Below are 72,089 nucleotides of genomic sequence, written 5' to 3' on the forward strand. Positions count from 1 at the left end.
CACGCGAGTAATTAGGCGATAGAAACGATTGCTCTCAGCGGTACGCCAATATAGAGGGATGGAACTATCCTAAAACATGGGTTTGATCCAAGTCGGGGTTCTAGTCTTTGGGCAGGAGACATGCGCGTTTACCCGAAAATTGAGCTTGGAGAGGATAATTTTGCTATTGTAACCATTCGGCTCCTCTTTAATGACGTGACACGCGAGTAATTAGGCGATAGAAACGATTGCTCTCAGCGGTACGCCAATATAGAGGGATGGAACTATCCTAAAACATGGGTTTGATCCAAGTCGGGGTTCTAGTCTTTGGGCAGGAGACATGCGCGTTTACCCGAAAATCGAGCTTGGAGAGGATAATTTTGCTATTGTAACCATTCGGCTCCTCTTTAATGACGTGACACGCGAGTAATTAGGCGATAGAAACGATTGCTCTCAGCGGTACGCCAATATAGAGGGATGGAACTATCCTAAAACATGGGTTTGATCCAAGTCGGGGTTCTAGTCTTTGGGCAGGAGACATGCGCGTTTACCCGAAAATTGAGCTTGGAGAGGATAATTTCGCTATTGTAACCATTCGGCTCCTCTTTAATGACGTGACACGCGAGTAATTAGGCGATAGAAACGATTGCTCTCAGCGGTACGCCAATATAGAGGGATGGAACTATCCTAAAACATGGGTTTGATCCAAGTCGGGGTTCTAGTCTTTGGGCAGGAGACATGCGCGTTTACCCGAAAATCGAGCTTGGAGAGGATAATTTTGCTATTGTAACCATTCGGCTCCTCTTTAATGACGTGACACGCGAGTAATTAGGCGATAGAAACGATTGCTCTCAGCGGTATGCCAATATAGAGGGATGGAACTATCCTAAAACATGGGTTTGATCCAAGTCGGGGTTCTAGTCTTTGGGCAGGAGACATGCGCGTTTACCCGAAAATCGAGCTTGGAGAGGATAATTTCGCTATTGTAACCATTCGGCTCCTCTTTAATGACGTGACACGCGAGTAATTAGGCGATAGAAACGATTGCTCTCAGCGGTACGCCAATATAGAGGGATGGAACTATCCTAAAACATGGGTTTGATCCAAGTCGGGGTTCTAGTCTTTGGGCAGGAGACATGCGCGTTTACCCGAAAATCGAGCTTGGAGAGGATAATTTCGCTATTGTAACCATTCGGCTCCTCTTTAATGACGTGACACGCGAGTAATTAGGCGATAGAAACGATTGCTCTCAGCGGTACGCCAATATAGAGGGATGGAACTATCCTAAAACATGGGTTTGATCCAAGTCGGGGTTCTAGTCTTTGGGCAGGAGACATGCGCGTTTACCCGAAAATCGAGCTTGGAGAGGATAATTTTGCTATTGTAACCATTCGGCTCCTCTTTAATGACGTGACACGCGAGTAATTAGGCGATAGAAACGATTGCTCTCAGCGGTATGCCAATATAGAGGGATGGAACTATCCTAAAACATGGGTTTGATCCAAGTCGGGGTTCTAGTCTTTGGGCAGGAGACATGCGCGTTTACCCGAAAATCGAGCTTGGAGAGGATAATTTCGCTATTGTAACCATTCGGCTCCTCTTTAATGACGTGACACGCGAGTAATTAGGCGATAGAAACGATTGCTCTCAGCGGTACGCCAATATAGAGGGATGGAACTATCCTAAAACATGGGTTTGATCCAAGTCGGGGTTCTAGTCTTTGGGCAGGAGACATGCGCGTTTACCCGAAAATCGAGCTTGGAGAGGATAATTTCGCTATTGTAACCATTCGGCTCCTCTTTAATGACGTGACACGCGAGTAATTAGGCGATAGAAACGATTGCTCTCAGCGGTACGCCAATATAGAGGGATGGAACTATCCTAAAACATGGGTTTGATCCAAGTCGGGGTTCTAGTCTTTGGGCAGGAGACATGCGCGTTTACCCGAAAATCGAGCTTGGAGAGGATAATTTCGCTATTGTAACCATTCGGCTCCTCTTTAATGACGTGACACGCGAGTAATTAGGCGATAGAAACGATTGCTCTCAGCGGTATGCCAATATAGAGGGATGGAACTATCCTAAAACATGGGTTTGATCCAAGTCGGGGTTCTAGTCTTTGGGCAGGAGACATGCGCGTTTACCCGAAAATCGAGCTTGGAGAGGATAATTTCGCTATTGTAACCATTCGGCTCCTCTTTAATGACGTGACACGCGAGTAATTAGGCGATAGAAACGATTGCTCTCAGCGGTACGCCAATATAGAGGGATGGAACTATCCTAAAACATGGGTTTGATCCAAGTCGGGGTTCTAGTCTTTGGGCAGGAGACATGCGCGTTTACCCGAAAATCGAGCTTGGAGAGGATAATTTCGCTATTGTAACCATTCGGCTCCTCTTTAATGACGTGACACGCGAGTAATTAGGCGATAGAAACGATTGCTCTCAGCGGTACGCCAATATAGAGGGATGGAACTATCCTAAAACATGGGTTTGATCCAAGTCGGGGTTCTAGTCTTTGGGCAGGAGACATGCGCGTTTACCCGAAAATCGAGCTTGGAGAGGATAATTTCGCTATTGTAACCATTCGGCTCCTCTTTAATGACGTGACACGGGAGTAATTAGGCGATAGAAACGATTGCTCTCAGCGGTACGCCAATATAGAGGGATGGAACTATCCTAAAACATGGGTTTGATCCAAGTCGGGGTTCTAGTCTTTGGGCAGGAGACATGCGCGTTTACCCGAAAATCGAGCTTGGAGAGGATAATTTCGCTATTGTAACCATTCGGCTCCTCTTTAATGACGTGACACGCGAGTAATTAGGCGATAGAAACGATTGCTCTCAGCGGTACGCCAATATAGAGGGATGGAACTATCCTAAAACATGGGTTTGATCCAAGTCGGGGTTCTAGTCTTTGGGCAGGAGACATGCGCGTTTACCCGAAAATCGAGCTTGGAGAGGATAATTTCGCTATTGTAACCATTCGGCTCCTCTTTAATGACGTGACACGCGAGTAATTAGGCGATAGAAACGATTGCTCTCAGCGGTATGCCAATATAGAGGGATGGAACTATCCTAAAACATGGGTTTGATCCAAGTCGGGGTTCTAGTCTTTGGGCAGGAGACATGCGCGTTTACCCGAAAATCGAGCTTGGAGAGGATAATTTCGCTATTGTAACCATTCGGCTCCTCTTTAATGACGTGACACGCGAGTAATTAGGCGATAGAAACGATTGCTCTCAGCGGTACGCCAATATAGAGGGATGGAACTATCCTAAAACATGGGTTTGATCCAAGTCGGGGTTCTAGTCTTTGGGCAGGAGACATGCGCGTTTACCCGAAAATCGAGCTTGGAGAGGATAATTTCGCTATTGTAACCATTCGGCTCCTCTTTAATGACGTGACACGCGAGTAATTAGGCGATAGAAACGATTGCTCTCAGCGGTACGCCAATATAGAGGGATGGAACTATCCTAAAACATGGGTTTGATCCAAGTCGGGGTTCTAGTCTTTGGGCAGGAGACATGCGCGTTTACCCGAAAATCGAGCTTGGAGAGGATAATTTTGCTATTGTAACCATTCGGCTCCTCTTTAATGACGTGACACGCGAGTAATTAGGCGATAGAAACGATTGCTCTCAGCGGTATGCCAATATAGAGGGATGGAACTATCCTAAAACATGGGTTTGATCCAAGTCGGGGTTCTAGTCTTTGGGCAGGAGACATGCGCGTTTACCCGAAAATCGAGCTTGGAGAGGATAATTTCGCTATTGTAACCATTCGGCTCCTCTTTAATGACGTGACACGCGAGTAATTAGGCGATAGAAACGATTGCTCTCAGCGGTACGCCAATATAGAGGGATGGAACTATCCTAAAACATGGGTTTGATCCAAGTCGGGGTTCTAGTCTTTGGGCAGGAGACATGCGCGTTTACCCGAAAATCGAGCTTGGAGAGGATAATTTCGCTATTGTAACCATTCGGCTCCTCTTTAATGACGTGACACGCGAGTAATTAGGCGATAGAAACGATTGCTCTCAGCGGTACGCCAATATAGAGGGATGGAACTATCCTAAAACATGGGTTTGATCCAAGTCGGGGTTCTAGTCTTTGGGCAGGAGACATGCGCGTTTACCCGAAAATCGAGCTTGGAGAGGATAATTTTGCTATTGTAACCATTCGGCTCCTCTTTAATGACGTGACACGCGAGTAATTAGGCGATAGAAACGATTGCTCTCAGCGGTACGCCAATATAGAGGGATGGAACTATCCTAAAACATGGGTTTGATCCAAGTCGGGGTTCTAGTCTTTGGGCAGGAGACATGCGCGTTTACCCGAAAATTGAGCTTGGAGAGGATAATTTCGCTATTGTAACCATTCGGGTCCTCTTTAATGACGTGACACGCGAGTAATTAGGCGATAGAGACGATTGCTCTCAGCGGTACGCCAATATAGAGGGATGGAACTATCCTAAAACATGGGTTTGATCCAAGTCGGGGTTCTAGTCTTTGGGCAGGAGACATGCGCGTTTACCCGAAAATTGAGCTTGGAGAGGATAATTTCGCTATTGTAACCATTCGGCTCCTCTTTAATGACGTGACACGCGAGTAATTAGGCGATAGAAACGATTGCTCTCAGCGGTACGCCAATATAGAGGGATGGAACTATCCTAAAACATGGGTTTGATCCAAGTCGGGGTTCTAGTCTTTGGGCAGGAGACATGCGCGTTTACCCGAAAATCGAGCTTGGAGAGGATAATTTTGCTATTGTAACCATTCGGCTCCTCTTTAATGACGTGACACGCGAGTAATTAGGCGATAGAAACGATTGCTCTCAGCGGTACGCCAATATAGAGGGATGGAACTATCCTAAAACATGGGTTTGATCCAAGTCGGGGTTCTAGTCTTTGGGCAGGAGACATGCGCGTTTACCCGAAAATCGAGCTTGGAGAGGATAATTTCGCTATTGTAACCATTCGGCTCCTCTTTAATGACGTGACACGCGAGTAATTAGGCGATAGAAACGATTGCTCTCAGCGGTACGCCAATATAGAGGGATGGAACTATCCTAAAACATGGGTTTGATCCAAGTCGGGGTTCTAGTCTTTGGGCAGGAGACATGCGCGTTTACCCGAAAATCGAGCTTGGAGAGGATAATTTCGCTATTGTAACCATTCGGCTCCTCTTTAATGACGTGACACGCGAGTAATTAGGCGATAGAAACGATTGCTCTCAGCGGTACGCCAATATAGAGGGATGGAACTATCCTAAAACATGGGTTTGATCCAAGTCGGGGTTCTAGTCTTTGGGCAGGAGACATGCGCGTTTACCCGAAAATCGAGCTTGGAGAGGATAATTTTGCTATTGTAACCATTCGGCTCCTCTTTAATGACGTGACACGCGAGTAATTAGGCGATAGAAACGATTGCTCTCAGCGGTACGCCAATATAGAGGGATGGAACTATCCTAAAACATGGGTTTGATCCAAGTCGGGGTTCTAGTCTTTGGGCAGGAGACATGCGCGTTTACCCGAAAATCGAGCTTGGAGAGGATAATTTTGCTATTGTAACCATTCGGCTCCTCTTTAATGACGTGACACGCGAGTAATTAGGCGATAGAAACGATTGCTCTCAGCGGTACGCCAATATAGAGGGATGGAACTATCCTAAAACATGGGTTTGATCCAAGTCGGGGTTCTAGTCTTTGGGCAGGAGACATGCGCGTTTACCCGAAAATCGAGCTTGGAGAGGATAATTTTGCTATTGTAACCATTCGGCTCCTCTTTAATGACGTGACACGCGAGTAATTAGGCGATAGAAACGATTGCTCTCAGCGGTACGCCAATATAGAGGGATGGAACTATCCTAAAACATGGGTTTGATCCAAGTCGGGGTTCTAGTCTTTGGGCAGGAGACATGCGCGTTTACCCGAAAATCGAGCTTGGAGAGGATAATTTTGCTATTGTAACCATTCGGCTCCTCTTTAATGACGTGACACGCGAGTAATTAGGCGATAGAAACGATTGCTCTCAGCGGTACGCCAATATAGAGGGATGGAACTATCCTAAAACATGGGTTTGATCCAAGTCGGGGTTCTAGTCTTTGGGCAGGAGACATGCGCGTTTACCCGAAAATCGAGCTTGGAGAGGATAATTTCGCTATTGTAACCATTCGGCTCCTCTTTAATGACGTGACACGCGAGTAATTAGGCGATAGAAACGATTGCTCTCAGCGGTACGCCAATATAGAGGGATGGAACTATCCTAAAACATGGGTTTGATCCAAGTCGGGGTTCTAGTCTTTGGGCAGGAGACATGCGCGTTTACCCGAAAATTGAGCTTGGAGAGGATAATTTCGCTATTGTAACCATTCGGGTCCTCTTTAATGACGTGACACGCGAGTAATTAGGCGATAGAGACGATTGCTCTCAGCGGTACGCCAATATAGAGGGATGGAACTATCCTAAAACATGGGTTTGATCCAAGTCGGGGTTCTAGTCTTTGGGCAGGAGACATGCGCGTTTACCCGAAAATCGAGCTTGGAGAGGATAATTTCGCTATGGTAACCATTCGGGTCCTCTTCAATGACGTGACACGCGAGTAATTAGGAGATAGAGACGATTGCTCTCAGCGGTATGCCAATATAGAGGGATGGAAATATCCTAAAACATGGGTTTGATCTAAGCCGGGGTTCTAGTCTTTGGGCAGGAGACATGCGCGTTTACCCGAAAATCGAGCTTGGAGAGGATAATTTCGCTATTGTAACCATTCGGGTCCTCTTCAATGACGTGACACGCGAGTAATTTGGCGATAGAGACGATTGCTCTCAGCGGTATGCCAATATAGAGGGATGGAACTATCCTAAAACATGGGTTTGATCCAAGTCGGGGTTCTAGTCTTTGGGCAGGAGACATGCGCGTTTACCCGAAAATCGAGCTTGGAGAGGATAATTTCGCTATTGTAACCATTCGGGTCCTCTTCAATGACGTGACACGCGAGTAATTAGGCGATAGAGACGATTGCTCTCAGCGGTATGCCAATATAGAGGGATGGAAATATCCTAAAACATGGGTTTGATCCAAGCCGGGGTTCTAGTCTTTGGGCAGGAGACATGCGCGTTTACCCGAAAATCGAGCTTGGAGAGGATAATTTCGCTATTGTAACCATTCGGGTCCTCTTCAATGACGTGACACGCGAGTAATTAGGCGATAGAGACGATTGCTCTCAGCGGTATGCCAATATAGAGGGATGGAAATATCCTAAAACATGGGTTTGATCCATGTCGGGGTTCTAGTCTCTGGGCAGGAGACATACGCGTTTACCCGAAAATCGAGCTTGGAGAGGATAATTTCGCTATTGTAACCATTCGGGTCCTCTTTAATGACGTGACACGCGAGTAATTAGGCGATAGAGACGATTGCTCTCAGCGGTACGCCAATATAGAGGGATGGAACGATCCTAAAACATGGGTTTGATCCAAGTCGGGGTTCTAGTCTTTGGGCAGGAGACATGCGCGTTTACCCGAAAATTGAGCTTGGAGAGGATAATTTCGCTATTGTAACCATTCGGGTCCTCTTTAATGACGTGACACGCGAGTAATTAGGCGATAGAGACGATTGCTCTCAGCGGTACGCCAATATAGAGGGATGGAACGATCCTAAAACATGGGTTTGATCCAAGTCGGGGTTCTAGTCTTTGGGCAGGAGACATGCGCGTTTACCCGAAAATCGAGCTTGGAGAGGATAATTTCGCTATTGTAACCATTCGGGTCCTCTTTAATGACGTGACACGCGAGTAATTAGGCGATAGAGACGATTGCTCTCAGCGGTACGCCAATATAGAGGGATGGAACTATCCTAAAACATGGGTTTGATCCAAGTCGGGGTTCTAGTCTTTGGGCAGGAGACATGCGCGTTTACCCGAAAATCGAGCTTGGAGAGGATAATTTCGCTATTGTAACCATTCGGGTCCTCTTTAATGACGTGACACGCGAGTAATTAGGCGATAGAGACGATTGCTCTCAGCGGTACGCCAATATAGAGGGATGGAACTATCCTAAAACATGGGTTTGATCCAAGTCGGGGTTCTAGTCTTTGGGCAGGAGACATGCGCGTTTACCCGAAAATTGAGCTTGGAGAGGATAATTTCGCTATTGTAACCATTCGGGTCCTCTTTAATGACGTGACACGCGAGTAATTAGGCGATAGAGACGATTGCTCTCAGCGGTACGCCAATATAGAGGGATGGAACTATCCTAAAACATGGGTTTGATCCAAGTCGGGGTTCTAGTCTTTGGGCAGGAGACATGCGCGTTTACCCGAAAATCGAGCTTGGAGAGGATAATTTCGCTATTGTAACCATTCGGGTCCTCTTTAATGACGTGACACGCGAGTAATTAGGCGATAGAGACGATTGCTCTCAGCGGTACGCCAATATAGAGGGATGGAACTATCCTAAAACATGGGTTTGATCCAAGTCGGGGTTCTAGTCTTTGGGCAGGAGACATGCGCGTTTACCCGAAAATTGAGCTTGGAGAGGATAATTTCGCTATTGTAACCATTCGGGTCCTCTTTAATGACGTGACACGCGAGTAATTAGGCGATAGAGACGATTGCTCTCAGCGGTACGCCAATATAGAGGGATGGAACTATCCTAAAACATGGGTTTGATCCAAGTCGGGGTTCTAGTCTTTGGGCAGGAGACATGCGCGTTTACCCGAAAATTGAGCTTGGAGAGGATAATTTCGCTATTGTAACCATTCGGGTCCTCTTTAATGACGTGACACGCGAGTAATTAGGCGATAGAGACGATTGCTCTCAGCGGTACGCCAATATAGAGGGATGGAACTATCCTAAAACATGGGTTTGATCCAAGTCGGGGTTCTAGTCTTTGGGCAGGAGACATGCGCGTTTACCCGAAAATTGAGCTTGGAGAGGATAATTTCGCTATTGTAACCATTCGGGTCCTCTTTAATGACGTGACACGCGAGTAATTAGGCGATAGAGACGATTGCTCTCAGCGGTACGCCAATATAGAGGGATGGAACTATCCTAAAACATGGGTTTGATCCAAGTCGGGGTTCTAGTCTTTGGGCAGGAGACATGCGCGTTTACCCGAAAATCGAGCTTGGAGAGGATAATTTCGCTATTGTAACCATTCGGGTCCTCTTTAATGACGTGACACGCGAGTAATTAGGCGATAGAGACGATTGCTCTCAGCGGTACGCCAATATAGAGGGATGGAACTATCCTAAAACTTGGGTTTGATCCAAGTCGGGGTTCTAGTCTTTGGGCAGGAGACATGCGCGTTTACCCGAAAATCGAGCTTGGAGAGGATAATTTTGCTATATTAACCATTCGGCTCCTCTTTATTGACGTGACACGCGAGTAATTAGGCGATAGAAACGATTGCTCTCATCGGTACGCCAATATAGAGGGATGGAACTATCCTAAAACATGGGTTTGATCCAAGTCGGGGTTCTAGTCTTTGGGCAGGAGACATGCGCGTTTACCCGCAAATCGAGCTTGGAGAGGATAATTTCGCTATTGTAACCATTCGGGTCCTCTTTAATGACGTGACACGCGAGTAATTAGGCGATAGAGACGATTGCTCTCAGCGGTACGCCAATATAGAGGGATGGAACTATCCTAAAACATGGGTTTGATCCAAGTCGGGGTTCTAGTCTTTGGGCAGGAGACATGCGCGTTTACCCGAAAATCGAGCTTGGAGAGGATAATTTCGCTATTGTAACCATTCGGGTCCTCTTTAATGACGTGACACGCGAGTAATTAGGCGATAGAGACGATTGCTCTCAGCGGTACGCCAATATAGAGGGATGGAACGATCCGAAAACATGGGTTTGATCAAAGTCGGGGTTCTAGTCTTTGGGCAGGAGACATGCGCGTTTACCCGAAAATCGAGTTTGGAGAGGATAATTTCGCTATTGTAACCATTCGGGTCCTCTTCAATGACGTGACACGCGAGTAATTAGGCGATAGAGACGATTGCTCTCAGCGGTACGCCAATATAGAGGGATGGAACGATCCTAAAACATGGGTTTGATCCAAGTCGGGGTTCTAGTCTTTGGGCAGGAGACATGCGCGTTTACCCGAAAATCGATCTTGGAGAGGATAATTTCGCTATTGTAACCATTCGGGTCCTCTTTAATGACGTGACACGCGAGTAATTAGGCGATAGAGACGATTGCTCTCAGCGGTATGCCAATATAGAGGGATGGAAATATCCTAAAATTCGGGTTTGATCCAACTCGGGGTTCTAGTCTTTGGGCAGGAGACATGCGCGTTTACCCGAAAATCAAGCTTGGATTGCGTAATATCGCTATTATAACGGTTTGGCTCCGATTTAATGACGTGACGCACGAGTAATTAGGCAACTTAAAGGATTGCTCTCAACGGTATTTTAATTTAGAGGACGGAACTATTCTCTAGCTCGGGTTTGACACAAGTCAGGGTTCTAGCCTTTGGGCAAGAAACATGCGCGCTTGTCCGAAAATTGAGCTTGGAGAGCGTATAATTTCACAATTTCAAAGAATTGGCCCATTTTTAATTACGTGACACACGTGTAATTAAATGGAATCAACAATTGCTTTCATTAGAATGCTCATTACACTTCAACAGTACTGTCGTCCAACCGTGGTTTGAATAGATAAAATCCCTATTGATTTTAAACCCGGGTTCGAACCTCGGACCTTAAGACCTGTGCGCAGGTTTTGTGTGTTTGCTGATATTGTTTATGTACTGTGTGAATATTTTGTGATTGCACCTATTACACATAAAATGCGCTCATTTATGCTTTTTCTAAACCTTTAAAGACACATGCCGCGCTTCGTTTAAATATCTGAAATGCTCATGGACCTTCGTAATATGGATTGATCAAAGAAAAAAAAGCGTCATAGTTTAGTTGAGTTCACTGTGTACCCGTTATCGATGAGAGCAATTATGTATAAGCGACAATTCTTATCAGGACACGGTTCTTGTATGAAAACACGGTCTTTTTTTCGGGTGCTCCCATAGGCGCAATGATAACGTTTTCGATTGGCCCTTGGCTAAACTTAATATGGTCAAACGAGTTTGGAATTTCGTCTGCAGATGTAAGTATTCCAACTCAATAGAACTCCGATGAGAGCAAGCTGATTATTTGCGTTGGTATTGAGCAATTAAAAATAAACTGGTTTCGCCCATTGAGTTACGGTCAGTCCCGTTCCCGGAAGCCGAGAGATGGCGCAAGTTGTGAGGACGCGCCCATGTCCAGAATTCCTGGGGTTGAGACGGCCCACTATATCTATGACAAATACCACTGAGTTAAAAAAAAAATAAAAAAATAAAATATTTGGAAGAGCGATGTAACCAACTGGCCAGTGTTCAGGGCGCTGGGTGTACTAACGTATATTGTGATGTTGCATTGCGAACGGATACAGTCGAGGGCATAAGAAGATAGAACGTGGTCATCCATTTTCCCGTGTATTTCGTACAACACGCTGTTTACAAACAAGCCCACCTTTGTCCATATCGGACTCGCGTGAGATCAAGCGTGTGCTCATGCGCATGTGCAGAGACAGCGGCGACAATACAATGGCATGTCACCGGAGAGTTGGGTCGGTGTATATGACTTCTTCAATTTATCGTTTCCCTCTCGCTCATACTTTTCTCCCAATCGCTGAAAGAAAAAGAACTAAAGAAGTAAGAAAGCGCGCTGAAAATGTTTAAAAAACAGAATAAAAAAAGTATTAGTACTGTCACGTGACGCATGACGCGTGACATCATGGGAGCGCTGAATTATCCGCGCCGCGCGCTGGAGAATAATATTTCTTTTTGTAGACGAATTAAGAGTAAACGAATGTTACGAGAGAAAGAGAGAAATGGTAACAATGGCTTCTGGAATTCTGTTTTTAGTCATCCCGCTTCCATTGCGTCGGGGGAAAGGCATTTGATGGAGAAAGGGTAACGACGTATGGGGGGCAGCGCATTGTCACGGCGCGAAGAATGTCGCGTCGTTTCCCCGCCGGGCGTTTCCCTTTTTCTTTTTTTCCCCCTCTCTCTCTCTCTCTGTTTCGTTCTTTCAATTTCTCTCTCTTTTTTTTTTTTTTTTTTGTTTGGATCGGGCTTTGATGGGATTTAAATCTCTTCCGTGTGTCGCGCGGCTTTGCCACTGCCAGCGGGCGTTTATATACACGCGTTGAATGCTCGGCGACACACAAAAAAAAACGGTTTGCCGTGTTTGTGCGTATACATGTATACGGTCACGGCCACTCGGTAATGATGCTGTAATCGCAGATTAAAATAACAAAAATATGAAAGGCAAAAAGAAAAGAAAAAAAAAAGGAGACGCTCGATGACACGTAGAGGTGCGGTAAATATTATTTTGCGCGGTCGACGGCGCTGCACATGCGCAGACGCTTCAGTTCACTCGAATTCCGTTTCTGCGCATGCGCAGTGCCCACACCTGGTGTGGGCAAACGCGGGCTTGTTTGTAAACAGCGTGTAGGTCTATATATGATATCAAAGCTACTGCGTATTTCTGTTTTCTTTTCTGATTCTACTATAGTCGCCGAGAATCTAAATCCGCGTTTGCACTGTTAACACATCGTACAAAAGACAGTCTCTTCCTCGTATGATAGTTCTGTTTACATCGGTCGTACAGAAACTGTCTGCGGACGACGTTGGAAACATACTTAGTATATGTATGAAGCAATCAAGCATGCTTCGAACATGCTCGAAGCCCGTGTCATCTGTGCGATGAGAGTGCGGCTTTGTGTACACACCTCGCGTTTGCGTGTTAGTAGCTATTTTCTCTCGTGACAATAAGCGATACTTCGCACGCTCCGCCTATTAGAACAGCTGTATAGGCTCACAACGATATACGTTACTAAGGCGACCATGAATGCTAAGTATGCGTTTACTCGCCCGGGTTGGGGTCAAAGGGAGCCACGTATAATATATTCCCGCCAATTAATAAAAACAATAATAAGAAATACACGCCTGTCTTTTTTCTTCTTTTTCATTTTGAGTAGTGCAAGGAGCGGAGAACGTGCACTCGGACACGACGTAATAAACGTAAGAAAACACAATCGGGTGATAAATATCCGCAGACAGAAAAAAAAAAAAAAAAAAAATTAAGAAAGGGAGGTATACTATGACCACAGCAGGCGAAAGGCGAGCCATCTTTTTATTACGTTTTCTTAGTTATTATTCTCTTTATTATTGCGATGTAACCACAAACACGCACGCAGGAACTGAGCTCATCTGACGTAAAAAAAAAAGAATATGGTAAAACAAATACAGAGAAAATGCTTAAGTAGGTACGCGAACCGGCCAGGTTATATGGAACCCAATTTAAAAACAAACAAACAAACAATAACTTACAGAGACTGCCATGCGGAACTTCGGGAAATAATAATTACCTACGCACGCCGGACGTAGAATAAAAATTTAAAAAAAAGAAGCAAGCGCCATCTAGCGGCTGGGTAATGAACTACAGTCCGCTAATAAGCTTCTCCAGAAACCAACATTGTAACACGGCTAAAAAAGAAAAAAAACAAAAAAAAAAACCTGCGGCAATGAGAGCGGCAACAATGACCGCTCATAAACAAGTGGTGTGAGGAGGAAGCTAATAAAGAGAGAGAGAGAGAGAGAGAGAGCTGAAAGTGAAATGAGGATTGCGTATTCGGTCTCGTTCTCTGAGTGCCGAAGTTTGTTTTCGAGTTTGTTTGCGCTGTAAGAACGGTCGGCGACGCGCGGAAAGTTGCGCAAAAGAAAGAGAGTGTAAACCATACCAAAACGCGCGTTTGATGGCGCATAAAAAAAAAAAAAAAAGGTGCTGAATCGCACATAAATGTGCATTAACTGCGCGTAAAGGCTGGGATAAAAGGCGCATAAAAGGGACTCATAAAACGCCTCGTGGCTCGGTTGAGGTCGTATAATATACTCCCAAGCGAATAGGCAGATTGGTTTCCTGTGGGCAGTGCATGATGTTGCTTATGTGCATGCATATCTGTCCCTGAATTTGGTATTATTTCTTCGTTTGCGGTGCGATTTCAACTTATACGGAATGTGTATATAATGCTACGTCGGCCCATTGTATACTTCGTATTGAAGGGGTCGTGGCTGTTGTTTCGTTTCTTTTTGATTCCTATGAAGCGTTTTCGTGAATCTTTCTCGTAATGCTATAAAATATAAAATAAGTCACTCTGTTGACTGTCCGGAACATCAAGGATCAGGTCGTTCGGGCTTTTGGACTTATTTAAAGCATTATAGAAAAAGACAGGTCATTAAGGGTGTAGAAATATGCGGAGAAAGGTAATTCCTGAAAACTGACCTCCTTGGTCGCTTAGAAAAACAATCGGGAAGTCAAAACAGCTTATACAGTTACAGGTGAACGGATTTCTTATACTCTGGCTCAACGTTCATTTGTGTGGCTTCCGCCTGCGATTATCTCTGGCAGGTAGAAACAGAATCTCTTACCATGCACAAACACACACACGCCAAAGAGAGGGAGATAGAGGGAGAGAGTTGTAGAGGGAGAGGGGAAAAAAACAATTATCTCTTCTGGCAGTGCCTGGGCGTTGCCACGACTCCGAAATTGACTATACGAATTTCCAGGGCTCCCGTTCTTCGTATTCTCTGGTCGTCGCCGCTACGTGGTCTCCATTAGTCTCCCTACACCGCGATGCCGATATACGTGTCCGTTTAGTCTGGCGGGCTCTCTCTTTCTCGGAGCGTGATTGCTGGGAACTCCCGAAAAAGGAAAAGAAAATAGATAAAAACAAAATCTGTTACTGGGAATGAGGCGAGAGGTCACGCGTGTCCACTCGATGTGCTTGTGCACCCGGCACTCTATTATATACAAACCACTCCCGTGGTAGTATAGCCTCTCGTTCCTCAGCTCTGAGTTCGGAGAGGTCAACCGTCATCAACCGTGCTCCGTTTCGTACTCAATGTGCAGTGCTGTCGAAGCTACTGACGCGGACGTTTTGGCCTCATCATAAAGCCGCTGTATGTACATGGGCTACGTTCAGAGTATCGGCACTCCGTTTCCGTTCCCGATCTGCTAGTGAGCGCCGCCATCTTGGCGCCTAAAGCAGAGCAGACGCAACAGTCGATCGCCGACATTTTAAAAATGCGACTTCCTCAGCTTTACAGACACGGTGGTAAAAAGCTCGGAATGTATCTTTTTGCTCAGTGGCGAACGTTTCTAACATTCCTGGAGGACGGAAAAAAACGGTTCCTACGATTTCAGAAAAAAAAAAAAGTTAAAAAAAACTGGCAACTTCAAAATCTCCTATAAAGTTATATATATATATATAAAAAAAAAAAAAGAACATTGAGACTTGACACATAAGCATTAGGAGCACTAGACGAAAAACACCTTCCAAATTCGAACGACTCCGGGTGTACATTTCGGGGCGTCCGCGAGCTATCCCGATCAATCACCAACCCGACAAAAGCGACGCGGTTAATCCCCCCCCCCCCCCCCCCCCCGCAATAAAAGGGAGCTTTAGCCGCTCCATTCAAAGCGAGGGGGTAAATGAAACTCCCTTTCGTCGTAGGTTGAAAAGACCGGAGTTCTCCCGTAATGTTGCGACAGTCAGTATGTTTCCCTTTGGTTCGTCCACGAACTACCCCAACCAACCTGACCAAAGCGACGAGGTTAATCCCTTCGATAAAAGGGAGCTTTATCCGCTCCTTTCAGCGCGAGGGAGTAAGCGAAACTCCCTTTCGACGTATAGATTGAAAAGAACGGATGTTCTAACTTCTCAGTAATGCTTTTGTTCGACTACCGGGTGAAAAGTTTATGATAGTAAATACGTTTCCCTCTATAACGGCAATTTTTTTATTTAATAATAATAAAAAAAAAAACAAAAAAAACGCGAAATTTAACATACAAATTGGGGACGCCGCTCCTTTCAACGCGAGGGAGTAAGTGAAACTCCCTTTCGGACGTATAGATTGAAAAGAACGGATGTTTTCAGTAATGTTTTCGTTCGACTACCGAGTGATAAGTTTATGATAGTAAATACATTTCTCCCTATAACGGCAATTCTTTATTTAATAAATAAAACACTAAGCAAAACGTACAAATTGGGGACGGGGAGGAAAGTCTGGTTTTAAATCTAGGGATTACTCGTCAATCCTCCGGCTGAGAGCGGGATTAACCTTGCTCTATTCCCCTGCCGCGGGATGGGCGCAAGGGTCGGCCCCTTTACCCTCGCCACCAGCAGGAAGGGGAGAGGAGGGTTTAGTGGAGAAGGATTAGGCTGCAAAAGCCTCCTCCTATCCTCTCTCCCCCCCTCCCCCGGGAGTGGGGGAGCCCTCTTCCTTTCACGAGCGTTGATCCCTTCGGATTACCCTGCAAACGAACAGATTTTTATAAGCGCACCTGAGAGAGAGAGAGAGTGGCAAGTTTTGGGTTGTCACAGGCGCCGACTGGTGGCGGTGTCGCGAACGAGAAACGTCGTGTTGATTTGAAGAATTTAATCGAAGCTGGCGGATTTTTTTTTTATTCTTTTGTGTCTTGTCTCGGAAACTGAATGGGATATTAAAAACCTTCAAATGTTGTTTATTTATTTATTTTTTCATTTGTTTCGCAATGGCATCTGCTGGGGACTGCGTGCTGTAGCTACCAATAGAGAGTTTTCGTAGATCGTTTCCGCTGTCCCGCAACTTACAACGAGATGCGGGACTTTGCAGGCAAAACTATAGCGTCGCGCATGCGCAGTAATGGCGTCTTCGTTCTGGAGAGCGTAGCGGAGGCGGGAAAAAGGTCCACGAAAACTGCCTTATGATCCACGGCTACCAACGCAATACCCCGAGAGATGGCCCACCTAAAAGCGAAAGCAAATCGGGTGACCGTTGAACGAATACACCTCGTAAATTCCGCCCCGATGCGTGTTGCACCCGATGTACGCGGGCACGCCAAACTGTTATCGATTTCTTTGGATACGACGCTGCATGCGGTACGGAATATTCCATATATGGCGGCGGTGGCAATACACTACCGGGAAAGGCAGTGGCGGGAAAAAAAGGGCGGGAAAGACGGGGATGTCGTTGTCGGACGACAAAGCCGGCTGTGCGAAACACTCGCTAGTGAATCTTCGAAGGTATTTTTTTCCTTTTCCTTTTCTTTTTGTAGTTGTTTCAAAACTTCGGGAAACGAGGAACACTATTTCAGTCTCAGCGCGCGCGCGCTCGCGCCAGTCTCTAATATTACGGATCGCTGGTATGCCGGCCTAAATTTTATGCATGTGCGTCATTTTTTTTTTTCTTTTTTCGTTTTTGCCGTGAAGGGATGGACTTACTATAGTTTTCTCTGTCGGTCTAGTAGTTGGGACAGAAGACGGGCCGCCATCTATGCAGCTGCTGGAAGAATGTTTCGTTCGTGCCTCTTCTTTTATGTTTCCCGAGTATTCGGTACGAAACTGTCTTTCGCAGAGTCATCTATCACCGAACACCCCTCCCCCTCTCACCCGCCGAGATCGAAATATTTGTTACCGCATTCCCGGGTCCCTTAGTGGCGCCACCCCTCTCAATGTAAAAAACAAAACCTCCCCCCAAAAAAACAAACAAAAAACGGAAGTGACGTTAAGGGAAAAGAGGGGGGGGGGGGGGGTTGCGTGTGAGTGAGAGTGTGTAGGTTTTTATGTGGGCGTGTGTAGACAATGAACAAGGATTCCAACCAGTGCTATGCACCCTGCACAGTTAATAATAGGTTGGACAGGAGCTGATGTTGACGCATTGTTTTGTATATGGTTCAGGTGGCGAATATCTCGCGTCCACAAAGCGTGTGATCACGAGGCATTCATTTTAATATCTATGATTATTGCCGGTCATTATGAACTCAGTACCTGATCGCGTCTATTAGGATGAAAAAGACGGACGCCTCGATAAGGATACTTTGACTTAGTGCTATATACAAGTTTATTCCAAACAGTCCATTCAATATATACGGATCAAAACAAAACAAAACATATAATAACCGATGCGTGCTTACACGGTAAAGAAACACTTATTGTCACTGCAGTTTGTGTCACTTCTCGCCTTTTCTTTTTTTCTTTGGTAACTAACTCCTCGCCAGTGTTCGAAGTTGCAACATTTAGTGAACAAAAATCGCCGTTTTTTTTAAACTTTTTTTTCTACTTTTTTTGGCGTTTTCTTCTGTTATAGTGACATTTGACCTTACACCACGTGGCGGTTATTGTAGACGAAATATCGCCACGTAATATAACGGCGCGGCGGAAAACAAATGATTCGCGAATTCGCGATGAATGCTGATGGCTGCTTTAGTGGAGAAAAGGGGCTGCGTTCTCCATTTCTTCCCCGAGGGCATAAATATAGATGAGCTTAAAGTTGGGAAAAGGATCCGGAGCAAAATGTGCACACTCATCTTGCAACGGATAGATACACGTACGTATAAATACATCGGTCGAGCGAACATACAGTTAAGAAAACAGAATTTCTTGGAGGTTCGGAACTGCAGCTAGTATACTCGCGAGGCAAAAAGAATCGAATGAAAATAAACGTCGGAATTTGTAATATTAAATCATAAAAAAAAGAATAGAAAAAGGCGGTGGGACGGAAACAATTTCGAACGAAGCAAACGACTGCTTCTAAATAATAAAGTGGGTTCGCTCAGCGTTCCGAATATTTGGGATATATATCACTCCCGACAACAAAGGAAGCGAAGGAGCAACACACACACACACACACACACACACACACACACACACACACACACACACACACACACACACACACACACACACACACACAGACACACACACACACAGACACACACACATGTAGTGACGTACGCACGCACGCACGCACATGTACACATATGTATACAAACAAACACAGGCACGCACGCCCACAGAGGCGCACACACACAAACGTATAGCCCGCGCGCCCACGCGTGATACACAAAAGCACACACACGCGCACTTACAAACAAAGGTATACGCACACTGCATGCATCACAAAGTACAAACTGAGCGAGGAATAATAAACTCGTGTGCGAGATCATGCGGCAAGCCGTCTTCGTCTTTGTAGAACGTTTCGATGGATAGCCCCGTGTTCGCCGAGAAAGCTCCGCTGCTAATCAGATTGCTACTAGATTAGCCGACAAGAGCTCCGAAGAACCAATCACAAAAAAGGGGAATATCAAAATAAACGTAAAAACAAAAGCGTCCCCCTTTTTTTTCGTAGTGGTTACGGCGAATTTTAATCATTAAGCGATTGCTCAGTATGTTTCTTGTCCGATCTGTGCATGATGGGGCAAAGCTGAGAAATACAAGCTACCCTTCTTTCTATATATGCTTTTTTCTTTTTTTCTTTTTTTTTTTGAGGGGGGGGGGGGGGGGGGGACTACGTTCATTAAAGAGCCGTGAACCGCACTTGGTTCCTCGAAGAGCCGCACGAGTCTGTGGAGCCGGGGTTTAGTCGTCCCTCATCTCTCAGGTTCATTCCGAAGTCTTAGAAATACGAAGAAATGAAATCACTGCCCAATCACTACGCGAACGACAGCGTAGATCGAAGTGATTAGTTAATTTGGAGTCCTTCACGCTTTTCCCTCCATAATTCGATCCTCGGTGTTTTTGTCAGCCAACGTGGCCATCTCGTCGGATGCGAAGATATGCACGTGAAATTAGCCCCGCTCCACGTTTTTTCAGCTGTCAGTGCCTAAGGTGCAACGTCGATTACGATTCTTCCGAAGTTGAGGAGGAGCAGACGTTTCAGAGAGCTTCGTCTGAGCGCCGCTAGAGGGCGCAAAGTTTCCGCCCGATTCAAAAGACGCAGCCGTATCCATCGGGCGACGGAGAAAAGCTCACCGGGGAAAAGCACACCGGAGAAAAGCTCACCGTAGATAAGCTTACCGGAGAAAAGCTCACCGCAAAAACGGCAGATGCGGAGAAAAGCTCACCGATTATTATTTTTTTTTTAGCTTATCGGATTCTGCGTCAAACGTGGCAATTTAAGACAATTCGCAATCGCCACTTCATTAAAAAAAAAAAAAAAAAAAAAAGTCCTTTTTTTTTGTAGTATTTTTGAAGGTCATTGGGCATATTTACTGATTCCTCAAAAATTGGTAATCACCCCTTCTGTATATTAATGAAGCCGCAAAAAATTATATCAAAACATCGTACACCGGTAAAAAAGACAACAATTTATTAAAGGGACACTGACAGGGTATTTATGCTCGCTGAGGTTTTTAGTTTTACGTGACATATGAGAGCTCAACTACCCAGAACAGAATTTGCGGCTCGAAATTCGGTTTCTTTCCGCCCGAAAACCGCCGATCAAGAACTGGCCGGTTCGAGTCTCGCTCACTCTCTTTTTCGCGGTCACGGGCCGTTTTCTAAGGTATCGATGCGACCACCAAATTTAATCAAAGTCGTGGGTCACTGCAGGCACACACTCAATATTAAAAATAGAAAAAAATATGAAGCCCATTTTTTGTGGCTTCTAAAAAGCTGTAAATACGTTGATTGAAAAAAAAAAAAGTTCCACAAACAACCGGAAGCATTCTGTGCGTTCGTCGTTTCGCGTATCGTGGGACTCGCGGGGACGGCGATGGCAGCGGATGACGGGCGTGGGACCTCTATTTCAGAACTGTCGTTCGCGGTACCGGCGAATTCTGTCTACCGTTAAAAGAGAAATTTGGGAGTGATCAAAAGAATTGGTATTCATCTCGCACGACACGCCCGGCCACCAAGCCGATTTGACCGAAGACGTCGCCGAACCGCCGATCCCTTCTCGTGACTGAAGACATCGCTCGCGCAAACGTCAAGCACGACGTGTCTACTTCGAGTTGAATATGCACGCGTACGATTTCTTTACTAGGTGCGAATGTCCCCAAAGCGTGGTGCTTCCCGACTTCGACCCAGGAGTGCTTTTGCTAGAGAAAAATCGACAGCAAACTTTCCAACTTACAGTTTACCGGCTGAATTGTTACTAAGGAAAGAGATCCTCCAGAGAAGCGATGCGCCAGTAGCTCAGTGGGAAAGACGTCCGGTTTACACGCGGTAGGACCGGGTTCGATCCCCTGTGAAACTTAATTTTTTTTTCTTCAAACATTTTTTGATGTTTACATATATATATATATTTTTACAATCATCACTGAAGAAACAAACAAAAAAATAACAAACTAATGTTGTGGACGATACTTCGCTGATTTAAATGGTATGGGATTTCCGTTTTGACACCTGCGAGCTCAATGTAATCACTTTCCACAAAATGCAAGGAGCATATAAATCAGGTAACGTCCGCTTTCCGAGGTGCCCGTAAATGGTCTACAGGAATTGCAGCCAGCCGTTGGTCCCGATCCCGTTGATCTTTCGGAAACTCTGTCGCACAATGCCACTGTTTTTCGGATTCAGGAAATGTGAGCCAGCTCTTCACGCAACATCTTGGGTGTATTCTTTTCCGAGCCGATCATGGAAATTCACCACGGGCACTCACTACTCATGTCCAACTCCTCAATGTACAAAACAACTCATCTTGGAGTACAGAACAACGAGCGGAACAAACATAACTGCAAAAAAATCGCACGGCGAGCAGTTCCCGCACGCCCCATCGCACGCCGCATGTCCTGTCGTCTGCTACCGGAGAGGAGAAAAAAAAAAAAAAAACGCACGGTCGGGTGTAGCCACGTGACTTCCGCCACTCACTCTCTTCTCTCCACTTCTCCGACCTCCGTCGGGGTTCGGTTTCAGTTTCGAGGAGTTGCGTCTTTTGGCTTTATTAAAAAAATACGCTACCCTGTTGCAAAATATTAATTGGGTAGTCCTCCGACACCATAATGAAGCGCCTGGCAAAAAATATTTTTTTTTTTTTTGGGGGTGTCAGTGTCCCTTTAACAACTGAGGGTGCGCCGTCGGTAGCTCTGTCAAATAAAGAGGTTTGTTCTTTGTGAGCTAATATGAATAGCAATGTGGAACCGTTTCAGCTCCAAATATACTGTATTGCCTAATAGTTAAATAGGTATTTGTTGATGCAATCAGTGTCGGCTACGCTGTTTTCTTTTTGTTAATTTCACAAAGAAAACTTTAGTTGCGAGAACAGCTTCGTCCTATCGTGTTCGTTGTCTTCACTCCGTCGTCGTCGTTTGAGCGGTTTTAATCATGCATAACGTTTACCAACTCGCCCTACTCGCTACCCTACAGATGCTTACTTTTTTGATAGATCACGAGTAACAACGGTGCCAGTGGGCAGCTCTGAAAGTCATGAGTGGCTCACCTTAGAAGGGCACTATCACTAAAGGCAACGTGCGGACACACCAGCACGAACGGCTAGAAAACGTGCATGTCCGCGGAAGAAAGAAGCCTCGATATCCTACTGACTGTTTTATCCTGTTTTCAAAGGTCAATAAAAGCTTCAAAGAGAATTTCAGGCACCGCGTTGTTGCGCATGCACTTTCGGATTTTCGGTGTTTACAGTTTTGATTTTTAGGTTTTAGGGAGACATAAGTTTTCGAACTTTTTCATGTTATTCAAGTTCATAAATTGTTCAGTTAGGCTTTAGTTGCCTAGAAAGTAAGCCGCAGAAAACACTGGCCCGCCATTATTAATTTGGGAGCAATATACTTAATAAGCTTGGCAAATAATACAAAAAGGACATATTCTTTTTGACAAAGCTGACGAACTTTAATGATAATAAATTGATATATGTTACGCATGATCCAAAAACCTCCATATAAAAAGAAAAAAAAATCGGTGAGCTTTTCTCCGCATCCGCCGGTTTTGCGGTGAGCTTTTCTCCGGTGAGCTTATCTCCGGTGAGCGTTTCTCCGGTGAGCTTTTCTCCGGTGAGCTTTTCTCCGGCATTCGTATCCATCCATGCATTCATCCACCCATCCAGACGTATAACACGTTGCTAAAAAAGAGTATGGAATTATATATTTACAATTACACACGGATAAATTGTAACTTATTATTACAGTTACAATTACCCTTTCATGAAAGTAGGTGACCGTTGCCACAAAAAGTAATCCTTTACTTTCGTGGCAGTACTTTCTACCATCCTAGGGGGTTATTTAAGCAACAAAACACAAGAGTGTGATGGAAGCGTTGATTGTTGCCACCAGCCACAATTTTGTGGGTAACCGGACAAAAGCTCACCGGACAAAAGCTCACCGGACAGAAGCTCACCGGACAAAAGCTCACCGGACAAAAGCTCACCCGTTTTTTCACTGACCCTTGACCGATAGTTGGCTCTTAAAAAGTCTCGTCGGACGCCTTGCCTCGTTTCTAAGTCAAGACGTCGTCCGCCGCTCTGAAAAGATTTTCAGTTGAGGTACTCACAAGTTGCCCTTGCTCACAAGTTCTGCATGAGGTTCAGATTCTGGCGAAATATAAAGAAAAAAGTGTGCCGAGAAGTTCACGGGGCATTCGAGATTGGGGCAAACGGAAATTAAGGCGTTAGCGAGCACTCCCTCGCCCTCTCAGGAAAGGAGTTTGATTTTATCGAGGGGTTTCATCGATCGTTGTGACGAATACGCGTTCTACAAGGGCCTCTATCACGTTTTTTTCTTAAATAAACTTCAGTAGCGGGTGTCCCTTGTGTTGTTTCCACTTTTTTTTGTTCCTGTGATTTTTGGCGCTTTTATATATATAAAAAAAGAAAAGAAAAGAGAAATAGAATTGTATTCAGGTTTTTTCTTTTCGCCCCCTTTTCTCTTTCATGAATGAAGATGAAAAGTAACTGATTACAATCATTCCCTTACTTAAATAAGTAAGGGAATTACTTTATGGAATATGTCATCGTTCCCTTACAAAATTCCTGATAAATGTAAGAGAATACAAGTAGTTACGTTACTTGCAACGGATTACGTGAAAGCCTGCATATCTTCCATCCGGTTTATTGTATATATAGTATCTCGCTTAAAAACAAAAATTCTTCCGGCTTTTTTTGTATTTGTGTCCGTTTTTTTTTGTATTTTTGTATTGCTTTTGCTTTTTTTTTTTTTTTTTTTTTGTAGTTCTCCGGGGACTGGTTCCTTTGTTGACGTCCATTCTGGTCGCTGCATTGTTTCCCCCGCTGTCTTTGTGTGGCGACGGAATGCGGAAACATAAAGCAGAAAGTGGCTTATCTCGCCAACCCAGACCCGATGCCGCCCAGACAGGCTGCCCAAACAGGCTTGACCTTTTTTTTTTTTTGTATATAGAATTCCTTTTTGCGTCTCATTTTTGCCTGTCCTTTTTTCTCGTCGGCACAGCCCATGTGCTTTGGGTGTAACTTAACTAAGCTTTAATCGAGGCCCTTTTCTGCCTGTTTTGTTGCGTTTTGTGTGTGTGTGTGTGTGTATCTATGTGTGTGTGTGTGTGTGTTTGTGTGTGTGTGTTTCTGTGTGTGTTTCGTTTCGTTTCTAGCTTTGCACACAAGTCTGATGGTACGGGTCTAGGACCCAGCCCACGCGTCGAAAACAAACTGGAAATCGGACTGAAATCGGAACTTGCGAAAATACTTGTTAGTGAGCGGTTGGTAATGATATAAGTTTAGAAAGAGTTATACACGTAAAGACAGAAGGCGGGACAACACATCTTTCATGTGTTGTCCCGTCTTCTGTCTTTACGCATATAACTCTTTCTAAACTTATTTGGGAAATAGTTCCACGCTATTTATGTATGAAATAATTTATCGATTTATTGATGGGTATATTGACGAGCAAGTTCGGCGTGTGATTTGCGATCTACGTGCAAATCTTCGAACGGAGAAAAGCACATGGAGCGATTTTCTGGTGTTGCATTGAACTTTTTAAGCTTTGTGAAAGAAAGATGCACACGCGGGGAGCGAATTTGCTCGCGCCGGATCTGCATGCTCCTCGAAGAGGACGCTGTATTGTCATACACAGCAACGCGCGGTTGCTGCGCCGGCCGGCAGTGGGCGTTGCGTCCGTATATCACTCGTATACGCCACGCTAATAGAAATGTCTTCTATCGGCGTGGCGACGGCAAAAACAATGCTTTCGCTTACTGGAAGTGACGACAATTCAAGATGGCGGCGTCGTATACGGCACGCTAATAGAAATTTCTTCCATCGGCGTGGCGACGGCAAAACGTTGCTTTCGCTCATACTGGAAGGAAGTGATAGCAATTCAAGACGGCGGCGCCCTCGTGAAAAAGTTCCGTAGGCTCCTTACGGGAGCCCGAATTGCGCGTCTGTTTCTCACGTGCCGCCGTGCCGCTAGTCGCCGAAATCGATCACGTGAGGAGCAAAGAATCCTATGCCGTGCAGGAAAGTTACCGACGCCGTCGCTTCGCCGCCGTCGCACGCATGCCCCGGCCCCCGGAGTATGTTCCCCTGCTTTTGGCTCCTTCTTCTCCTCTCCTGTTTTCAATGCGCGGCGCCGCTAATCGCCGAATTCAGTCACGAGACCGGTCGCAATCGACGGATCACTGCTCCTACAAGCACGAGGAGTGACTTTGCCGCATAACTTAGGATTTCAAGATGGCTGAACGCGCAACCCTATACAGGGACGCTATTCACTGGGACGCGCTTTGAGTCTTTGACCATACGGGGGTGGGTGAAGTGTAGCTTAAAACGCGCCCGCTGATCTGGCCCCTGTACCCAGTATAGGTGCCTTATATCCAGTAATACACGCGCGACGCCTGCTCGCCGGCGCAGCAATCGCCCGTTGCTATGCGTGACTACGCAGCGTCCTCTTCGAGGACCAGCCAATCCGGCGCGAGCGGGTTCCGGAAGAAATGTCCCCGGAGAAAACGTCCCCGGAAAAAAAGTCGCCGGAAAAAAAGTCCCCGGAAAAAATGTCCCCGGAAAAAAAGGCCCCAGGTGGAAAGTAGGAAAAAATGTCCCCAAAGGGACATTTTTTCCACTGCAAGTACAATTCGTTTTTGACTTTTGTGTATGAATCAAGAGTTTGTCATTTCATTCCTGATTTTGCAACATTGCATCTCAACTGTTTGTGTTTGTTTTTCATTGTGAATAAAACATTCATAACACTTCTAGCTAAAACCAAATTATTGTGTCTGGGGAAATTTGAGAGGTACTTGTGTATCATTTCCAAATAGGCAAAAAGCGCGACACTTAACACGAACAAGCGATCGCTAGTTGTTTTTGTTTTTTTTTTAGGGGCGAAGCTCCTTAGGGTCTAGCCTTGTCCGTCCGGCGTCCGTGCTCACATCGATTGCCATCCCATCTGTCTTCTTAAAAAAAGAAAAAATGTTTGCGCACTCGACAGGATTCAAACCTCTGCGGTGAGACCCCAATGGATTTCTAGTCCATCGCCTTAACTGCGGGACGAGTAGGGGCTCTGAGATGTGGTAGTAACTCAAGAGCTGGGGATGTCATGGATGAAACGTTGCATGTAGCCGCTCAACGTCTATACAGCAGAGGGCGCTGCGATCAAATGCGTATATAATCGCGTTAAACTTTGTATGCATTGGCTCAACGTTTATAGACGAGAGGGCGGAGGGCGCTGCGGTCAAATGCTCAAATGCGTATACAACCACGTTCCATACCACACATTCTCTTTCTGACATGGACGTGGAGATGCGTTCCCACGGCATCCAGCGGATCCAAGCTGATCCGCTAGAAGAACCACTGGCTCTGCATTTCACCGACCATAAAGCAGTAATAATGAAGTCGAAACGCAACCCGGAACTCAGCACTACCTATGAGCAATAAAAAAAATCAGCACCATCAGCACTACCTATGAACAATAAAATCAGTATCATCAGCACCACCAGATCTTTGCCCCAATCAACATCATTCACCACGTGGAGATGCGGTCATTTTTTTTTTATAGAAACGAGAGGTTAATTGTCATCAAAGTTATTATAGGTATTGAAGGTGCTTATTTGGGGATATAATGCTAACGGTAAAATTTCGTTCTCACTAATCCTCTTTCGGAGCCGTTTCCCCCTACCTGCCACACGGTGCCTTTTTTCCCAGGACATATGACCGGACCGCCCGAAGCACATGAGGACCAGGGAAACCCAGAGATAGAAAATCCTTTGGGGACATTTTTTCCTACTTTTCATCTGGGGCCTTTTTTTCCGGGGCCTTTTGTTCCGGGGCCTTTTTTTCCGGGGACATTTTTTCCGGGGACATTTATTCCGGGGACATTTTTTTATTTTGGTCAATCGCTCCATTAATAATTGATTAATACTTAATTACATAATAGTCTACAGTACTCTGTAGAAGGGGTAGTACGTTGCGCCTCGAGTCTACATTGCCCAAGGCTGGCTCCGCACACTTCCGACGGCTAAGTTCACAACAACCAAAACGACCCGGGAGCGACCAAAAAACTGCAACAACCGTGTGTCGCGATTGCTTCGCGAAGCTATACCTCTTGCGTCGCATGTCCCGTAGTGTACTGCGAAAACATGCCCCGACGACTTTGTCGTTGCTGTCGTCTCGGTTGCTGCGAACGCAACCGGCACAAATGTGTAACTGCCAGCATTCAGGCTCTCAGCAAGAAACAATCTCCCTGGCCTGGCTACCGATGTCGCGTGTCGCCGTGTCGCGTGCGTACGGTCACGTGATCTGTTTCTAGTGCCGAAGAAGAAAGTGGGCGAGAGAAAAACGGGAAAGAGGATGGGACAAATCTTTATTCTTGTTTTCTCGCGACAGTGATATAAGAAAAAAAAAAAAAATGCACCTAAACTCCACAAAAAATATACCTCGCGGCTGTACCCCTCCCCCCCCCCCCCCCTTTTTTTTTTTTTATTTTCTGGGGTTTTACGTGTACAGTCTTATCTTTGGGCCGTCGCTATTAATATTCATCAAACCCCGTCCCGCCGGGTCCAACCAAGACCCCAGACTGTCTTGGAACGGAAACTCGCAGGGAAATGACCAGGGGTTCGGAGCATCGGAAGAGAGAAAGGGGGAAAAAAAAGCGATGTTTATCTCTACTTTTCTGTCTCTACTTTGGTAAAGAGAGAAAGAAGAGAGTTGGTAAAAGAGAAAGAGGGTTAAAAGGGAGAGGGGGCGACGTGGCACAAGCCCTTCCTTGTCTGAGCAAGCAAAGGGGGAAAGGGGGGCAGAGAAGAGGTCTCCCCCCACAGGTTGACACGCCGAGCGCACGGACCCTATATCGATCGGTTCGAACGGGCGAAATGCAGCGCGGTCTCTGACTCGAGGAAACTACCTTAGCACTCGGGTTGCGTTTGTCTCGCACCTTCCGGCGCTCCTCTTGGACGGGTGCTCGTAGTCTTGGGAATTGCTGAGTCACGACGCGGAGGTGGGGGCGGGGGACAGCAGCGTTCTGCGCGAGCTGCATTTCCATATCGGGAGGGACGGTGGCGACGCGATCGAGGGGAGAATAAAAACAATAAAAGCAGGAAAAAGAAAAAAAAAGAACAGAGTGTGGTTGGAGCAATATATTTTTCAAGCGAGGACGTTTGCTGTAAGTTCTGACCTCCTCTCCCCCCCCCCCTCCCTTCCTCCCAACCGCACACACACACCACAATAATGTTAGTAATAATAAAGGTGGTGTTGAATGTGCGGTCGTTGTCAAAAGTAACATGAACTTGACCTCGCGTGATGTGGATGAAAGTGTATACAACTAAACTATTTGAATGTCTCATTCCCAGCATCTTATTCGAACTCATGAATCGATGAGAATGTAGCATTGACTGAAGAACGAATCAGGAAGGTTTCTTAAACTGTCGGTCACTATAATATTTATCGCCGGTTGTGGCTAGCGCCTAGCGGCGATAGGAGGAACCTGTTCCCACGAATCTTAACGGAGCAGGGACAGTTCGTTAGGCATAGCGGGAAACCTCACCGGAAGCCTCATGGCAGCCCCACTCGCGAAAAGAATAACATCAACAACAAAAGCAATAAATAGATAAAAGACAATCAAGGGCAGCTTTTTTTTTTTGGTTACGCTATAGCTTTTTAGTGCAGTTTGACATTCCTCGGCCTTGGCGAACGGTGATAGCTAGGGTGCTATAATTAGCCAATCTGAGCAGCGAAACGAGGCACGCGTGACAACCTGTACGTGTTCAATGTCCTTCCGGAGATCCGTCACGTGCTTCACTCCGTCGCTCTGATTGGTTCCCTCGGGCACTGCAGCGTTCGCCCCCCTGTCAAGTCGCTTTTTCGGTTTCACCTGCCCACGACCACCGCATCCGGAAACATTGATTTCTGTGTGATGCGATTCGATTTAAAATATACGATTAGATATGAAAAAAAAAAAAAGGGATACAAGCAAGGACAATAGAACTTTGAAGAAAATTCCAGTAGGCCTCGCGATAGGAAATTCAGCAGACAGAGGCTTTTCTTGGGGTGTATACAGCCTTCCACCATATGAAAAGCCCATTCGCCGAGGCCATTTTTTGCGGTGCACGGGTGCTGAGCAGAAGTTTGGCCATAGGCACTTCGTGTTTAGAGAGAACAGAAACAAGTGATCATTCAGTGTGTGCCTTTTTAGAGCGAATCCCGCACACGCCCGCCTGAAACTGCCTCGCCAAATGGGCCTTTCTTATTGTTGGAGACTGTACATCGCTAAAAGAGCTGCCCGGATGTGGGCGGTGTCGCACACGTTCCTCTAAAACAGGAACGAAAGCTCGTTCCTCGTTCCTTCTAAAACTCGGAACCAGTTTCCGTTACCAGTTCGAGTGGTGCGGAAGGAACGCGTTCTCGTTAACTTTTCTATCGTTACTTTAAAGTTACGTTCGCGTATTTTGATTGTACGTTGCGCCGCGAAGAATTCATAAACGAAATAAAGCGTGGAAGTGAAAATATTCAACCTTCAAACTACACGATCACGTTTGTTCCGGTTCTACCTTTCGATTCTCCCTCAAACGCTTTCCCATTTCGCTAAGTCGGAATGACAAACACTGACATTGCACTAAAAACAAAAAAAAAAAAAAAAAAAAGAAAAAAAAATTGTTTTTGAAAAATTAAATTAGACGTCCCAAGAACTTTTCCACCGCGTGAAGAACGGTTTTGCCTCAAGCAATGTCGCCCCCTTGCCCACGAGAGAGGCAACTGGGCGATGATGAACTTTTTCGCTTACAAAAATGAGCTTAAAACAACCTTTAAAGAACCCTGCTTATGAGAACTTCTTGGATGCAAAATATCGACAAGCCGAAGAACCCCTAAAAGTTTCTTCACCACCAGATATTTTTTTTTAGGTGTGTAAATGCTACATTTTGGTAAAATCTAAGATAAATGCACAAAAAAGGAACGCCGTTTATTCTGCCGTTCCTTCGAAAACACAAGGAGTTCCCTCGCTCCTCTCCATAAGGAACGCGTTCCGATCGTCGTATACTTTGAACGCCGTTTCGTATACAACACTGCCGTTAAGGAACAAAGCACGGCATGTGCTGTGGCCCAGGCGGCTTTGTCTAGGGAGACGAAGATCTCGGGAATCGATGTAACGACACTGAAAAAACGTACAAATCGAATAGAGTCTATATACGGGAAGTGGGGAAGGGGTGTATATGGATACGGGGAGAGACGCTGTCCTCGGTTGGCTCGCCGTGTGCTTTGTCCTTTGGCGCTGTCTGGTCCGAAACGGGGCGAGGCAGTGGGGCTCAAAGGAGAACGTACGAGCGTGTAATTGACCGCAGGGAAATTGGCCTGCCCGCCCGCCCGGTCCGTCCGTCCGGACAACAGATTGATAGCGCCAATATGAGACCGCGCGCCGACTCCCCACGGAGGGATCACGTGTCAGTCGCCTCCTCTCTCTCTCTAGCTCCCGTCTCCCTATCTCTCTCTATCTCTTACAACAGACAATGGATTGTTATTTGCTTTTTTTCTGTGTTTTATGTCTGCCTGTATTGGCTCACTCTGTATTTTGCTTTTCCTTTCATTGTCTCTCTTTTTCCGGGTTTCGTCCGCTTACCGGCGGACATATTTTTTTATATATTTTTTATGCATTCCCTCCGAACTCATTACAGTTTATGCGCTCAAACTTGAGTATGTTGTGGGAACGAGCAAAACGCGCTTTTGACTAAAGTTAGGCGTCATTCCGTCGTACGAGTAATTTTTGTGGGCTGCTAAAACACGGAACGTTTTGCGCGCGATACACCGTATACTTCACTTGCGCGTGACGTCGTCGTATTATGCTGTCGGTCATCCCTACTTGTTCTTGCCGAGAGAAAAAAAAATTCGGTTGTGCAAATGTAGGCTACAACAGCCGGTACGTGCTTAGCAGTAAGCGCCACCGCAATGGTAGCCAATGGGACGTCAGTGCAAGCCGCGAATACCCCAACTTTCACAGAACAGCAGCCCGAGTGGGAGCGACATCATAATTGCAGAAAATTAAATTGGAGGCTAGACGTTTTGAGAGCGTGAAGTTTTTTTGCTATCGTATATACGGCGACACGGGTTCACGAAGTTTAGCATGTACAAAACGACATGCTATCCTGAGGTCTTTAACGTGCTTCGTGCGGCCGGTAACCGCATGAGGCACGTGCTCTACACGTGTGAGCTTTTGCTCAACATGCTCCGAGTGCACACTTTCGGCCAACCACCGATCATTTCTACTTTTTTATATTATTATTACACTCGTCCACCGATATTCCCCATCAAAAGCTCCATGCGCACATGCATACACTTCAGGAGTGACGGCTTTCGATCTGGGTGAGCGTGGCTTGCTGTCGTGTGTCACTACCGCGTGAATGCACGTTAAAGACCCCAGATGAGCGGTCGTACTCTACGCCGGTTAAATCTTACCAGTATGATTATGGCAGACCGGTTCACGGTGTGTAAGCTTTACTTCTTTGCTTCGAGTGATCCTCTTATCCTCTCTAAATGGTGCTGACCTTGTTCAAACTCTCCCCATTGCAATACCTTCAGCTTCTTGCTAAAAAAAAAAAAAAGAAGCACGCAATTAAAAAGAAAACATAAAAGAAAACACGCTTCTCTCAAAAAGTTTTGTGGAGATTTTGTATGCACGCATATATACTACCATGTTGATTTGCTTATGTGTTGATTCAAATTCCCTTCCCTTCCTCCCTTCCTTAATTCCCCCTCCCCCTTCTTTATAGACAAAAAGAGACCAGACTAAACTCTGGCACCTGGGGCGCAGATTATACGTGCACGCGGGCTAAGCAAAACAGCTTGTATAGAACAGCCCTGTTGGTTTGTTCTAGGTTGAGCACGGGAGGCCGTAAAAACGATAAGGAGGTCCCGCACATCCCGCAAAAATCGTCCAACGTCAACACGGCTTTGATTCATGGCCGGGCAGGATTATAAATATAACTTCATCGGGCAAACCGCGCCGCCCTTGCCCCCGCCCCCGCCTACATCCTCCCCGTCTTCAAAAAGCATCCGAGCTCGTGTTTCATAGTTGACTTTTCTTTCTTTTAAACTTCCTCCTATAGTCACATCGCTTGGAGTCATCGTTTGTCAAAGAACGGGTTTGCCATGAGTCGCAGTGCTCATACAATTCATAATCGTTTCCGATCGCTTAACGTATAGGTGCGTTCAGGTGCAAAGCGCACATGAAGACTCCCTAGCTTAACGTACTGCTCATACATGCAGTATGTTAAGCTACCGTAAGCGAGAGCCACTAGACATAAACATATATGTTTATGTCTAGTGGCTCTATAGCGACATACTCGTTGAGTATTCCTTTAATAACAACAGTTTTAAACACTCATTTTTTCCTTCAGCCATAAGATACTGGAATAGTTTAGATAGGCACCTTTTTAGTTGTACAAGTGTTGAATTGTTTAGTGATGCGGTTGAAAAACAACTACTTTGTCAATTTATGAATTGATTTTTTTTTTTTCTGTTACAAGAATGACGCGATATTTTGCTGTTCCGTTTTTGTTGATATTTGCCTCTTGATGTATATTTCTTTTCCCCCAATACCTGCAAAAATCTCAATGGGATTGGCAGTATTTTGAATCAAATAAATATCGGCCTTTGTGCCCGCAATCTGCATGGAACTTATATTTTTGTTGCCCAGGATCCTGGATTCAATTCTTACCCCAACCCGTTTCGATCTGGATGATCATCGTGCCGGCTTGCGGTCGTGTATCACTACTGCGTGGTGCACGTTCAAGACGCCAGGCTAGCGGCTGTACTGCACTGGCCAAATTTCTCACCTACAGCTGGGAGACTCGTCGCCCGTTGAGGCAGACCAAGTTCTAGGCTGTGTAAACATACGCACAACCCAATTTTTTACAAATATATTTTTGTTGCACCAGATTTTCCGAGAAACACTGTTAAAGTAACAGCTGCGCTTTTATAGGTACCCATAATATATTAATTTTGCGGATAATACGTTTAATCATTCATAGCGCCGTAAGAAAAAAAAAAAAGAATTGCACGCGCACATAGTTTTTACAGAAACTATTCATACCGGCAGTTTCCGAGAAAAGAGAACAGAGAGTGTTTTTCCGCCCGGGTAAATAAACTATGCCCCGCGGAAAGCTCAAACTCCGTGAGAATGTGACACTATAACGTTTGCGATAGAATGCACAAAAGTTTGAAAACTCGACGTTACACGGATCAAAAAATAAGTGAGGAAAATTGAATTTCTCTACGAGCCGACGTCGAGCTAAGCCTAATATCGTCAAAACAGAACTTGGCAATGTGGACGCTTGAGCGATTTATATCAGTGAAAAACATTTATCAGTAAGAAAGATTATATCGTTTTCTTTCTTGCCAACAAGTTTTTTTTTTTTTTTTTTCTTACTGAAATAGATGCTAAGGTGCCCACAATGTCATTTCTCGTTTTGACGTTATTAGGCTTAGCTGGACGTCGGCTCGTAGCAAACTGGTTTTTCTTAATTATCTTTTAGTCCAGGTAACGTCACCTTCTCAAACTTTCGCTTTCTATCCCCACCGCTATAGCTTCGCATTCTCACACAGTTTGTAGGTAGCATTATGAAGCGATTTTGAACCTTCGGTACGCATGGCTCTAAACGGCCCCCCGTTCGCAGACAAGTTTCGTGACGTTGTCACATGATAAGTTTATAACATGGACACATCCACTTTAACCGGAGTGCTCAGTGCTGTGTTATATTCTACAACAAGAGCCTCCGCAGTTTTCTGCCCTCGCTGCTTGGCGTTTACGACTCCGAGGGGGATGTATAACAGCGCGTTCACTCCACGAGCCGCTCTTCGGGAGCCTAGCATATGTTTACGCGGTCCCACCATCCGTATATATCTATCTCATATACACGAAACAGAATACGGGATCGTAAAAAAGGGAAAATGAAAAGGGAGATAAAAAAACATCCACATGGCACGACGCACGTGCAGAGCATGACGTCACACTGCACGTGCAGTTGCGATCGTTTCTCTCTCTCTCTCTCTCTCCTTTTCTCCATTTGCTATGGTCATTTCAGTTCGCTCGAATTCTCTCTTTCTCCAGCGACAACAGTTCGTCAACTTTGTTGGCTAACACAAGAGCGGATCGTCAACCGTTCGTTCGGAGCTCTTTGGCGAATCAAGCTCTGTCGGCACTCACGACAGGCAGACAAGACACAAACAACGGCAGCAAGAAAATCGTGATACCTCACGGTGGTTCGCCACCTTGCTTCGCAATACAGAAAATACGGTAAGGGCGAGAAAAGTAAAACAGCGCAAAAAGACAGAAGAATAGAGGATGTCCCCGAAAACATAGCTTTTTTTGTGTGTGTGCAAAAGCATTGCCAAACGCTCATTCTTCGCTCAAATATAACGGGGGCGGTCCAAAAGGGTTGGCAGTGTTTGAGAACTAACCGTTATCTCATTCAAACGTTATTAAGTGATTTCCTGAAATTATGAAACGCGTCATCTGAATAAAGATGACGAAGACAGGCCCCGCGTTTCTGAAGCTGTCAATAACTCCAGAACCTACGTGTTTTTTTTTTTTTGCAACATGCACCGATTCGCTTAGTTGTAAACGTTTGTATACGATAGAAGCCTCTTTATTCATACCCGTTCCTCCCAAACAGCAGCGAAAGAAATCTCGTCTCGTTCTCAATCTCGGAACAAGTTCTCGTCTTTACGAGTTCGAGCGTAAGCAGTCCCAGATATCCAACAACCGGTGAAATTCAAGGAACTTAAAAACATCTTAATAAAGTGGCACACGTTTATAGCTGCAACGCTCTTTCACTACAAAATACATATACTTACATTATGTAGTTTGATACCCGAGCATACATGTTACTTCCGCTACTCGGTGATCATCCCCTTCTATATAATAAAAATGAAAATAAACATTCCTACTTTGTTTTTCGGCAGCGTGTGTAAACAACCCTAAGAAAGTTCCCACTGGGTGCTGAAAGAACCATTCGCACCTCATCGTCTGAGTTTATTACAACCTAATACAGGCAGACGAGTTTTCGCCCACACTGAAGGAAGGACCAAAACTATAGCCATCCTCTAGTAAAATACTGCCAAGTGGAATAAAGTGATAAAATTGCGAACTGGGCTAGTTGGTGAAAGTCAAACATAATGTAAATGCAATAGCCCTAAATCAAGAAAGACCAAGGAGAGAAACGCACAACACAGTAACAACACATAAAGCAGTAAAAATATGTCATGTGTTGTTCGTCTTTTTCGCTCCTCCGTTCATCCTAAGAGGAACTCGTTCCAGAAATGTCGTACCTCGGAAAGCCGTTCCGTAAAATCCGCATACGGCACTGCAGGCGACATCCCCTCAACGGAAAAGCAAAACAAACATAGGCAAGAACACGATGAAACGATCCGTACTTCGTCTTGCGCTACGACGGACTCCAGTCAAAGCCAGAGCACGCGAGGTCCAATCACGAGCCAGTCACAAATCACGTGGTATATACCACTACTCCCAAACGTATACAACCAGTGCCCGCATCGCTGCGCAGTAACACGCGTGTACACGTTTACGCGTCAGAGCAATGTGCCACGGGGTTTTGTATACGTGGCCCGATCAGCCCAGGAGTGTTAAGAATATTGCGAGTCTCATGCTTACACGCCGACACAACCGCCGTGCCTAATTGACCTTGCGCCACCCGTTAAACGCGTCGTTGGCGATGCGCCGCCAGAAATAGCCTCTATCGTGCGTGGCCTTCGACTATAGGTCGCGATCATTTCGCGCGCCAATCTGAGTATCGATTTGGACTACATAACTATCGGTAGACTGACCTGCATCCGAAGCGCGTGCCCCCGATGTACGCGCTAGCGAGGCCGAAAGTATACAAGCACGAGCATCGGTATATAGGAAAAAATAAAACTTATACGAATGACATAAGAACTTATACACGACTTACGCAATTTCTATGGGAGACTGAGGTAGAGGAGGAGACAAGAGAAGGATGTCAGAACAATTCCGGCACAATTGCGATAGAGCCTTTTCAGAAGCGAGCGCCACCTAGTAGCGGCTGCGCGAATGATCAGGTATCCGCCATTGTTTTACTACTCGGCCCGAACTCGGCTCAACTCGTGTATCGAGTGCGAGTGCTATACGTCAGCGCTCGGCGAAGAATCGGGTCCAATGGCGTGCCTCGTGCTCCCCCAGAAAATGGCGCCCACCAATGTTGCTCCTTTCCTTTTCAGTGTTCGTGCGTATGGCGCGTGATGTTTTTCGCTTTCCGAAGGGACGAACATATACGCGTGCTGCTGGGCTGAGGACAGGTAAATATGGGAATGGTGTATATTATTCCAGAATACGGGAGAGAGCATGAAAATTGAGAGAGAGAGAGAGAGAGAGAGAGAGGGAGAGAGAGAGAGGGACCGGGAGGAAGGAACAGGCGGCTTTGATGTTGCGCCGCTGAGGTGGCGCTGCTGTTGGCACTTTCCGGCCAATTCTGGTTTCTGCGCGCGCGCCAAGCAAACACCTGATGTGGGCAAACCCCGACTTGTTTTGTAGGCAGCGTCTCGGTCTATAGGAGGTATTCACTAGGCGCAATATTTGTGGGTGCTGTTTAGAGCGCATGCTCCGAACGAGCTCACATTAATAGCCTGCTAAGGCCGGCAACCTCGATGGTGCTAAATGCACGCTCCAAAAGGACTGTGAAAGCTCGCCGTCAGCACGCGCTCAGCAGCAGCGCACACGGATATGGCCGCCAGTGAATACTCCTTATAGTGAAATCAGTACCGGACTGCGGATAACCAACGTTTCAAATAAGTCCATAAATATGAACGCTTCTTTTTGTGTGTGTGTGTGTTAGCGTGTGTCTCTAGAAAAGAGTTTTAGATAAGTTAACAGAAACCCCCGAGGAAAGAAAAAAAAGAGCAAGAAGTTTAATGCCGCCGCAGGGACATCGAAAAAAAAAAAAATTCGATCAATCATAAATTGTGTCCCCCCCCCCCCCCCCCCCCCCCAAACGTCATCATTAGTGGATCGACGCAACGTCGTCTAGCTCGCGTCAGCGTCGCCGCCGACGCGTCTTCCAGCGTCTCACAACGAACGCAACATCAGCAGGCGGCGACGCCCGAGACGGACGCGTCCGACGCTTTGCGGCGGCTACTCTCCCCTCAAGCTTGAGCGTACCTGTTTGCCGCTTGGGGCCAGCCGCGGGATCCACTAACGATGACGTCATAGAGCAGGCCTTGTCTTTTAGCTTGCAATGCTTGACTCCGCTCCTCAGCCTTTCCCCTCTCGTTTTTTGTTTTAGATCTATATTGCATTACAACGTCACGCTTCCCTTTTTCAAACGACTCCATTTATCTGCGCATCCTTGCTGTTATTTTTCTTTTTGTGCGTTTTCTCTTGCACTTCCGTTTTCGGACAAAGGGACGATCTGTGCAACGAGGCACGTTGCAATCGTAAATTACGAACCCAGAAAAAAAAAAGAAACCGTTTTGGACGTATATGACCGCAAGCGTGATCCTCTTGACAAAGCAAACGCATTGCACAAACAAATGCACAAACAAAGCCCAAAATCCACGCGGCCGCGGTAAAGCTCACATATATATCCGGCGCCCGCAAAGACAAAGAGGCTATTTAGAACAAAGCCACCGCACGGCTTACGCACAATGGTGGATCAGGGGTTGGCCGAAGTGGAGGCGATGACTCTTCATTTTCTTTTGTTTCCTCGGATTTCTTTTATTCTTATCGTCCTTGCATCCCTCTTCGACGTGGAACCGTAAGCAAGAGTGCAGGATTGAAAGATACTCTTCTGAGATCAGATCAGGCAGGGTTCAAGTTAAAGCTCATCAATCTTTGTTTATTTATTTTTTTTTTGTCACGCGCGTGATTTTAGTGCGAAGCTGTTTATGGCTAGCGTTCCGTGGATTTTTCGTGTGCGTCAACAAAAACTTCACGTCTACGTTCGCACCGCCCTCTCTCTGTCGTCATTCCAAGCGCTTGCGTGCCTAGTTTCCGTTTCTTCCGCCGGGTGGCGGTCCCGTCGCGCGTGTCTAGTTTCCTCCGGCCCCTTGGGGCGGCGATCCTCCTCGACATCACGTCACGTCACGTGACGTGATGTCGAGGAGGATCGCCGTCACGATGACCGCCCATCCAGAGAATAAATGTGTTCGTACCTTTGTTCAAAATTCTGGGTCACGTCTGTGTCGTGTGCTAACAGCTTAAGCGCGAGCATGTGTCCCTGAACAGTGCTTGCGCTGCACGAGCGCGCATGATCGGCAGGGACGCTGAAAGCCCGGAGCTCGCGCTTGTATAGCATCGGCTGCGTCTGGATTTCAGCTGAAACGAAGTATAACCGCATTACTTTAGCTCACGCGCGGCTGGTGAGTCGAAAAGCTCCGTGTCGGACGTGCACGAGCGGATGGTGAGTCGAAAAGCTCAGTATCGGATTTACGCCTCCAGACGACGAAAGGCGTGGCTGTGATCGGCTTTCCACGATTGGACAAGAGCTCGCGATGACGTCTTTAGTGGTATCAATTCCGCTTTCGTCGACAAATAGCAGTGTCAGACTGTCAACTTTGATGGGGTGTTATTCTTAGAACGCGATGACTCCGAGATTAATTTAAGCTAACAAATGAATTAACTGCGACGACACGGCGAGGCAAATCTTGGTCATGATGTCACGGATGGGAATCATTAGAGGGCGCCACCGAAGCGTCTCAGCTTAAATGCAGATATAAACGCAATATTCCCAAGAGCTGTCGCAGACGAGATGCCCCGTGACGTTAGCAAAGAGCGTCACGAAAAAATCGTGACATGGTCGCACCGTTCAGCGGACTTACGCTCTCCTGAATTTAACTAACTTTATTAAGCCCCGCTAAGTAATTCTTACTAATAATGACGGTAAACAATCAGTTATAAAAAGGTTAAATATGAGTGTCCTTCCGCCTGAGATAACTTTTTTTTTTTTTTCGTTTGCTTTTATTTGGGTATATTGACTTTCTAGAATTCAAGGGATCGGAACATCGCATATTTGTAAAGAATATTATATATATATACATATAAAGTAATTATGGCGCCGTGGGTGGTCATTTCTTTTTTTTTTTTTCTTTTTTTGCTTCTTGCAGCTACGAAATTCCGACTGAAGCGCGTCACTTTCTTTTAGGCCGAAAACACCAAAGCAAAGAATCTTCATAATCCAAATTCACAAATTTAAGGGGGAAAAAAACAAGAAAAAACAAACAATCTACGATAAAAAAAAAAAGAAAGAAAAAGAAAGCTTGAAAACTTTTTATACGGGCACACATCGAGATCTAAACCGATCTCACGAAAAGATTCGACAAAGATCGCTCGGAACGCCGAGAATTTTCTAATCCACCGGTTCTTCCAAAAAAAAACGTCGACGACAACATCTCGATTGCGTACACGTGCACTCCTCTCTTTTTCCATATAGAGATCAACCAAAACGGGAGCCGGACCACGATTTGAGTGACGTAGCGCTTTCTCGGCCGTTGATTGGTCCGTCCGGCCGCAAGACGTCGTGACGTAGCGCGTTCGCGGCCTCCTGATTGGCGGAGCCGACTCGCGTAGCCTTCGCTTCGCTCCATGTCGGACCCTTCCCGGCGTACACGCATGCCAGCGACGGCGGAGTCTATGACGTTAATAAATGGACGAATAAGAGGATTTTGCCGAGTAAGCGAACATGGTGGAGGGCGGCGGGAGGGAGGTCAAGAATGCAGGAGACGTCGCTGAAATGTAAAACGAACGAGCTAGGCCTATATGATGTATTATGTACCGGGATCCCGACGCGCGGGGAACCGAAAGAAATGAACACGAATAAATAGAGCGATCCTTCTTTTTTTTCTTTTCTATTTTGTAAAAAAAGAAAAAAAAAGGGGGGGGGGGGGTTAGGAGATGTAAAAGAATGAGCGACAATAAGATTTAGGACAGAACGCGAGGTGGAGAGCGGGAAGTAGGAATGCTCGCGTAAAATATGTCATGATCTTGCGTTTTTCGCCACGGATGAGAAAGAAGTCCGCATCGTGTATATATAAACTGAAAAGATCTACAGATACCGCGGTAATTAATGCTTTCCTGGCAACTTTGTGTCAGATACTGTGCGTGATTCCGCCGCCATGTTTGTTTCGTTTCATGTTTGCGAACTGGAGCGATTCGGTCTGTCGAGGTTCGTTACTCTCGCGATCGCATACATGCACTTAAAATACGTAATCGTACAAAAAAACTCTCTGTAGAATCGTTCGAAGCACACATATGTGTGAAGAGCAAACATGCTTTATGTCGTTGTGTGTGCAGCGTCCACCGCGTTTGCCTTGTGTGCGATGTGCAAGCAGCGCGACAACTTACGGCTTTGGCAGAGTATACTCGGACAACCAGGTTTCCGCAGCAAAATCCACAACGGCAGACTTGGAAGGTTCTCGGCGCATCGGGACGCGAGGGAAATGAAGAGCACGTTGAACTTTCGCGAGGAAGAAATCTATACTCGGATAGACGTAGACCTATGCTTTCCGGTTTTTATGAGTACCTCCAACCCATTCTATTATCTCTGGAATCATTATTTTGGGGTTCCTTCATGGCTATAAACACATACGTGCCTTTTTTTAATTTTTTTTCAGATAGATGAATGGATGAATGATTCACTGCTGAACACATATGTGCTCTCTTTCGAATGGATGGTTGAATTATTTTAACTGAGTGGTGGCTTGCGCCACCTAAAGGGTGTTTTTAATTTCAACAGTAAACCTCTTGGAGCGACCCCTTGCGGCCAAGGAGCCGTAATGACGCGCCTTTCTAACACCAGGGAAAGAACAGAGGCGATTTAGAGAATTAAAACGTGCGAAATTAGGAACCTGGAAATGCCGAACATCTCCTGGAAAAAATAAAAAAAAGGAATAAAAAAACAAAACAAAAACGAACCGCTATTAAGCAGGCCATGGTAACTCCTTCAATCACGCAACAAGAAGAGATAAAAAAATAGAAAAAGGGAAGCAGTTCAAGTTTCTGAGCCCGCCCGCATCGGATTGCACCGTTCTCGTTCTGCTCATGCGCGTTGGAAGTTTGGAGGATGGAGAGGAGGTTGCTCGTGTGTTCGCAGCACGAATAGAGATTCATTAGTCGCTCGGAGGCAGGTCTGCTTAATTGGCGAGGCTCGTCACTAATTGCTGCTTTCAGCGACGACGCTTCCAAAAAGGGCCGCCGAATTTCCAAGGCTTCCTTCTTTCCAACCGACTCACTGCTGGTGCTGCCGCCGCCACCGACGCACGCGCTGTCGGCCAGAGAGCCCGTATGGAAGAGACGGTCCATCTTACAAACATGGGGATGGAGCGCTTGCAATTTAATGGTGGACGCCTATTTGGAAGTAGACTAGCCGTAAGTGCGCATGCGCGGCGCTCTCGCGTGGCGAGAAGGAAAGCAGGCGGAAACGTTCGCAGGCGATAAACGCTTTTTACAATCTCCTCGCACTTCTTATATTACGATCGCGGCCGAATAAACCACATGACCCCCGATCGAGCAGTTGGCATGCACTCTCTGTAATACAGGCTCTCTCTACTTTCCGGCCTTGTTTGAATCGAGCACACTCTATCGGCGCCAGTTCGAATCTGCAGAGTTTTCGACATCGTGGGTTGTATTCGCCGCGCGCGCGAAGAATGGAAAGACCCTTTTTTCTCTTCCTTCTTTGCGCGAGGAGAGGGAGACTTCCGTCGGCGGCGGTGCCGCGCCAAGAGGGCGAGGAGGCCGGTCCTGGCGTCCCGCCAAGAAGGGCGCGACGAAGGGAGAATCTTCGTGTCGTCTGCTGGAAAGACTTGTTTTCGAACTTTGCTCGCGTTATGCGAAATCCCACTTTGGCAGTCTCCAGTTTCCGCGCGTAATGTCGGATGGGTTTTAGAAACTTCCACCGCGCGTTTACTCACTTCGCGGATTACCGCGAGCACTGGTGGCGGTCGTCAGTGGCATCCACGACGGCTATGAGAATCAATCGCGTCGCAGCTCCGTTTTCAGGTATGTGACGGCGCCATTCCACTCGCATGGCGCGACCGTGCTACACAGCTATCGCTTTCGTTTCTTCGTACATTGTACGCAAAGCATAAGATTTTTTAAATTCTGTTTTACAGATTGCTGATTGGTTCCGCGCTTGAATGGATCTTTTCTGGTCCGACTCCGAAGTAGCGTAAAAATGTCGTCCGCCCGAACTGTGTCGTCACTTGCGATACGCCATTGATGACGTCATGTGCAGTAACCCAGCGGGTTTCTGGAAGGAAAGAAAGCTCGTGTTTTTTTTTTTTTTCTCGTAGCATTTCCGCTCATTGTCCGCAAAAAAAAAAAAAAAAAAAAAAAGAAAAATGTACCGCTAGCGGAGTGTCAGAACTGACCCTTATCTGATTGACAACTTAATCAGCGAATTTCGGAGATGTCCACCAAGAAATCGGGGCGCGTTCCCGGTAGCGCTACTCGCCATTCATCTCCATGTGTTTGCGGGCTACCTATGTCTTCATTTCCTAATGGAAAATTTCCGGAAATCAGGTATTACGTCTGAATTATATATAAAACCGTATAAGTTCTGAAACTTTGACATCTGGTCCGGAGCGCTAGCGCTATACATTTGGGTGGAGATTGAGTGCTCGGCGAAGCGTAGTTTAATTTCGCGGTGAAGAAAACCGGAGACCTATATTGGCGGCAGAAGACGTATATTCCCCAGGCCCTGGTTGAGACTTGGGCTTTCTCCTTTCGACTGTGCAAGTATGAACTCGTGCCAAAAAAAAAAAGTTTTGTAAAATGTATTTATATTTAGAATATGAGGCAATAACTATTGTTTCAGCTTATAATATGTGCCACCGAATTTCTGCAAAACCAACACCAACCATAAAACAAATATGTAACTAAAAAAAAATTCTTCAATTAAAAAAAAAAAAAAGAAACGAGGGTTGTCAACTACGGCTTCATTCTCAGCCATATTTTTGTCCTTGCATTATCGGAATTAAACGTTTGTCTCGCAACCTGCAGCGGGTTGCGAGACATACTTCAGTTAGTGAGGTCGGCTTACAGTAAAATAACTTTTCTTTTATACCGAAATTTTCGTTGACGCCTAAAACAACAAAAAAGGAAAAAAAAAGACGAAATCTGTCCCATTATAGTAAATTTTTGGTTGAAGAAATGTTCGTTCATGTAAAGCACTCGCCATAACAATCGACACTGTGATTTCTACGCGGACAGTAAACGGATATGGGTGTGACACAAACCGGCCTGTGCACGCTCAGTGCTCTCAGTCACATGATGCCATTACTCGTCGAAGTTGTAGACGTTAAAAGAAGTATTTACAGCCTGTCGCGTGGTTCAATAACAGTCAAAGTGACACATTAGCTGTATAATGAAGAAATAGTGTGCTTTGCTCGGCTTTGTTATTTACAATAAACGTTGGGCACGCATGATGTCTTTTTTTTTCTTTCACAAATTATCGATGAAAATTACTTTATTAAAATGCAAGAGGAGCGTAGCAGCAGTTGACAAAAGAAAATTTTTAAATAAAGTGCTCGGAGTTTGAGAGGCTGTCACGCTATCTTTGCTCGTTGTCCAAAAACTTTTTTGTCGGGGACGCTCGGCAGTTCGTAATTTTACCGTGACCCGGAGTTACTCTTGACGGTGGCAACAGCTGGTGTTGAAGTTCCTTCGTCTGAAAACGCGACGACATAAACGCGTAAAAAAAAATATTACGTTTGAAAGACAATCAAATTTAAATTGCGACTGCTTCGGAGGAAGCTGACGTGCAGTATGCGGGCTTCCTGCAAAATAATTACGAAGGAAGCGTTGCGCGCATGAAACGGTTGGGAAACTTAGTATAAACATGCGCCTTTATAAACCTTAACGTTGAACTTATAAAGTCCTACGACGGTGCTTGATATAAATTCATATAGACAAAAAAACGAAAAAAGTATACGCGTGTGTTACATAAAAGATAATATAAAATATAAACTAAAAATAATAGTACTTTTTTAGTCGTTGTCTGAAACCAATTTTAAAGACTTCTTATTATTACGCTATGAAAAGTCATCGATGCATTTAATGGTAAAAAAAAAACAAGAAAAAAAAACTCAACTTTACTGTTTTTTGACTCTATAAACAGTACTACGATATAAACTCGAAACATGAACAGAGAACTTCACGGCAGACACCAGACATTAAAAAAAGAAACCCAAAATTCACATCCAACATCCGCTAAGAGTAGCTATAGTTAGGGGATCATTTCACTTGTCTCACTTTCCTTGAATAAAAAAAAAATGCTTCCCGTTAACTTGTTAATTGGTAGAGGCTACGTACTTCATTAGCGGTTGTTTAAATTTCGTAAGATTACTGCATGTTAAACGAGGCTTGGCAACGATTTCGCGTCAAATTTTAGCTCCAAGAAAATATTCAGCGCCATATGTTTCTAGTGCCAAACAACATACAACATCGGTTTAAATTAACACTGCTTATCGAACTGATAGTCCCTCTCATGTAGTAGTAAATGCATATTTTGGATAATAGTAATAATTTTTATTAATCAAGATCAACAATACAAAATGCCAGGTCTGCCGAAGCCAGAGTAAGGATTCTACATGTGGCTCAATCTGGCAGTGAAAGCACATTCTTCACACTAACTAATACAAAAGAAGATAACGGACACTAAAGTTTTGAATGCTTATTTCTGTCATTAAACAATCTTCTAACATTTTTTTTTTAGGTGACGTTTTGTTTTTGGAAGGAAATACAGAATCATGTAAGGCGGATAATATTCTTGGCACATAAAATGCCCTAATGCTTTCTCCATAGCGAGTGTATATTCGTGGAACTTCATAGCGAGTTTTACACCTTGATGCTGAACTATAATTTGTAGAAAGAGTGAATAAAGACAAGGTAGCTGAAGTGAGGCGAACAGGTTGTCACTAAAACACATCGATACATTGAGGAACACACTTTTTAACATCCCCCTCAAAGCACTATCGATTCTAGCGTGCCGTTGCGAGGGACAATTAAAGAATAAAGTAACGCCGTGTCTGATCATACTATAGGCCAAAGAATGAATGCAGTAACAACTCCCTGAATGCAGACGAAACAAACTTTTTTTCAATTGTGAAGCTGGCAAGACACACTACAGAGACGTTTCGCAATACGAAGCATATGCGTATTCCATGTTAAACTGAAAAAAAAAAAAAGAAAAAAGAAAAAAATTATACTTTATACAATTAATATACTGTACAGGAATGCAGCAACAGGGAGCACAGTTAGAGTCATGCAAGAATAACTACGGGAATGCATTGAACATTTTCCGAGGGCTGCGAAAGCACACGAGCTTAGTTTTAGAAGAATTTACACTTATTCTATTTTCTTTCAAAATCAGTCCACGACTGCGAGAGCATCAGCATATGAATGGCGGGTGCAATATCAGTGTGACTAGTAAATAACAGAGTGTGATCCGCATATTGTAGTATGTTACCTTACTAGCGACAGCAGCCGGGAGGATTAAATAAGAAGGGCGACAGTGTAAAACCCTGCGGCACTCTGGAGTGAAGAGGGACTGTGTTACTTCGAAAACTTCCAAACGACTGAGACTGTGAACGGGATGGTAAAACATCATGTAGCAAAGTGAAAGAAGGACCTCTGAATGCTACGCGGTACAATTTCTTCGGTAAGCTTATCTCCGGTGAGCTTTTCTCCGGTGAGCTTTTCTCCGCCGCCCCAATTTCTTAACCATGGAATCGAACGCTTTCGCGACATCGAGAAAGGGAGCGCAGACACGGCAGTGGTCATCGAAGGACGAATGAACAGAAAGTCCGAAAACACGTCTAGTAAGGACGGCTTTGTCCTTACTTTGGCAGTACGGCTTTGTCCCCGCCCCGGGACAAAGCCTTACTGCGAAGATGAGATTTTACAACGCTTATCAAGAAAACTGGTCACGGAAGCCAAAAGGTGCTTTTCTATAGAATCGGCGATATGCAGGGAAGGATCGAAATGGGGGCGATATATCAGGACAGCAGATTACGAGGGCCACCTTTGTGGATAGATACTACGATTGCAGTTATTAGACCTTCCGGTAAGCAACCAGTACGCATGGATCCGTTTATCGTGGCTACTGGAACATCTGCAAGCGCATCAAAATTATCGCAAGCAGAGATCTATGCCATCGATTCTTGGTGATTTGTTTTCTTTGAAAACAAATAAAATAGAACGTAACACCGCCCCTGAAAATGCAGGGAAGAAAAGCGTATAACGAAGTTATAATTGTGTCATAAGCATTTGAAACATCGTCCCATGAGCGATTACAAATGGAAGGGGCGAAAGGACCACGTTTCGCCAGAGTTGAAGCGACCGTTGTAAAGTTTTTGTATGTAATGATTACGTATTAGCGCGTTTATACGCAATTACAAGAGGCCTTGAACTCCGCTCTCAACTCCTCATTTCTAAACGCACGTCAATTACAAAAAAAAAAAAAAAATTAGAAGCGGTCGTTGCGGGAAGCAATCGGCCATTTCAGACAACTCTATAGCAGACGATGCGCGTTCCTTATCAAGTAGGCTTAGCGAACGGCACGAAGGAGATAATCCCAATAAGCCTAAATAAGGAAAACGTATGGGCGCATGGCACACTCGAACAGGCGGACGCAACTAAAAAAAAAAAAATTAATTGCGCTATAAAAAAAGAGAACTTCCGTTACAAAGATTTACGCTCAAAACTGTATCTCGAAAGTAGATAAGCCACGCGTCATTAGTGAGACGGCTCGATAAATCATTAAATCGCTAATCAATAGTCGTAAAAAAAACGAGCACTGAAACTGAATTATTGAAGCTGTAACCAGATAATGTTGAGGATATCGGTTAGCAATAGCATTAAAACAGCTACAAAAACAACAACAAAAAACAACAACACTAATACCAACCGGATATCAAGACAGACCGCGAATCGCAACCGCACAGAGTTTCCCTCGTCAACATCACGACAAACACATCCACGAAACAGGTTTGTTCGGCACAAGGCCACGTTCACGCACAGCGCATGCACGTAAATGAGACACACTTTACGTGCCGGCGATAGCCCCCCCCCCCCCAATACAAAACAGAAGCAAATCGAGGCAACCAAACACACCAAGATGGCGGCCACCCGACCACACGCAGACACGACACGACCCGCGTTTTATCGGGTTTCCTAGATAGCAAACTGTACGCGTGCGTTTGAAGGCGGAAGTTCTTCCCGCGCTCATCTCCAGGGGGAGCCACCGCTGCTCCCTTGCGCCGCCATTAAAGGGAGAGGGACCCTTAATGCTCCCCTAATGTTGGCTCTGCTTGTTAAACTTTCAAGAGGTCACTCCCCGTAATGACACGGCAGTTCGCTGCAGAGATAGCAGAGCAGGGAAGGGAGAGGCGGCAAAACATGGCCGCGTCTGCCAGCGCGAGCGCTGATTGGTCGTGACAGTTTCGTTCAGCCAATGATCGTGCTCCGCTGGGCTCGAGTCGTCGTCTGCTTCCGTTGGCAACGTCGTCTGCTATACGGCCTATCGACCTTTTCTTTTTTTCGCCCGAGAGGGTTCCGGCGTCTTCGAGCACACACAGGGCAGGCAACAATGGAAGAGACTCGAATATCTCTTTGTCGATCGTAAACAAAGGAGGCGAATCCTAGGGAAAAGTAAACGGAAGAAATAGAAGTGCATCGTTTCGATCGTCTGGCAACAGCAACAGCGGGCACGTTCAAGTCGTTTCGTGTTTGCCGCCTCTTTCTTGTCGTAATTTTGTGTTGTTGGTGAAATGGTGAAGGGTTTACGCACGCATTGAAAATTCGATAATGTCGTTGATACAAAAAGAATAACGATTCAGACGAAATTGGTCGATAATGAGCGCCGCTCAGCTCGTTTGGCCCTTATCCTTTACGAAAAGTGGGCCGATAACTGTTCTATACTCGATAAAGGCCCTATTTACCATATCTAACGACGCATCTTGTCGAATTGATTAAACTATACGACGTGGTCGGGCCGTGTGATTCGAGTTCCACAGCCTATCGTCCTATACCATATCGTCTACCAACGTTTCTTTTTTGTTTTCGTTTTTTCTTCCAACAAACCATTTGTCGTTTTCTAGCTATAATTGATACGAGCGATTTGTATACGATATGCACGAGATAAACCATGATACATGTATGGAAATGGTCTTGCTAGCTAAAACACTGCGATCGTCGTCGTTTGTGTGACCGAAGTAGTAGCTTCTGTTTTTCTAGAAATAAAATATGTCATTTGCAAAGCGAGAAATACGAGTGAGCGGTAATAAGGCTTTGATTTTTGCCGGATCATAAGAAGGGAAGCCTGCAACTTTTTACCGACTATTTCTCACTCGTCTGACCTATGGCTAAAAAATAATTTAAATGTGCACTCTTTTTTTTATGTGATTAATCACAACTAATGCATAAGCCGGTACTCATCTGGACATAACGGAGCCCGAAAAAACATCTGTATTCAAGAACATTGTATACACTGTAGAGCCATAAACTGCGCTTTAGGGTCGCAACACACGTCAGCCATTTTGTCGCTTAAGGCTATTGTTGCTAGTTTTCTACAACTAACAACAGCAAAACCGCAAAAAAAAAAAAATATTTTCCGGTATTTAGAAGAAAAAAGGAACGAAAAAAGAGCTACGTTACAACATGGTTAAAGTCAGTGGGCAACATGAGGTAACTATACAAAAATACAGGAGACAGGATAGAATATAGGAGATAGGTCAGCGTTTATCCTGTCTCTTTTATTCTTCTACAGTTCCCTCACGTTGTTCGCTGACTTTAACCATGTATGATGCTTAAGAACTACCCAGCTCACCACCCTTCTACAGTCCTCAATAGAGCATGCCCATATCACCTGAGCTTCGCGACAATATCTACGAAGGAGTTGCATTTATCAATGGTCATAGCCAATTCCGTCTGCTCTGCAACTATAGACAACAAAATGGCGGCTCCCCCAAAGACATCCGGGGAAGTGAGTGTCAGTACTCTAGGCGTGTAGCGGCTCCAACCGCTACGATAGCATCATAAACCGAAACCGGGACAAGGTACTCGAACCTTGCGGTTACTGCAACCACTGTAACGACAACACTAATCACAAAAACGACAAATATTGGCAACCTCCCCCCCACACACACAAAATAAAAAAAAGTGAATAAATCACTGAAATTTAAACAAGGAATTCCGCAGCGCTAGAAACCGTCTCTATCCAACCCTCGGTGTTGAGAATAATACTGCGTGCCGTGTTTCCAAACTGGAGAAGCGCTCCAAACACTCAGTCGGAAGTCGATTTCGATGTTTCCTCCCCTCTCCACTTTCCTCCTCACACTCCGTTTCACCCCCCTCTCTCTCTCTCTCTGCTTTCCGCTTTTACGGTGTTTGTTTGTTTCTTTGTATTTGTTTGTTTGTTTGCCTGTAGTGTCCTCGTGTTCGTGCGACCAAATATCTTGGAGAAAAAGAAAGAAAAAAACGCGTCAAATGTCGCAAACACGCGAACATCCACTCGCACGCCCGGGGACCGGGTGTTTTTACGGGCCTAGTCGGCAACGCCTCCTGATTGGACGAGCGATAAGCTGCTTCGATTCGACGTCCTGGCTGGCGCTCGACAAAAAAAAAAAAAAAAAAAAAAAAAAAATGCTATGGTCGCAGCGAGCAGCCAATTTTCGGGCTCTGTACACACACACTGGCCGAAGGACACTGTTCGGGAGCGCTGAAACAGGCAATGAAATAAGAAAAAAAATAACGGTCGAATGCGAGCAAACTGTTACCAAGGCCAGACAACAAAAAGAGAGTCAACAAAAGAAAACAACAATGGCCACGACCTGAAAGTACGGCAGGCAAACGCTAGGCGGAGACGGCGAGCAAAGACAGTCGCCCCTGCGACAGACGCGGAACGCAAACAAAACAAAAATTAAAAAAAAAAATGTGTAGAAACATTTATACGAACGGATGAGAGAAACAAAGAAAAGCGGTTGCAGAGGCTTCGAAACAAACTATCACCCCTTCCAAGGTAACGCGGACAGACACGAAAACAACAACAACAACAACATCAACAGACACTCTTCAGGTAACGGGAGTTGGAATCTCCGCACACGGTTGTAACCAGCGTGGAAAGATGAAAGATAGCTAACGAATAACAAACAGACAACAAACACCGAATCATTCAGGCACGTGGAAAGACGAGAAAGATAACGGACAAGCAGAAAACATACAAACAACACACGAACTTACACAAACACGGGATCAAGTGGAAGCCGAGGAAAGAGTAATCATGCTGCCAAGGCTCACCTGTTGGCCTTTGGTAAGAGCGCTCCGGACAAAAAATAACGTGACAGTCGCAACGCGGGCCTCTTGTTGTTTGGGTGATCGACGAGACTTCGCGAGACCACGCGAGACCCTGCGGGAAACTCTGCGCCTGTCCGTGTCTTTCGCTAAACGAAGCTAATTTAGCGAAGTCGTCTCTCCTTGGGGGGGGGGGGGGGGGGGGCACTCCTATTATACCCCCTCACTATCTCCTCATCGACCGTGTATTCTTGTTGTTAAAAGGATATCGCGAAACTTTTCTGGAACCTAGCAATACCGACCGGATATATATATATATATATATATCATCCATAATTTGAGTTGTCCCGAATAACGAGACAAAAATGCATGTACTTACCTAGTTCGTCCCCCGAAAATGTTGCGTTATTAGCGTTATATTCATATAAGGGGCCTGACCGTTTATTAAAAATTTGAGAAAATTCCGACCACTGTGTACGCAATACTAAGAGCAAACCGAATATTTTGATGATTGTCTCAGTTTGTTACTGTCCGCCGCCAGCTATGGCATCAAAGTCGTTAAAAATTACCGCGCTTGCGCGTATACTAGTCGATCTTTGTGGATCTTTGCGTTAAAAGCTCGAAACAGTCGAACCTGGTCGAATTCGAACCTCGAGAGGATCGCAAAATCCCCAAAACAAGGCTAGACGGATAGGCAGGACGCTGCAAAAGCCCAAAAACATCACTCATACAGCGAGATCTCTAACTGATGGCCGTATTTTTAGAAAAAAAAAAAAGTACGCGATCGAACACGGCCGACGAGACATATTACGTCACGATTCTCAGTCCCTCTCCTCCTCGCTATGTCCCGTTCAAAAAGCTCAAGCAAAACCATGCAAAGCTCGAGAGCTGGTCCGCGGAACAAGTCTTGAGCTTTGCATGTTTTTTTCGCTTGGACGTGGCGGATTTGGAACCACAAAAAAGGTGACATCACCGATTTCGCAGGAACTTGTCTGGAGACATGTCCGCCGTGTGAACACACCATTAGGATGCTAAGGACGGCTGAGCGCATCGGTTGCTTACTCCAGTGTTGCTGCTCTTTCTAGCGTGATAATGATGATGGTGATATTGATATTGATGTGAATGTCTGCTACTGCCTTGCACGCGATTAGTGAAGCATGGGAGCCGCATCGGTTCTATGTCGTTTTCAATATGCCTGGTTATCTACATTGTAATTTGATGATATTAGATCGTTTGATTAGTGTGAGAACATCGCGAATAATTGTAACGAAATAGAACACACATAGTTGTTGCTTATTGTTTTGTTTGTCACAGTTACAACATGTTTATTGTATCCTATGCTTTGAACCTTCAAACTCGGTCCTACGACGCCTTCCGAGAGAAGGTATCTGTTAATACATAAATCAAATAAAACCTTCCGACCGTTCCGACGGGCCTACGTGACCTGCCCGGCGGTCAGACATGCACCGGCCACTCTCCGAACTTGTTGCAGCGACCACACCGGCCCTTCGAAACGATTGGGAATCGAAGCCGAGCTTCCGTAACACCATTCCCACTCGCGCAGCATGGAGGAAATGCCCTTCCGGCCGGTAGCCGTTGCACGCGCCATTATAAGTCGAGTCGCTGCCGCACCCGTGGCGAAATGCTCCAACGTGCGTGCATAATTCACAAAGCCTCCCGACTCCCTCCCCCTGTTTTGCGGTGATGGCCGAGGAGTGTGCGGTGCATCCAACACGAGGCACGCGTGACGATTCGCAGCGGCGAAGGCACATGCATGCACTATACTCTCATGCACGCCGCCTGTCTGTCTGCCCCCAGGCGCTCATTACAAATTCAAAAACGCGGTTTTCTGTTTTGTCGTTCTCGCGTTTCTGTTGCGTTTTTAGAAATGAGAGGAGGGGGTGAGGGGGGTAGCTGTACGTGATATGCTTTTAGGTATGCAGCGTCTAGCAGACGTTACGAACGTTCACGATTTCTCAACCCCGTGTTGGTTGTTCCTTTTGTCAAAAGGCGTAACACGCGAAAACGCTCGTGACGGATTTAACAACAACCTTATCTTTTTTTTTTTTTTTAATGTTGTAAACGCACAAGGCAGGACTTTGGTTTCCCACGTTCGGGCACTCATTTTGTCTCAGCAGTATCAGAGGAAATTTTTTGAGCTCTACTTTCGTGTGTTTTCGAAGGCAACAATCGCGTCCTCTGTGTCCAAGCTCGTGCGGCAAGTTTGTAAGCTATGTAATTTTTTTTTTTTTTTTTGTAAGAGCGCAGTTATTTTTTAAGTAACTGATCGACGCGTAAGATTCGTAACTCAGCAGACGCGACTTCACGGCAAGCAAGCGATCGCACACTTCACATAAGTGTGCGGGTGTACTTGTCCGGGAGTGCGTGCGTTTGTGTGTATATACTGCGCACATGCCCGTGTGAGCTTACGCGCACGAACACGCGCTCATACCTATACTCTGGCAAATTCAATCATTTGCTTAGACGATTCCGTACGCTCAAAAACTATATATATATGTGTAAATAAGTTTACGCACCATACGAACATATAGTACAAGCACGCGTACACACGCAGACACTGGAACGACTCATACGGTTCAACTACAATGCAAAGAAAACAAAACAAAAAAAGGCTGTGCAAAGAGGAAACGAGCAAGTTCGCCACGGTTCATCCAGAAAGAAGAAAAGAGGGGCAGTAGTTCATTTTCGGTTTATATGACAACGAACTTTTCTACGTACTCGGCTTGAAACTGGAAGCACGCGATAGTGTTACTGTCATCGAATTTCCGTGGCTCCACTAAGCGAATTCGGTGTGATAATAGGTGGTTATTCGAGAACCCTCCGCCCCCCACGTCGGTGGGACGTGGACATCTGCTTCCGGTCCGCTCCCATCTGTCCCCCCAACCAAGCCTCAAGTTCTGGCAAGAGGACTCGAGCCTGTCTACATTAACCGAAAAAAAAAAAAAGAAATGTTCCATTAACCGCCGCGTAATTGAGTTTAGGGACCGTATCAGCGTAGTTCGAGTGGCAGTAACAATGGCGGGTCGATCAAAACGTGACGTGACCGTCGCTTTTTTTTTTTTTTTTTTGCTTTTATTTTTTTTATCAGTTTTCCTAAGCGCGTTTTGTAGGTTAATCTTCTTGTACGTTGGAACCTCTTCAGGCTGATTAGTAATTCTAATTCAGTGTGTCTCGTTACGAAAACGTGTGTGTTCACATTAAAATCACACGTAACTTATAAGTCCTTGCTCGAGGATATACCTTTACAAACAGCCGAGTTGGAGAATAGTCTGTTTGACCAAATGGTAAATAAAATGGTGACATAAACCAAGTTTTGATTATCGGCTGCTAGTCATAATGAACGCAGCCAATCAGCTCATTTGGGACAGCATATTTGTAGAGCAACCTGTAGACTACCCATTCTTAGGCGTAGCGAGTACTGCCTACCACAAATAGTCATACGTGTGCAGTGAATGAAAACACTCCCAGATCATCGCGTGGTACCGATCGTACTTCTAAATTATATAATTAATTCGCAAACTAATTTATAGACGATATTTTTATACGGGCGAAATTTCAGAAACATGCTGGCTAATCTTGAGAAGGAATTCTTTACTACACGAAGAAAGCCACCCAGTTTGATTTACGGATGTCAACACTTTCTGGCTGAGTGTCATATTGACCGATATCAAAACCAAATCCTCAGGGGCAAAAATAATTGACAAACAAATCGCCTACGAACCTGCTGCCAACGCTTCGTAGATTCCACCACGCAAAATTTAATATGTAAGCGTTTTTGGACAAATTCGCGCAGACGCGATTAACGGCAGCTGACCCTGTTTTTTTTTTTCCAATACCTGAAGTTCTAATAAGCGAACCGGGAGGTTGAATGTCACGGGCGCCTGTCACGTGTCAGAAACCCGTCAGTCCAGCTCGGAGATAACCTAAACCCGTCCTGGCGCTCTTGAGATGTACACTGCAGCTTGAGTGACCCTTCGCCTGGTTTTGACTGGAAAGGTTTCCGGTCTTCACAGAAAGGAGAACGGATCGGATTTCACCAGCGATGTCACAGAAACAAACTCGAATCGCGTTTTTTTTTCCTTTTTTAAGTTTTTTAAATGTTTGAGTGGACAGTTTCGGTGCTCGAGTGTTCGAGTGCAGGCTCGCTTGGGTGGAGTAAACTTCTTACAGTCACCGATATAACTCAGGGAACGCACGCAGTAGGTTTTTATGTCGACATTTTTGTTGTTTTTTTTGCGGCACGAAGATGTAGGTGCTTGCACGAAGGTGCAAGAATAACAAATGCTCTCGATCAAATGTATTTGCGAGATACCAGATTACAACCCAAAGGAGTTTCTTGAGTAGAGCATATTTGAGATAGGCAGGCACACGTCTGGTTGGTAGAGACCGCCATCTTTGAAGTTTGCAGGTCCGCATCTCTAATATTGACTTACGGGGACGGCCCGAAAGCTAAGCTCGCCGAGCAGAACGACAAAGAGCGAGGTCATCTCAGCATTCTTTTTCCAATCTTGCCTGTAGGTAACTTGAAACTCGGCACAAAGCAAAGGTTCCAGCTCAAAGCTTTGGAGAGACAAAAAACCGAAGGCTGGGTGGTCTCCCTGCAGGCTGGTTCCTCCACAAACACTTCACGCGTTGGTTCCCATGGGGCTGCAGTGTGGTCGGTCGTCTGTAGACCGATCACACGCTTCCCAGAGACAGGGCAAAGAAAGAGACCCCCCCCCCCCCCCCCCCCTACCCGATCCCAACCCAGTTAAAAGAGTAAATAGACATCTAAAAAGAAGAAGGAGGGTTAGGGGTGGTTAGGGTCTGGCATGTTGACACTCGGGATCAAATTTCGCTTCGGGTGTACTGTTTTTTATTATTATTATTATTTTTGATGCTGTTTTTGACAGTATCCGTTTCTACCATGCCGCTTTCAAGTGTATGCGGAGTTAGTAGATGTCACTGTAAGAGAATCTGTTAGGTATTGTCACATAGGTTGGGTGACTTATTTTCTCGCGTTCAAATTTGGGCTCACACGGTTTACCTGTTAAAAGGTGCTTTTAGGTATATTGTCATATAGGTTGGCGCTTTGAAGCCGCACTGTCTTGGTCGGGAATCCTTGTGGTTCTGTTACAAAAAAAAAAAAAAAAAAGAACACATAATTACTGAAAGACCAAATGTCCGAACTATTGTTCGGACTTCTGAGAATCTAGCTGCGGATAAATATTTGTAGTCCTGCCAACCGATGTTTTAAACATCCACCAATAGGAATGAATTCCCCAAAACAATTTACTTTTTTAATTTACGCCACGGGTCCAGCATTTAGCTTATGATTCCTTCCAATTATGACTCATAATACTTTGTTTAGGGGGAATTTCTTTAATACGCGATTAATGCAGCTCCTAGACGAAGGAAACTAATACATGTTTATCGAGAAACAACTTATACCCAAACATAATTTCCTTGCTTTCTCAGACCGATATAAATTCTCGGCTCAGTTCACTATTGTCACACGCCGTCTAAACTGACACGTTTACTATAACCGGAATTTTATTTTTTATGTCATTTGCATTTGTAGGGACCAGGCTGTCGAGGGGAGAGCTCGAGCACAATAGCGGAATGTCATTGTTCGGCAACAGCCTACGTGAAAATCGGGAGCCGGGGACTGGAAGAAGGAAGAAGGAAAGAAAAAGGCGTCGCCTTGTTAAAAAGTGTTCCGTCACGCCCGTCTCTTCCTCCGTGCCGTTGTCACGCCTTCACCTTTTTTGTGATTCACTCACAGTCACCGTCAGCCACCTTCTCGAAACGGTGCGCGTTTTCTTTTTTTTTTTTTATGTCGAGTTTGCTATTGGGACTTTGTTGTTAATTCCGTCTTTTTACGGCAGGATGGAGGGAAACCCTCGCTGTTTGGGGTACCGTACTACAACAGTTGGTTGCTGCCAGACAAATCCAACACACACACTCATAAAAAAAAAAAAAAAGCTAGCGACAAACGCAGTATGCTTTGTGTGTACCTCACTTTGCACTGCAGAGACCGGGAGAAGTGAAGGAACGAAGAAGCAAAGGAGAAAAAAGAAAAAAAAAGAAGGGAAGGGGAAAAGCAGAGGAGAAGGGGAGGCAAACGAAATACGACTTGAAGGTTAAGGCGCTTTGAGAGGACGAGTCATTTGTCACATCGGGTGCCCAAGGTTCCCTTTTGTGCTGCACGACAGGCTGTGTTAGGAGACAAGCTTCGATTTATGAACGCACACGGCGAGACGACGCTTGGCGAAAATAAAATCGAGAGGTCGGCACATTGACGTCCACTTAGTGCCTCGCAGCAGACGAGTCGATTAAACGAGGCTTTAAATGGTTGTTAGAGTCACCGACTGGGGAAGAAACGGAGGGCGTGGTTAAGCCCCGAAAATCTCAGTATCGCTCAGCAGCCAATCAGATTGGTGGCCTTCGAGAATGCCGCGTAGCCAATTAGATTGCGGCATTCACAGACGAGAATGCCGTGTAATCTACCAGATTGCGGCATTCAAAGATGAGAATGCCGCGCAGCCAATCAGATATCGACATTAGAGAGTTTTAGTAGATCGTTCCGATGACTCCGATAACGATACCCGATACTCCGCCACCGCCTCCCTTGCGCACGCATAGTATCCTTATCGGGGCTATCGGAGGTATCGGAATGATCTACTAAAACTCTCTATTCAAAGATGAGAATGTTGCGCAGCCAATCGGATTGCGGCATTCAAAGACGAGAATGCCGCGCAGCCAATCGGATTGCGGCATTCAAAGATAAGAATGCCGCGCAGCCTGTCTGATTACGGCATTCAAAGATGAGAGTTCTGAACAACGAATGACAAAGCAAGGAGTGTAAACATAATATAAGCCACACTTCGCGTTTATTAAGTTGTCAGCGATACATGTTTATTGGAGCGATTGCGGTCACAGTTAGAACTTCGTAGAATTGAAAGCTGCTTTAGGGAAAAAAAAAATAAACGTGTCAAAACGGACTTACTTTTTTTATTTTTCAGAGAAATAAGGAACGTGATATTTTCTTGTTCCATTTTTTAAACGTCCAGGCATAGCCTTTTCTTTTTTTTGGCTATGGTCGAGAAAGGAGGACTGCCCCGTTTAAGTACACAGCATTGCAGTTTGGTTGTACGCTCGTTTTGCAGAGATGGAATGCTGACAAAGGCAGGGCCTCGAGTTCGTGGTTTGGGAAAGCGCCTTTTTATATGTGCGTTTTATCGTAGAAACAAATCATTCTGCTGGGCTAGGCTCACGCGCCGGTGTCTTTGTCTATACTGTATAGACATTTGTGAGATAAAACTTAATTTTAACGCTATTTTTGCCGGTGCCATTTTTTTTTTTAAATTTTAGTTCGTTTACGCCTTGTAAAAATAAAATGAAAAAAGTTAGGAAATTTGAGGGCTTCTATCTCATTGCAAAGTATCACCGAACATAAGATACTTCCGCTCTGACGGAGATCCCCCAAGGCGATAAATTCCCGGAACGTTTGTAGCTCAAACGACGCGTCTTGGAAACTCCCTAACATACGAAAAAAGAAACCTCCGGAATTCTCCTCCGCAGAGACGGAACAGCCGACTCGGCATCGCCGCGGCAGCAAAACAAACATTCCGTCGAGCCGCGCGTTCAAACGCGGACAGAACCCGTCACAACAACACATTCCGCGTGTGCACTACATCGAGCTCGCGTTTGTATACACGCGTGCACACACTGTGTATACACACACACAGAGAAGAACGAGCAAACGGCCAATCAATACACAGTAGTCCCAGCATTGCAGGGAACAGCGCCAGTAAAAGAGGTGAAACACCGTCGATGCAGCAGGGAGGCGGGTGCCTGGAAAGCTTTACTTGTCAGCGTCCGAAACGGTGGAGGTAAGCAGAAGAAAAAAAAAAGTTCGAAACAACTAATCAGGGGGTCTGGATAGCGTCGCCTCGCGCCATCTCTCGGTGGGGGCGGCAATCAGTCCCCCCCCCCCCCCCTCCCCCTTCCCCCGGAGTGCACGCGATTTTTCGTTCGTTCGCTTTTTACGCGGGCGGGAGTCGTTAGCAGACATTGAGGAAAACAGAGACGGTTGTGTGTGTGTGTGTGTGTGTGTGTGTGTGTGTGTGTGTGTGTGTGTGTGTGTGTGTGTGTGTGTGTGTGTGTGTGTGTGTGTGTGTGTGTGTGTGTGTGTGTGTGTGTGTGTGTGTGTGTGTGTGTGTGTGTGTGTGTGTGTGTGTGTGTGTGTGTGTGTGTGTGTGTGTGTGTGTGTGTGTGTGTGTGTGTGTGTGTGTGTGTGTGTGTGTGTGTGTGTGTGTGTGTGTGTGTGTGTGTGTGTGTGTGAGAGAGAGAGAGAGAGAGACGGGGGGGGGGGCGTCGCCGTTTGCAAAGCGGTCATTGGCCCAAAACGGTTGTTTTGGTTTTAGGACGGTTTCCAAGAAGGACCAGAAGAGAGAGATAGAGAGGGAGTAGAGAAAGAGATGTCGGTTTCCAAGATTGGTCGGAGTTACGTCATTGTTTCATCTGTATACTGTTGCATGGATCTACACGGAGAAGGGCTGAGTCTGCATTTTTTGAAGGGTCGCAGCCACGCTCGTCGTACACCGTACGAAAGACAAGGTGTCCGTTGTAGACAAGACGACGGAAGTATCTGGGCAGGCACTGTTTACACACTGCCTTTTGTAGTGTGACCGCAAATTAAAAGAAAACAGAAAAAAAAAAAAAAAACTAACTTTTTTTTTAATTGTGTCACAACACGGGAGAGAAAGAGAGAGAGGGAGAGAGAGAAAAGAAACTTAAAGAATTAAACATAGAAAGGCAGAACACGTATGGCACACCTTTATGTCCCTTTATGCTTACCTATATTTTTAAGTTTTTACACTGTACCAGAACTGATCACTTAAAAAGAAAAAAGTACAAGCGAGAACGTCTTCGCATTTTGTCAAAATTTCAGAGCTTGTGGATAAGTTGTTCGTGCAAGCAAAATAATACAAACAGACGCGTGTTTTTTTTTTATTTCCAAAGCGATAGAACGTGTTGTTTTATTTGTAACCATAAAGATATGTTGCCTGTGTTTTGCTATTGTAGTTAATTAGAGAACATATTTCGCTGTTCGGAAACCTCCGAATGCGTAGCAGCGATCAGTGTGTGCCCGCAGAGAGTAGTCGCCGCGGGTCATACTGAGAACAAGAACATACAGCCGCGTCCAACAGTACCGTTTTCTTTTTAAATCTAAAAAAAAAAAATAGATGAGAAGAAATTGAATGACCATCATTTCACGGACCCTTCCATCAGAGTGCGTTGAACCGGACATGCGCTGACCTTAGTCACGCCGGTGCTCAACCGAATGATTCCATCTGACCGGTCCGTTCACGGGGCGCAAACAGTTCCAGCTCCAGATGTCACCCCCCCCCCCCCCCCCCAACCCCCACTAGAAAAGTGCGGCATGTCGCCACGGGAGGGCGTTAGCCGCCGCCCCTCGACCCACAACAAACAGCATTTGGGGAGGCATCCCTATTGTTGCGCAGCGTGGACACTTCTCTCCCTCCAGGCAGTTTGTCCTCGACCCGCTAAACTCACGTAGCAAAAGAAGAAAAAAAAAAACGAGCTGATATTAAAGAAGTTCCTACCAAAAGTTGGACTGTCCCCTCCCAGGGGGCGCGAGGGTCCCCCCATAGGAGGGGGGCGTGGTTCCAGGTTGCGGTGAGTAAAGGAAACAGGACAATAACGTAGCGCGGGCCCGTCAACAACCGTGACAAGCGTGGGCTGGAAACCGTTTTAGATGAGTCATCGCAAGCGACACTATATTAAAGCGGCTGTACCTTTTATGAAGTGAATGACAAAGGGCTGTGGTTTTGACTTCGGCGAATGCAGTGTGCTGTACGCTAAGGGGAAAATTGGTAATGCACCGTGGGGAGCCGGACCTTTTTTTAGGGGCGAAGCTCCTTAGGGTCTAGCCTTGTCCGTCCGTCCGGCCGGCCGGTGTCCGTGCTCACATAAAAAGAAAAAAATGTTTGCACAGTCGACAAGATTCGAACCTGTGCGGGGAGACCCCAATGGATTTCTAGTCCATCGCGACTGCGGGACGAGTAGGGGGCTCTGAGATGTGGTAGTAACTCAAGAGCTGGGGATGTCATGGATGAAACGTTCCATGTAGCCGCTCAACGTCTGTACAGGAGAGGGCGCTGCGGTCAGATGCGTATATAATCACGTTAAACTTTGCATGCATTGGCTCAACGTGTATAGACGAGAGGGCGCTGCGGTCAAATGCTCAAATGCGTATGTAACCACGTTCCATACCACACATTCTCTTTCTGACATGGACCGTTGACTTAAGCGGTGGAGATGCATTTCCACGGCTTCTAGCGGATCCACGCTGATCCGCTAGAAGAACCACTGTCTCTGCAATTCACCGACCATAAAGCAGTAATAACGAAGTCGAAACGCAACCCGGAACTCAGCACTACCTTTGAGCAGTAAAAAAAAAAAAAAAAAAATCAGCACCATCAGCACTACCTATGAACAATAAAATCAGTATCATCAGCACCACCAGAGCTTCGCCCCAATCAACATTATTCACCACGTGGAGATGCGGTCATTTTTTTACTACGGTTCTGGAGGTGAAAACGAGGATAGGTAGATACTGTCTATCACTCTAAGAAATCTAGAGCGTTTATATTTCCCCAAAAAAGTTGGGATCACATCGAAAAGAAGTCGGCATATGACGAAAAGAAAAAAATCTAAAAAAGCAGTTTGCTGCGTTGCAGCACTAAAGGCTTCACCGCAACGCAGATGTCTTTTTTTTTTTTTTTTTCTGAAGACTAATAGGAAGATGTTTGTGGAGTTGCAGTCCGTTCACAAACAAATAGCAGCAGATAACGTATCGCGTACTTTTCATTAAAGATCCATTTCGTTTTTCGCCAGTATATTTGCACAGTGCGGGCTTCGAAAAAAAAAAGTCTTGCGTTTGCCGCCGTACGCGCAAAAACGAGAAGGAGCATGAAATAAGAGCGCAGAAGCCTTTGTAAAGGACGTCTTAGGAACCAATAAATTCCGGGCTGATTAAACACACACACAAGGCTTTCCCGTTTCGTATAGCCTCCCGTTTCCTGGAACCGGAGAAAACGACTCGGAATATATCCCTAGCCTCGGAATTCATTAAGTGCAACGTTAAAAAGAAGAAGAAAAAAACAAACCCCTTTCGTGCTTTTTTTTTTTTTTTTCGTCTTAAGGTTTTACATTTCTTTTCACCTTTCGATGGACCGCAAAGGACGCTCCGAACTAGCCGAGCCAATCCATTGACTTGCGGGTGTCACGTGACATTCGGGAGGGTTGCAGCGACGCGCGGTGCGGGTAGTCATGTGATTCGTTGATTAGTTCGCAGCTCTGGAATTTTATTGCGAGTCAAAATCTCCAACGAGACAGCTTGTTCAATGGGTCGTCAAAATGTCCAATATTTTGTACGTTTTTGTCTCGATGGACATTTTGTATCGTTGGACTCTTTCGACGTGGCTGGACATTCTGACTCGACGGACAGTTTGTTTCGTATAAGCACGTTTCGACTTGTTGGATAGTTGACTCTATGGACAGTTTTGTCCCATTAGACTTTTTTTTTTACCTGGTTGGACCATATTTCGACTCGATGGACAGTTTGTCCCGTAGGATATTTCGACCTGGTTGGATATATTTTGACTCGACGGACACTCGACATCCGAACCCACGCCGGCTTTGTCCGCGTGGGTTCTGATCCCATCCTCGTCGCCAATGTCGTACGTCGCCAGACAGAACGTACGTTTACTGATCTACTGATCGTAACCCTTTTCATGCCCTTTACACGGATGCTGAAGAGTGACACGTGCCTTGCGTATAGATGATAACAACGTACGACAAAAAGTACAACGATCCGTATACTACAGTCTCGTAAAACCTTTTGACCACAATCGCAGGAGCGGAGACGATGGAACGGCAAGTATACAGCGTCCGCTTCGGTCCATCTCGTGGTATGTGAGAGGCTTCGCAAGAAAGTGCGCTAAAGACACCCCCAAACGCGCGTGCCGGCACAATAAAATAAAGAAATACTAAAAAAAAGAAAATAAACAAAGCGGACGAGACGTGAATCGGGGAAGCAAATTTCCATTTCGGGGTTATTAAAATTTTAATTAAAGAGAAACACCGCGAGAAGAAGGAAGGCAGAGCGTAGCGTCCACTCGGGTAGTGACTATAGGCTGTCTCCGACAGGGATACGCGTCGCGTTCGTCCCTGGTGACCCCGCATTAAGAATTTAATTGGAATCCGAACTGAATATTTATGCGGGATATACTCGGGGAAGCGGACGGCGTGAGGTTATATGGGCACACGGGCGTATTGAATTTGGGAAATAAGTAAAACTATCCCCCTCCTCTCAAAAAAAAATTTGAAGTACGGAAACGTACGAAAAGGGGCAAAATTGAATATAATAATAATTAGGTAAATACAGATATAATGCTAGCGATGCGGGGGTTTGCAATTTTTTTGTGAAAATATATTACTTTTTCTATTTATTGATATCATGTTTGTGAGGTTATAGTTCCGCGCTATGATAGAAGAAGACTTTGCACAAAAATTACACGTCTCCGGGTCGCAATAAACTAAGTCGAACGGCGGATATTTATCTTCGAGCAAACAAAACGCGATTGGACGAATGGTAATGTATCGTTGTGGACTTCATCAATAACATAAACCTTTCAAAGAAAAACAAATAGAGCAGACTTTGCATGGAGGGGAATTTGGGGCTGTTCAGATATGCAGACTCAAACGCTCTGCATCCTGGAGGCGGCACGATTCATTCTCTCTTAATAGGGGCGTTTCAGCAAACCGTTACCGCGTTCGAATCGTGCGTGCTGTGCGCGGAACGCCGGTAACGGTTTACAAAAAGTCCCTATTATCGGGAGTACGGAAAGCACAAAAGGTCCATCGCATACTTTGTTTTGCTTTCCTTCTGTCTTCTTTCGCGTTCTGAAGAAAAGACTAGCTGTTTCTGCACGATGATGATGATGATTACGTGATGATGATGATGCTGCTGTAAACTTTTATTTGTATGTGGAAATAGGTTTCGTAATGCTTAGTCAAACCTGTTCGTTCGGATTCCTGCGTGGTAAATGATTAATCGTGTTAATCAGCGTTATAACGCTTTAAAAAAACTAACTTAAATGGTATGCTTATTCCGCTCAAGCAGAAAGCCAAAGTCACATTGCTCGTACACATCATACAAGAGCATCTCTACAGACATGATGGCATAATTATGTGCTGACACGCGTCAAGCATCTTTGAACCGTGTTTGCCTCATACCTCTGTATGCTTCGAACATATCTGCACAGGTTTTAAAGTATATGAAATGCTTTTTTTTTTAATGCTACCCTTTAATCCCAAACATTTGTCCGCCCATCCGCGCATTTTCCGCTAAATCTAGCGTGTAAAGTGACGTCACGTGACTCATACACCTTGGGGAAACTGACAGCACGTGACCTAAATACGTCGACTCACTTTCCCCGCTAAATTTAGCGGGAAAATTCGCGTTCTGTGGCCAAAACGCCAATCTAGCTTCAGGTAATTGACTTCACGTGTCCTATACAACCATTCAGTTTCCCCGCTAGATTTAGCGGGCAAATATATGTCATGTGACACACCGACTCCCTCACTAATTCCCTATATAATGCATTGCATCGCATTATGGGACTTTAATTGTAACGGTCGCTGTCAATCTTTGTCTGACCAATATGTGACAGCACCCAATTGGAAGAAGTGCGCCCCAGACGGTGTCTATCTACACAGTATAAATGACCGCCGCTCAAGTACGGGCGAGTCAGAAGCTCTATCGAGCAAAGTATAGAGAGATAGCGAGAGAAAAAGAAGCACCAAAAACTAACGACCATCCATACTATGGCGTATCCATACGCTGGAACTTGTCCTGGAACGAAGTATAGCTGCGTGGAGGGGTAAAAGAAAGCAAAGACGCAGAAAGGAAGGTTGCACGCGCCACCTGTCGGTCGAGCATGCACGCAGCTCGGGGAGATATCTTTCCGCGCGTCGTTAGGAAACGTCCGACTTTTTGCGTACACACGCGTATCCTCCGAGATTCCTTCCCTTGCAGACGAAGGCGAGGGTATACAGAACGCAGGATGCAGCTGCCGTGGCCGACCGCGCGCGCAGAATCAACAACTATAGGAAAGTGAGCTCGAGCGGCCGGTTGAATGCACTCGAGCGTGACTTCGCCGCATGAAGCCGCCACCGCACCGCTAATACGTCGGTCAAGAGACCGTCCGCAGACGCAGACACTGTCTGGAGCGTGTTTCTTGTTCGTCCGACGGTCAGATTGGTCACGCAAAAAACTGTCTGCATTATCCTTCGAAGCAGGCATAACACAAAGAAAATGAGCTTCGAAAACGTGATGGAGGCCTGTCCGCAGATTCTGTTGTCGTGTTTGTCGTCGTGTTTGTCGTCGTGTCTGTCGTCGTGTCTGTCGTCGTGTCTGTCGTCGTGTCTGCAGCGAGTGCAGTCTTTTATGTTACGTACGAACAGTGTGACTAGGGCTTTAGTGAATTGTTTTACGTTGGGGACAATTTGCTAAACACCCGTTTTTGTCACGTTTCTCAGGTACGCTTACACGATACCGCATAAAAAAAAAAGGTAAGCAGACGCTCCTGTGTGATTGGGACTTTACTGCGATCCACGGATGCATCTGGGCGATGTGAGAGAGAAAACAAACAGCCAAAGGAGCTCGTAGACATTAAGCCGGATTTCTGTTGGAAACAGCTCACATTTAATTCGCGTTTGGAAACTCTGAAATGTGCTTTCGAGAGTTTGTCTAATTCCTCGGGCGTCCTTATGTGGCGCGCGTGTAATGTCGGGTTTCCACTGCAGAAAACCGACAGAACACGGGCCCTCCTGACATTCGCGAACAACCGCCCCTAACGAGGAATTATGGCGACCGCGCTTGCCAGACAAACAACCTACCAATCTAACAGACAGACAAACAAAACATATCGGTACACGCGTGCTTCGCAAACTTTCTATTTCCGCACCGTTGAGCAGCAAGCAAGCACACTACTTCCGCCTTTAATGACCTCAACCCGCGGCCCCTAGCTGACTTCGCCAACAGCCGCAAAAACGATAACTATAACTAACTGCCAGCGCCACCGCACGCACGCTGTCGTTTTGCGGTAAGCATTGCTTTCCACCACTCGCACATACATGTGCGCACGCACGCAAGTTGCCCGCACGCCGAACTGCGCGGTGTGTATGTATGTAGTACAGCCGCGCGACCATTAGGCTTAAGACTCGGTACTCGGGCCCGCAACCCGCCACCTCCGACGAAGGAAGGTGAAAGCAACCACGATCGAGAAAACACAGAAACAGAAAACCTAACAAATAAACAGGAAAGAAATGGCGCCCGGAACGATCCGAGCGACCCCTAGCATCAATTTCGGAGCTGTCGCGTTGCGATTGCGCCACATGCCTACAAAACTGTAAAAAAAAAAAAAAAAAAAAGTTGTACTTTTAAGCCGAGGAAACTAAGGTAGACGGACTGGTTATGAACCGTGTTTTATCCGTTTAATGTAAACAGACCGTGTTCGCTTAAAAGACTTCATGCAAACGTGTGTGAGACGTTTCGGCATAAAAGTGCCCTTGTTTTATTTTATTTTATTTTATTTTTTTTTTTTTTCTGTGCGAACGACAGATGTTTTGTATATATACAAGAAAGACGCATTTGCTTCGAATAAAAGGTTGTGAAACGTCTTGGTAATATTGCTGTTTCGAGTATGCGTATAAACGCGGAGACGCTAATTAATGTTTTGCATCTTTAGCTTAAACGCAACTTTTAAGGGACGTTTTCGCTACTGTTCCTGCGCTCGTGCTCAAGTACTTAGGTCATAGTTTCTAATTCTAAAAAAAAAATAAAGAAAAAAAAAACGCAATGAAAAAGGAGCGCAGGTTTAGCTTTTATAGTGTGAGCTTTGTTTTGAAGTGAATTTCAATAAATTATATCTTCAGTACCTGGACGCATTTTGGTATTCCGGCATGGGATGGAGACGCTTGGTATTAGGGCGCAGTATGCGTATTGTGTGGATGTGGTTGGCAGGCGGGAATAGCTTTTGCTTAACATCGCCGCAACCAGTATCGCCGACTGCCTCCTTCCCAGCAACCGTGTCACGTGGTTAGGGCGGCTGTCGGACTTCCGAAACGACCTCGTGATTTACAGCCCGTAGCAATTGTATGCGTATTGTACGCCTTGTCTGATATCTTGGCCACTAAAAAAAAGAAAAAAAAGATGACGGTCACGAAACACGACTCCGGTTTATGGGCTGCATTCACATCCCGGCACACGGATGCGCACCCGTTGCTTCCCTTTGGAGTTCTGCGCATGCCCAGAACATAAGAAGCGAGTACACTAAGCGTGACATTAAGCAATGCAAAACGTCACGCTTGCATTGCTTAATGTCACAACTCAGACTGCGTTTTTGGGTCTAAACATATGTTTCGGTGTCGTCATTCGCTGAGCTGCCTCGGTAAGTTGCGATGATTGGCTCTCCGAGTGTTGTGCGTGAAAGTAGACGCACAGGCTTTTTTTAGAGTGTACATGGAAAACTGCCCTTGTAGCATATTATGCGAAATCTGCTGGTCCAGAAGCTTTGAGGATGGTTAATCCTCCGTCCACTGACAGTCTAAGGAACGCGGGGCGGGGCGAATCCGGTGCATCTAATTATTTCCGCACGGCCAATGAGATTGTAGCAATCGCCGATTTAAAAAAAACGTCGAACCACGCCCCACATTTCTTAAGTTGTCAGAGATCATGCGGCGGAAGCACGTCCTTTGTGAATTGTGTACTTACCGTAACAATACTGAAGAATAAACCTTGCGTGTTTTTATTTTTTTTTAACGACTTTATACCACTCGTTTAAAGGTGTTCGAAATGCAACAGATTTTTAGAAGTGTTCTTGTAATAATTAAAAAAAGAAATATTTCGAGCAGACTTTTTTTTTTGCAGTACTCAGGTGAACTGTGGAGAAGCTCGCCGCTTGCGTCTACAAATTGGAGTGTCTTACGGGGGTTGACGAGAGAGGGAGAGAGAGGGGCCCTCTTCCCCAATAAGGGAAGGCGATGTTGAATTTAATTACGATTTAATTAAGCCGAAAACGACTCCGGTTCTAACTCTCCGACGGGCGTCCCGTACTCAGTGGAGCCGCTATACGGGAGATACGGGAAAAGGTTTGGTTTGGGCGAGGGAAACACTCCCTCTATTTGCGAAATCGAGCGGCGCGTACGAGTCTTCGTCCCCCATCGGGAAATTAGGAAATTAGTCGATTCCTAAAGGGAGAAGTTTAGAGGGTTCTGTTGTCTCCGACAAAGCTTGGTACCTCTAATTCGACTCCGCGAGAAGCGTGCTTGCGCTTGCTTCGCTCGTCTCAGTTTTTGCCTTCTTTTTTTAGGGAACAAACGCTTCCCTATTTTCTGTACCTCTCGGCCATTGTGCCAGTGGGGAAGCGGGTCTTGCCCGTTATTTACGGGCGGCAACGAATTAAAGTCGGAGCTCCCGTAAATTGGGTTTTGGAAGGAAGGGAATCGTTTGCATTTTTGCGCGGTGTAATTAAATTTAGGGAGAGATCGTCTTGAAAGCAGCGCAGTTTGAGGTAAGAGAACGCGCTTGGAAATAAAACGTGGAATGGTGGGCGCGCGCAAGCGTGTTCTCCTTCAAGTGCAATCCGAGCGTCGAGTTGGTGAGAATTCCCCTTTCTTTGGGGGGAAACGGTTTGTTTTCGGGACGTACATACACCCTGGATGGAAATGGGGATTCTGTTTTGTTGTTTTCTTTTTTGGGGAAAAGATGGGGAAGAGCGGATTCTTATGAGATTTTGTTGATAATTTATTTCCCCTAATGGTCTTTGCGCGAAACTATAGAGTCGGCAAAATGTATATATGTCTAGACCTTTATGTGCTACCGTCATTGCCGTGTGTTCTGATTAGGTTTTAGTATTTCTTTTTTTATTATTGTTTTATGATGGGGATAATTTTAAATCTACTTTTCGGAGAAAATGTAATAGAGAATCGCTTACGAATACATTGCGTGCTTTTTCGAGTTTACATATGTTTCTGCGGTCGAATAGTTCTTTTTTTTTTTTTCTTCTTACGTTTATGGTTTGTGGTGTCGTAAATTTCTGTTGTGTCTCTGGATAAATGTTACGTTTTATGTGGATGGCGATGGCTCGCGTAGTTGTGAGCTGCTTCGTGTCAAATTTGGAACCAATAAAATCGTAAGTTGGAGGGGGGGGGGGGGGATTTTTTTTCGTGAGGTTTAGGGACGGTTAACACCTCCTTCCTATTCACTCTAGAAAAATATTTAAGTAAGCTGACTATTTTAGCGACCTTTATTACGTAAAACTTGTATATTTTATGCTGGTGTAAAAACGCCAACTTCCGTTTTCTGCCTGTACTTTTATATCTAAGCTGTGCATTCTGGAGTTGCCTGTTCTGTCTATTGTAGCTTAGCTGCTAAGTAATTACGACATTTCTTTATGTACCCCCCCCCCCCCCCCCCGTACATAAAACACCACCTTGGATAATCAAAGCCCGTGTACTAGAATGATGACGTCATCAAAGCGAGTCTAGCTGATCAACGTGGAACCGTCCCCGAACCGTTCAGGATGACTCGTCTGCTTTTCCCGGTTCACGCACTCAACCGTTTTGGACAAACCGGGCTCGCTCACGGCTTAGTTCGAGGCTCTGCCAACAGATGGCGGCACTGAATATTGTTTTATGCGATGCTAGGTGGCGTAAGCTACCGCCCGATCCAAAGGGCTCAGCCATATTCATCCATCCGTCCATCCATCCATCCATATTTTGCTCCCAATTTGTTTGTGGCTGAAAACTTTATTGTTCTCTAGTTCCTCAAGTCCTCCAGTTCTTTAGGCTCTCTGGCGTTCTCTGGTCGCAACAGAACACAAGAACTCCGGTCCTAATCGAACGCGAATGTGTGAACGGGCCTTCAGTAACCGGTTTTACACCTCTTGTGACTGCTTACGACCGACTGCGTTTCTGCCGAAGCCGGTCGTAAGAAGTCTCGAAAGGCTAAAAAATCTGTCTTAATCCTCTCCTACCATAAACAGTCGCAGGTGTGCGATCCACACGTGCAACCGAGTAGGACGGAGAGATACAAGACCGGTTTTTGAGCATCTTGCTGCGGCTGAGGAAAAACACCGCAGCAGCGCATCCGGTTCTAAAGGGCCGTTCTCACACTTGCAACCGAGTAGGACTGACTGAGACAAGACCGGTTTTTAAGCCTCTTGCGACGGCGTAGGACCGGATGCGCTGCTGCGGAGGAGGCTCTAAGCTGTCGTAAGAGGCTTAAACCGGTCCTACTTGGTTGCAAGTCACATCCGGTCCTACTCGGTACAGCCGGTCCTACTCGGTCACAGCCGGTCCTACTCGGTAACAGCCGGTTCTACTCGGTTGCAAGTGTGTGAACGGGCCTTAAGACGTCGCAGGAGGCTCCGCCGACTGAGACAAGACCAGTTTTTAAGCCTCTTGGGACGGCTTGCAACCGGTTGCGTTGCTTGGCAGCCGGTTGCGAACCGTCGCGAGAGTCTTAAAAAAACCGGTCTTGTCTGAGACGTTCGTAGTCAAGTGCAAGAGTGCGAACGGGGCTTTAGGCGCGCGGAACGTGAGATCACGTGACAGGCTCAGAGCGCTGGATCGGTGGAAATCCTGTCCTGGTTGCGCCTTGCAGCGGCCCATTTTGGGGGACGAAGAATGCGAGCCGAGAGGCTTGTTTCGATCGCCGCTGCTTTCCCCGAAATAATATTCCGGCCCACCTCCTCTCCCGCGTGTGCTCACGTACCGGCGGCGATCCCAGGCGGTTGTTAATGAAGGGGACTTCCTCCAACCTCCCCTCCTCGAAAACGAGCGCCATCTATCCGCAGTGACGCGCGAGTAAACCGAAGCATGCGGGGCGGGCGCTTTCTGCCGCACCGCGGAGTGTACGGCGCCGAACCCCCGCTTGGAGACATTAGTCAGGCATCCCCGACGCTGGATGGATGGCAGGCTCCTTCTTGGGAAGGGGGAGGGAGTAGAGAAATGGACGGGAAAAAGTAGGAGGGAGAGAGAGAGGGAGGGGATGGTGGAGGTAGGAGAGGAAGCACCCACGAATATGGGAGAAACGATAAACTAAACAGGCGGATACGATTATTCGCGTGAAAGATAAACCGTGACAGAAAGTCCGCTACGGCGGATAAAAACGACACATACACCTAAAAAAACATTGAGACCCTTTAGTATTTGTGTCGTTCTTACCCGCAGTCTCGTTTTTTTTTTTTTTTTTTTTTTGGTTTTTTTGTCACGTTTAATATTTATTAGCTCGTTTGCTCCCTTACGTTCAGTTCAAAGATAACACAGAGCTGTAACATTGGGTCAAACATATACATGGGAAGACGGGGGTATATTCATGTGTGTGTGCATGTGCATGCGTGTCTCGTGCATGCTTGCGCTTGCGCGTGCGTGTGTATGTGTGTGCCTTGCGCGCGCGTGTGTGTGTGTGTGTGTGTTGCGTGTGTCAAAGGGATAAAGAAAAACACTGCTGATATGAGAAGCTAAAAAACAAGCAAATCGGACGTTGGATATCTCAGCGGCAAGAGGTCAGGCATGCGTCTGGCCACTTTGGTCCCAGCAAACCCGAGTCAAAACCTAAGAATGATATCAGGAGGCGTCATACTACGACTATAGAGACCATTTTTAGGCAAATTTTCCTCTGCTAACCTTAGTTGAGACCCAGGAATGATATCTGAGACGTCATATATGACGAGGAGGCGATCTTTGTCCCATTTGGTCTGTGCTAACCCGAGTTGAAACCGGGGAGTGATATCTGAGACGTTGCATGACAAGGAGAGGATCTACAAAGCTTAGGGTATTCAAAATGAAAACAAGAAACTGACATGTGTATATTTAATTACCCATTTTTTCGGACAATCTTGTTGCAGAGGGCTGTGCATAGAGCGAGGCATAACGGTGGTACCTCCGTTGTTGATTTAAGACCATTAGTACTAATACGCTGACTTTTATGAACGCAAGCCAACTGAGGTAGGATAGAATTGTATTCCATTACATCACGGCTGTTAGGACCATTCACGGAGTTCTGCGAAGATATATGCGCAGAAAGGCAAACAAACCGTCAATCGACCAGGTTATTTGATCCATATCAGTGCGTGACTCTATTTGCTAGCAGAGCTTCCATACGCGATCCCTATCTCGTATAAATAGAGGGACATCACAATCCCGCGACATTTATTCGAACCAATCTAGTCTATACGTACACTTCTGAATACAAGAGTGTGAGGACTCTCTCTAAAAATCACGCAAAAGCCGCAAAAAGAAAAAAAAAAAAAGAAATTACAACATAAATGTTCGTAGTCACAAAACAACATCTCCGAGATAATTGTTTCGCCAATATCGATGATCGGTGGAAGAAAAAAAAAAATCAAAAGCAGGGTCGGCAACTCAGCAAACAGGCGAAATCGAAACATTGATTCGCAGATTGGCGTAAAAAGTATATAAGATATAATCG

Source organism: Ixodes scapularis, unplaced genomic scaffold (assembly GCF_016920785.2).
Source record: "Ixodes scapularis isolate PalLabHiFi unplaced genomic scaffold, ASM1692078v2 PGA_scaffold12__126_contigs__length_90152505, whole genome shotgun sequence".
In the NCBI taxonomy this organism is placed as follows: domain Eukaryota; kingdom Metazoa; phylum Arthropoda; class Arachnida; order Ixodida; family Ixodidae; genus Ixodes; species Ixodes scapularis.